The sequence below is a fragment of the Cherax quadricarinatus genome, chromosome 10 (assembly GCF_038502225.1).
Source record: "Cherax quadricarinatus isolate ZL_2023a chromosome 10, ASM3850222v1, whole genome shotgun sequence".
Lineage (NCBI taxonomy): Eukaryota > Metazoa > Arthropoda > Malacostraca > Decapoda > Parastacidae > Cherax > Cherax quadricarinatus.
Genome location: NC_091301.1, coordinates 13,282,837 through 13,351,120, shown reverse-complemented (window position 1 = coordinate 13,351,120; position 68,284 = coordinate 13,282,837). Strand labels below are relative to the sequence as shown.

Here is a 68,284-nt window from a genome sequence, read left to right as displayed (position 1 = left end):
TTCAGGTGCTATTTTTTAGCTTAAGACTATTTACTTTGTTTTATACTTAATTCTAACTATAGATTCACTACAAATCTTATGATTACAAGCATTGATCCTGATACCAACCTCTTATTTAATGACTTAAATGAATCAAACAGTTACTGTAATTACTACACTGCAGAACAATCAAAGGCACTTCTCAGTGCCAACAACAACATAACTATCTTTAACTACAATATCAGATCTTTAAGCAAGCATTACGATGACCTCATAGCATTACTAAATTCCTTACATGCCAATATGTCCATCATTACACTAACTGAAACCTGGCTAAAGCCTGATAGTACAGATGTCTATGCCATTCCTGGTTACACAGCCATACACAACTGTAGGCCAGACCAACAAGGGGGTGGCACAGCCATATACTACTCAGACCAACTAGAATGTATCACTAATACTTGCACAAGGGATGAACATGGGGAATATATAATAGCCAAATTCAAATCCAAATACCTACAAAAACCTCTCACATTGATAAACATTTACAGAGTTCCACAGTCAAACATTAGCCAATTTAGTCAAAACCTAGGAAGTATGATAACTGATGCACGCATGAACAAAGATCACTTACTACTCTCAGGTGACTTCAATATAAATCTCCTGCAAGACCAGGACCCACACGTTACTGAATTCACAAACACAATGAGTAACTGTATGTTGCTACCAACAGTAACAAAACCTACAAGAGTTACAGAGACTAGTGTTTCCCTACTTGACCACATCTGGACCAACACCATATCCCCTTTAAAATCAGGCATAATTACAGATAATACCACAGACCACTACCCTACTTTTCTCATAACAACTCTTGGTAAATTACCCCAAGACACTACTAAAGTCACCTTCAGACTTCACAATGAGGCAGCCATTAATAACTTCACAACAGCAGTAGCAAACATTGACTGGCACACTGAGCTAGAAATCTATACAGATATTGACGAATGTATTAATAATTTTCAAAAAAAGACCCAATACCTCTATAACAAGCACTGCCCTAAAAAAACTAAACAGATGACAGCTAAGAGACTGAACAGTCCCTGGTTAACACCCAGCATTCTCAAATCCATAAATACAAAACACCAATATGAAAAACAGTACAGAATGGGTCACATAACCAGAGACCAAACAAAACGTTACTCGTCAATCCTAACCAGCCTGATAAGAAGGGCAAAAAAATTGTATTATGAGAACAGATTATCCAACTTACGAGGTGATATTAAAAAGACCTGGAAAACCCTATCAGAAATTCTAGGAACAAAGAAGATATCACGAAATAGCGAAATAAAATTAGCAAAATCAGATGAACCCCAACTCCCACCAACAGAAACAGCAAACAGACTCAATGACTTCTCCACTATAGGACAAAACCTTGCCAATAAAATCCCAAGCTCAGATACCCCACCAAATGACTACCTCACTGGCAACTACCCGAACACACTGTTCCTAGCTCCGACTAACCCATACGAAGTCTCCCTTATTATCAACACGCTAAAAAACAAGGCAGGAGATTTAAATACCTTACCACCCTTTATATACAAAAAAGTGTCACAAGTGCTATCACCAATCATTGCAACACTTTTTAACAAATCCATTGAATCCTCCACCTTCCCTACAGTACTCAAAATAGCAAGGGTCACCCCGATCCACAAAGGAGGAGACCAAACAGAGTTGAATAACTATAGGCCAATATCCAACTTACACCCTCTCTCAAAAATCTTCGAAAAATTAATTCATAAACGAATCTACTCCTACCTTATCTCCCAAAACATACTCAACCCCTGCCAATTTGGATTCAGGCCTAATAAAAATACTAATGATGCTATTATACACATGCTAGAACATATATACACTGCAATAGAGAAAAAAGAAGTCCCACTGGGGATCTTCATTGACTTACGTAAAGCTTTTGATACAGTTAACCATGACTTGCTCCACGTAAAATTGTCACACTATGGTATAAGAGGGCACTCCCTCAACTACCTCAAGTCATACCTCAGCAACAGAAGCCAATATGTGTATGCAAATGGGGCAAACTCTTCTGCACAACCAATTACAGTTGGTGTCCCACAGGGAAGTGTCCTTGGCCCTCTTCTCTTTCTCCTATACATAAATGACCTACCAAATGCTTCGCAATTACTCAAACCCACACTATTTGCAGATGACACTACATACGTCTTCTCCCACCCGAGCCCAGTCACGCTAGCCAATACTGTAAATACCGAATTACAGAAAATATCTACCTGGATGAGGACTAACAAACTTACACTAAACATTGACAAAACCTACTTCATTCAGTTTGGTAACAGAGCTACAGATGTCCCTCTTAACATAATGATAAACGGATCACCTATCACAAAGCTAACAGAGGGAAAATTCTTAGGAATCCACCTTGATAATAGACTCAAATTTCATACACATATACAACAAATTTCTAAGAAAATTTCCAAGACTGTAGGCATACTATCGAAGATACGGTACTATGCTCCACAGTCAGCCCTCCTGGCCCTATATCACTCTCTTATTTACCCCTATCTCACCTATGGAATTTGTGCATGGGGCTCAACAACAAGTAACCATCTCAGACCACTAATTACCCAACAAAAGGCTGCAGTTAGAATAACAAATTCTCACTATAGGCAGCACACTCCACCAATATTCAATACACTAAACCTACTCACCATACAAAACATTCATACTTATTACTGCACCTATTACATACATAGAACACTTAACTCTGATATTAACCCTCCCCTCAAACATCTCCTTGCCAACCTCAACAGAACACATGACCATAACACAAGGCACAGATCACTCTTTGATGTTCCTCGTGTCCATCTCACACTATGCAAAAACTCAATGCACATAAAAGGCCCTAAAATCTGGAACTCATTACCTGTAAATATAAAAGAAACACTACCTGTTTATAAATTCAAGTCTCTTCTCAAAGATCACTTACTCACCCAAAACCAAATAAATACTGAATAACTGAACCTTATAAATTGTATATCTTAAATGTTTCTCACAATTATATCACATAAATGTTAAAACTAAAACCCAATCTAACTTTATTATTTTTTAAATACACTACCTAACAGAATACTCCATTCTACTGAATGTACAACAATGCATACAACCATATGACCTGTCTTTGTAATACTCACTTGTGCTTTATAGTAATCTGTTTACATTAAAGTTTTATCACTGATGTCATCATTGCTTAGTTCATCTTAAGTTAATTTTAAGCCAGCCCGTAATGCTATGCATAGTATAAGTGGCTTTGGCATGCTGCTCTTATCTGTATTTTTTGTACCTCTGTATGTATGCTCAAATTTTTTAAATAAATAAATAAATAAATAAATTCTCCGTGAGCTCAGTAAGCACTAAGTCTCTCCATTTTTTCTGGAAACTCCAAAATTTCAAATGTTTTTAAAAGTTATTTCATATTTTATGTATACTCTGATAATTATACTTATGTATACCTGTACCTAAATAAACTTACATACTGTGCTGGCATGCAGGTACACATTAAAATTGGTAAGTGTCTTATGTCTCCAGACGTCATATTAGTAATGATAATAATAATCATCGAGTCATTTAAATGTCGTATATTACGTTAATATACACATTTTCATTAATCCATCTATGATATTTTTTTCAAAATTATATAATAAACATGATGCATAACATATAAATAAGATAAATACACCCCACAGTAGAATAAATAAACATAAATGTGAGATGTGGTAGCAGACGACTTGCACAAGTGACGCCATATTAGAAATGATAATAATAATAATAATACTCACCGAGTCTCATTAAATGTCGAATATTACGTTAATATACACATTTTCATTAATCCATCCATGATATTTTTTTCAAAATTATATAATAAACACGATACATAACATAAAAAGATGATAAATACACCCCACAATAGAATAAATAAACATAAATATAAGATGTGGGAGCCAGATAACTTGTACAAGTGATGCCAAGAATAACATTTTCTCTAATCTAACATAAGAGAAAATGTGTTACTGTGGGTAACTGTAGAAAATTATTCCTTTCGTATGTATGTAAGTTTATTCAGGTATACACAAATACAGTTACATAGATTATCATACATAACAACATATGTGTAGAGAACCTAGGATAACCCAAAAAAGTCAGTGACTTATTTCCATTGCCTTCACTCAGAGCATCATTTCTTCTCAAAATGATGTTACATGAGAAGGGATTGTTCTTCTTTATTTATTCTACCGTATCAATGTAGAGACAACCTTTACACAATGTAACTTGTACACAAACCAGACGTGTACACTTTGTTTACAAAACTTACCTTCGCCTGGTTTGTTTACATAACTCTGCGCCTGTCCTCTCTCATGCACTCATTCTTTCTCTCTCTCATTTATTCGTTTTATCTCATTTACTTACTCCTGACCCTACATTAAGACTACAAATATTTTAAGGTAAGTAATGAGTGAACTGTATATACATTTTATCGCTCTGGGATGCTTAAATGTAATAGAATATTATGTGTAGGTGGGTTGGCCTGGTATGGTAGCCCGGCTGACTACCATACATACTACACTTGATTTTTTACAATAAATACTACTCATCTCACCCTATATTTTAAGGTAAGTAATGAGTGAACTGCATATACATTTTATCGCTCTGGGATGCCTAAATATCATAGAATAGTATGTGTGGGTGGGGTGGCCTGGTATGGTAGCCTGGCTGACTACCATACATACCACACTTGATTTCTTACAATAAATACTACTTGTCTCACCCTAGATTAAGACTATAAATATTTTAAGGTAAGTAATGAGTGCACTATGTGTGTATTGTACTTTTTTATTGTTTTTTGATGCCTGGTTCTATTGCTAACTTAATATATGTTAGTGTAAACTTGTTATCTAGTGTTTGTATGCATTTGTAAGTGGAAAAAAAGGGCGTTTCACTTTATGGCAGTTTCCGCTTTACGGCAGTAGCCTGGAACCTAACCTGCCATATAAGTGGGGCCCTGGTGTGTGTGTGTGTGTGTGTGTGTGTGTGTGTGTGTGTGTGTGTGTGTGTACTCACCTAGTTGTACTCACCTAGTTGAGGTTGCGGGGGTCGAGTCCGAGCTCCTGGCCCCGCCTCTTCACTGATCGCTACTAGGTCACTCTCCCTGAGCCGTGAGCTTTATCGTACCTCTGCTTAAAGCTATGTATGGATCCTGCCTCCACTACATCGCTTCCCAAACTATTCCACTTACTGACTACTCTGTGGCTGAAGAAATACTTCCTAACATCCCTGTGATTCATCTGTGTCTTTAGCTTCCAACTGTGTCCCCTTGTTACTGTGTCCAATCTCTGGAACATCCTGTTTTTGTCCACCTTGTCAATTCCTCTCAGTATTTTGTATGTCGTTATCATGTCCCCCCTATCTCTCCTGTCCTCCAGTGTCGTCAGGTTGATTTCCCTTAACCTCTCCTCGTAGGACATACCTCTTAGCTCTGGGACTAGTCTTGTTGCAAACCTTTGCACTTTCTCTAGTTTCTTTACGTGCTTGGCTAGGTGTGGGTTCCAAACTGGTGCCGCATACTCCAATATGGGCCTAACGTATACGGTGTACAGGGTCCTGAACGATTCCTTATTAAGATGTCGGAATGCTGTTCTGAGGTTTGCTAGGCGCCCATATGCTGCAGCAGTTATTTGGTTGATGTGCGCTTCAGGAGATGTGCCTGGTGTTATACTCACCCCAAGATCTTTTTCCTTGAGTGAGGTTTGTAGTCTCTGACCCCCTAGACTGTACTCCGTCTGCGGCCTTCTTTGCCCTTCCCCAATCTTCATGACTTTGCACTTGGTGGGATTGAACTCCAGGAGCCAATTGCTGGACCAGTTCTGCAGCCTGTCCAGATCCCTTTGTAGTTCTGCCTGGTCTTCGATCGAGTGTATTCTTCTCATCAACTTCACGTCATCTGCAAACAGGGACACCTCAGAGTCTATTCCTTCCGTCATGTCGTTCACAAATACCAGAAACAGCACTGGTCCTAGGACTGACCCCTGCGGGACCCCGCTGGTCACAGGTGCCCACTCTGACACCTCGCCACGTACCATGACTCGCTGCTGTCTTCCTGACAAGTATTCCCTGATCCATTGTAGTGCCTTCCCTGTTATCCCTGCTTGGTCCTCCAGTTTTTGCACCAATCTCTTGTGTGGAACTGTGTCAAACGCCTTCTTGCAGTCCAAGAAAATGCAATCCACCCACCCCTCTCTCTCTTGTCTTACTGCTGTCACCATGTCATAGAACTCCAGTAGGTTTGTGACACAGGATTTCCCGTCCCTGAAACCATGCTGGCTGCTGTTGATGAGATCATTCCTTTCTAGGTGTTCCACCACTCTTCTCCTGATAATCTTCTCCATGATTTTGCATACTATACATGTCAGTGACACTGGTCTGTAGTTTAATGCTTCATGTCTGTCTCCTTTTTTAAAGATTGGGACTACATTTGCTGTCTTCCATGCCTCAGGCAATCTCCCGGTTTCGATAGATGTATTGAATATTGTTGTTAGGGGTACACATAGCGCCTCTGCTCCCTCTCTCAATACCCATGGGGAGATGTTATCTGGCCCCATTGCCTTTGAGGTATCTAGCTCACTCAGAAGCCTCTTCACTTCTTCCTCGGTTGTGTGCACTGTGTCCAGCACTTGGTGGTGTGCCCCACCTCTCCGTCTTTCTGGAGTCCCTTCTGTCTCCTCTGTGAACACTTCTTTGAATCTCTTGTTGAGTTCTTCACATACTTCCCGGTCATTTCCTGTTGTCTCTCCTCCTTCCTTCCTTAGCCTGATTACCTGGTCCTTGACTGTTGTTTTCCTCCTGATGTGGCTGTACAACAGTTTCGGGTCAGATTTGGCTTTCGCTGCTATGTCATTTTCATATTGTCTTTGGGCCTCCCTTCTTATCTGTGCATATTCATTTCTGGCTCTACGACTGTTCTCCTTATTCTCCTGGGTCCTTTGCCTTCTATATTTCTTCCATTCCCTAGCACACTTGGTTTTTGCCTCCCTGCACCTTTGGGTAAACCATGGGCTCATCCTGGCTTTTTCATTACTCCTGTTACCCTTGGGTACAAACCTCTCCTCAGCCTCCTTGCATTTTATTGCTACATATTCCATCATCTCATTAACTGGTTTCCCTGCCAGTTCTCTGTCCCACTGAACCCCGTTCAGGTAGTTCCTCATTCCTGTGTAGTCCCCTTTCTTGTAGTTTGGCTTCATTCGTCCTGGCCTTCCTGCTTCTCCCTCCACTTGTAGCTCTACTGTGTATTCGAAGCTTACAACCACATGGTCACTGGCCCCAAGGGGTCTTTCATATGTGATGTCCTCGATATCTGCACTACTGAAGGTGAATACTAAGTCCAGCCTTGCTGGTTCATCCTCTCCTCTCTCTCTTGTAGTGTCCCTTACGTGTTGGTACATGAAGTTCTCCAGTACCACCTCCATCATCTTAGCCCTCCAAGTATCTTGGCCCCCATGTGGGTCCAAGTTCTCCCAATCTATCTCCTTGTGTGTGTGTGTGTGTGTGTGTGTGTGTGTGTGTGTGTGTGTGTGTGTGTGTGTGTGTGTGTGTGTGTGTGTGTGTGTGTGTGTGTGTGTGTGTGTGTGTGTGTGTGTGTGTGTGTGTGTGTGTGTGTGTGTGTGTGTGTGTGTGTGTGTGTGTGTGTGTGTGTGTGTGTGTGTGTGTGTGTGTGTGTGTGTGTGTGTGAATATATATATATATATATATATATATATATATATATATATATATATATATATCTATATATATATATATATATATATATATAGGTCAGGGGTTTCAAATAGAGTTAGAGCTAAAGAAGGAGTAGCAATAATGTTGAAGGATAAGCTATGGCAGGAAAAGAGGGACTATAATTGTATTAATTCAAGGATTATGTGGAGTAAAATAAAGATTGGATGTGAAAAGTGGGTTATAATAAGCGTGTATGCACCTGGAGAAGAGAGAAGTGTAGAGGAGAGAGAGAGATTTTGGGAAATGTTGAGTGAATGCGTGGGGAGTTTTGAATCAAGTGTGAGAGTAATGGTGGTTGGGGATTTTAATGCTAAAGTGGGTAAAAATGTTATGGAGGGAGTAGTAGGTAAATTTGGGGTGCCAGGGGTAAATGTAAATGGGGAGCCTTTAATTGAGCTATGTGTAGAAAGAAATTTGGTAATAAGTAATACATATTTTATGAAAAAGAGGATAAATAAATATACAAGGTATGATGTAGCACGTAATGAAAGTAGTTTATTAGATTATGTATTGGTGGATAAAAGGTTGATGGGTAGGCTCCAGGATGTACATGTTTATAGAGGGGCAACTGATATATCGGATCATTATTTAGTTGTAGCTACAGTTAGAGTAAGAGGTAGATGGGAAAAGAGGAAGGTGGCAACAACAAGTAAGAGGGAAGTGAAAGTGTATAAACTAAGGGAGGAGGAAGTTCGGGTGAGATATAAGCGACTATTGGCAGAAAGGTGGGCTAGTGCAAAGATGAGTAGTGGGGGGGTTGAAGAGGGTTGGAATAGTTTTAAAAATGCAGTATTAGAATGTGGGGCAGAAGTTTGTGGTTATAGGAGGGTGGGGGCAGGAGGAAAGAGGAGTGATTGGTGGAATGATGAAGTAAAGGGTGTGATAAAAGAGAAAAAGGTAGCTTATGAGAGGTTTTTACAAAGCAGAAGTGTTATAAGAAGAGCAGAGTATATGGAGAGTAAAAGAAAGGTAAAGAGAGTGGTGAGAGAGTGCAAAAGGAGAGCAGATGATAGAGTGGGAGAGGCACTGTCAAGAAATTTTAATGAAAATAAGAAAAAATTTTGGAGTGAGTTAAACAAGTTAAGAAAGCCTAGGGAAAATATGGATTTGTCAGTTAAAAACAGAGTAGGGGAGTTAGTAGATGGGGAGATGGAGGTATTGGGTAGATGGCGAGAATATTTTGAGGAACTTTTAAATGTTAAGGAAGAAACAGAGGCAGTAATTTCATGCACTGGTCAGGGAGGTATACCATCTTTTAGGAGTGAAGAAGAGCAGAATGTAAGTGTGGGGGAGGTACGTGAGGCATTACGTAAAATGAAAGGGGGTAAAGCAGCTGGAACTGATGGGATCATGACAGAAATGTTAAAAGCAGGGGGGGATATAGTGTTGGAGTGGTTGGTACTTTTGTTTAATAAATGTATGAAAGAGGGGAAGGTACCTAGGGATTGGCAGAGAGCATGTATAGTCCCTTTATATAAAGGGAAAGGGGACAAAAGAGACTGTAAAAATTATAGAGGAATAAGCTTACTGAGTATACCAGGAAAAGTGTACGGTAGGGTTATAATTGAAAGAATTAGAGGTAAGACAGAATGTAGGATTGCGGATGAGCAAGGAGGTTTTAGAGTGGGTAGGGGATGTGTAGATCAGGTGTTTACATTGAAGCATATATGTGAACAGTATTTAGATAAAGATAGGGAAGTTTTTATTGCATTTATGGATTTAGAAAAGGCATATGATAGAGTGGATAGAGGAGCAATGTGGCAGATGTTGCAAGTATATGGAATAGGTGGTAAGTTATTAAATGCTGTAAAGAGTTTTTATGAGGATAGTGAGGCTCAGGTTAGGGTGTGTAGAAGAGAGGGAGACTACTTCCCGGTAAAAGTAGGTCTTAGACAGGGATGTGTAATGTCACCATGGTTGTTTAATATATTTATAGATGGGGTTGTAAAGGAAGTAAATGCTAGGGTGTTTGGGAGAGGGGTGGGATTAAATTATGGGGAATCAAATTCAAAATGGGAATTGACACAGTTACTTTTTGCTGATGATACTGTGCTTATGGGAGATTCTAAAGAAAAATTGCAAAGGTTAGTGGATGAGTTTGGGAATGTGTGTAAAGGTAGAAAGTTGAAAGTGAACATAGAAAAGAGTAAGGTGATGAGGGTGTCAAATGATTTAGATAAAGAAAAATTGGATATCAAATTGGGGAGGAGGAGTATGGAAGAAGTGAATGTTTTCAGATACTTGGGAGTTGACGTGTCGGCGGATGGATTTATGAAGGATGAGGTTAATCATAGAATTGATGAGGGAAAAAAGGTGAGTGGTGCGTTGAGGTATATGTGGAGTCAAAAAACGTTATCTATGGAGGCAAAGAAGGGAATGTATGAAAGTATAGTAGTACCAACACTCTTATATGGGTGTGAAGCTTGGGTGGTAAATGCAGCAGCGAGGAGACGGTTGGAGGCAGCGGAGATGTCCTGTTTAAGGGCAATGTGTGGTGTAAATATTATGCAGAAAATTCGGAGTGTGGAAATTAGGAGAAGGTGTGGAGTTAATAAAAGTATTAGTCAGAGGGCAGAAGAGGGGTTGTTGAGGTGGTTTGGTCATTTAGAGAGAATGGATCACAGTAGAATGACATGGAAAGCATATAAATCTATAGGGGAAGGAAGGCGGGGTAGGGGTCGTCCTCGAAAGGGTTGGAGAGAGGGGGTAAAGGAGGTTTTGTGGGTAAGGGGCTTGGACTTCCAGCAAGCGTGCGTGAGCGTGTTAGATAGGAGTGAATGGAGACGAATGGTACTTGGGACCTGACGATCTGTTGGAGTGTGAGCAGGGTAATATTTAGTGAAGGGATTCAGGGAAACCGGTTATTTTCATATAGTCGGACTTGAGTCCTGGAAATGGGAAGTACAATGCCTGCACTTTAAAGGAGGGGTTTGGGATATTGGCAGTTTGGAGGGATATGTTGTGTATCTTTATATGTTTATGCTTCTAGACTGTTGTATTCTGAGCACCTCTGCAAAAACAGTGATAATGTGCGAGTGTGGTGAAAGTGTTGAATGATGATGAAAGTATTTTCTTTTTGGGGATTTTCTTTCTTTTTTGGGTCACCCTGCCTCGGTGGGAGACGGCCGACTTGTTGAAAAAAAAAAAAAAAAAAAAAAAAAATATATATATCTATATATATATCTATATATATATCTATATATATATCTATATATATATCTATATATATATCTATATATATATCTATATATATATCTATATATACATATATATATATATATATATATATATATATATATATATATATATATATATATATATATATATGTCATGCCGGATAGGCAGAACTTGCGATCTTGGCTTAAATAGCAACGCTCATCTTGCCATATAGGACAAGAAAAAATTTGTATATGGAATAATTTCGCCAAAATCATTCTTAACATAACAAAAAAAATATATTTTACTGTGTTCGTTTAGTATTAAATTATTGTAAACAAATCTAAAATATATTTAGTTGGGTTAGGCTAAAATAAATTACTCTTGTTATAATAAGGTTAGGTAAGTTTTCTAAGATTCTTTTAGTGCAAAATTATAAATTTTTACATTAACATTAATGAAAAAAATATATCTTTAAACGTATAAGAGAAAATTTTAGAAAGGATTTAATTTTAAATGAGTTCTTGCTAATTGACCAGTTTTACATATTCGGCACGACTATATAATATATATATATATATATATATATATATATATATATATATATATATATAATTATATATATATATATGTATATAATTATATATAATTATTTTTTTTATTAATTATCACACTGGCCGATTCCCACCAAGGCAGGGTGGCCCGAAAAAGAAAAACTTTCACCATCATTCACTCCATCACTGTCTTGCCAGAAGGGTGCTTTACACTACAGTTTTTAAACTGCAACATTAACACCCCTCCTTCAGAGTGCAAGCACTGTACTTCCCATCTCCAGGACTCAAGTCCGGCCTGCCGGTTTCCCTGAACCCCTTCATAAATGTTACTTTGCTCACACTCCAACAGCACGTCAAGTATTAAAAACCATTTGTCTCCATTCACTCCTATCAAACACGCTCATGCATACCTGCTGGAAGTCCAAGCCCCTCGCACACAAAACCTCCTTTACCCCCTCTCTCCAACCTTTCCTAGGCCGACCCCTACCCCGCCTTCCTTCCACTATAGACTGATACACTCTTGAAGTCATTCTGTTTCGCTCCATTCTCTCTACATGTCCGAACCACCTCAACAACCCTTCCTCAGCCCTCTGGACAACAGTTTTGGTAATCCCGCACCTCCTCCTAACTTCCAAACTACGAATTCTCTGCATTATATTCACACCACACATTGCCCTCAGACATGACATCTCCACTGCCTCCAGCCTTCTCCTCGCTGCAACATTCATCACCCATGCTTCACACCCATATAAGAGCGTTGGTAAAACTATACTCTCATACATTCCCCTCTTTGCCTCCAAGGACAAAGTTCTTTGTCTCCACAGACTCCTAAGTGCACCACTCACTCTTTTTCCCTCATCAATTCTATGATTCACCTCATCTTTCATAGACCCATCTGCTGACACGTCCACTCCCAAATATCTGAATACGTTCACCTCCTCCATACTCTCTCCCTCCAATCTGATATTCAATCTTTCATCACCTAATCTTTTTGTTATCCTCATAACCTTACTCTTTCCTGTATTCACCTTTAATTTTCTTCTTTTGCACACCCTACCAAATTCATCCACCAATCTCTGCAACTTCTCTTCAGAATCTCCCAAGAGCACAGTGTCATCAGCAAAGAGCAGCTGTGACAACTCCCACTTTGTGTGTGATTCTTTATCTTTTAACTCCACGCCTCTTGTCAAGACCCTCGCATTTACTTCTCTTACAACCCCATCTATAAATATATTAAACAACCACGGTGACATCACACATCCTTGTCTAAGGCCTACTTTTACTGGGAAATAATTTCCCTCTTTCCTACATACTCTAACTTGAGCCTCACTATCCTCGTAAAAACTCTTCACTGCTTTCAGTAACCTACCTCCTACACCATACACTTGCAACATCTGCCACATTGCCCCCCTATCCACCCTGTCATACGCCTTTTCCAAATCCATAAATGCCACAAAGACCTCTTTAGCCTTATCTAAATACTGTTCACTTATATGTTTCATATATAAGCGACTATTGGCAGAAAGGTGGGCTAGTGCAAAGATGAGTAGTGGGGGGGTTGAAGAGGGTTGGAATAGTTTTAAAAATGCAGTATTGGAATGTGGGGCAGAAGTTTGTGGTTATAGGAGGGTGGGGGCAGGAGGAAAGAGGAGTGATTGGTGGAATGATGAAGTAAAGGGTGTGATAAAAGAGAAAAAGGTAGCTTACGAGAGGTTTTTACAAAGCAGAAGTGTTATAAGAAGAGCAGAGTATATGGAGAGTAAAAGAAAGGTGAAGAGAGTGGTGAGAGAGTGCAAAAGGAGAGCAGATGAAAGAGTGGGAGAGGCACTGTCAAGAAATTTTAATGAAAATAAGAAAAAATTTGGGAGTGAGTTAAACAAGTTAAGAAAGCCTAGGGAAAGTATGGATTTGTCAGTTAAAAACAAAGTAGGGGAGTTAGTAGATGGGGAGAGGGAGGTATTAGGTAGATGGCGAGAATATTTTGAGGAACTTTTAAATGTTAAGGAAGAAAGGGAGGCGGTAATTTCATGCACTGGCCAGGGAGGTATACCATCTTTTAGGAGTGAAGAAGAGCAGAATGTAAGTGTGGTGGAGGTACGTGAGGCAATACGTAGAATGAAAGGGGGTAAAGCAGCTGGAACTGATGGGATCATGACAGAAATGTTAAAAGCAGGGGGGGATATAGTGTTGGAGTGGTTGGTACTTTTGTTTAATAAATGTATGAAAGAGGGGAAGGTACCTAGGGATTGGCGGAGAGCATGTATAGTCCCTTTATATAAAGGGAAAGGGGACAAAAGAGATTGTAAAAATTATAGAGGAATAAGTTTACTCAGTATACCAGGAAAAGTATACCGTAGGGTTATAATTGAAAGAATTAGAGGTAAGACAGAATGTAGAATTGCGGACGAGCAAGGAGGCTTCAGAGTGGGTAGGGGATGTGTAGATCAAGTGTTTACATTGAAGCATATATGTGACAGTATTTAGATAAAGGTAGGGAAGTTTTTATTGCATTTATGGATTTAGAAAAGGCATATGATAGAGTGGATAGAGGAGCAATGTGGCAGATGTTGCAAGTATATGGAATAGGTGGTAAGTTACTAAATGCTGTAAAGAGCTTTTATGAGGATAGTGAGGCTCAGGTTAGGGTGTGTAGAAGAGAGGGAGAATACTTCCCGGTAAAAGTAGGTCTTAGACAGGGATGTGTAATGTCACCATGGTTGTTTAATATATTTATAGATGGGGTTGTAAAAGAAGTAAATGCTAGGGTGTTCAGGAGAGGGGTGGGATTAAATTATGGGGAATCAAATTCAAAATGGGAATTGACACAGTTACTTTTTGCTGATGATACTGTGCTTATGGGAGATTCTAAAGAAAAATTGCAAAGGTTAGTGGATGAGTTTGAGAATGTGTGTAAAGGTAGAAAGTTGAAAGTGAACATAGAAAAGAGTAAGGTGATGAGGGTATCAAATGATTTAGATAAAGAAAGATTGGATATCAAATTGGGGAGTAGTAGTTTGGAAGAAGTGAATGTTTTCAGATACTTAGGAGTTGACGTGTCGGCGGATGGATTTATGAAGGATGAGGTTAATCATAGAATTGATGAGGGAAAAAAGGTGAGTGGTGCGTTGAGGTATATGTGGAGTCAAAAAACGTTATCTATGGAGGCAAAGAAGGGAATGTATGAAAGTATAGTAGTACCAACACTCTTATATGGATGTGAAGCTTGGGTGGTAAATGCAGCAGCGAGGAGACGGTTGGAGGCAGTGGAGATGTCCTGTCTAAGGGCAATGTGTGGTGTAAATATTATGCAGAAAATTCGGAGTGTGGAAATTAGGAGAAGGTGTCGAGTTAATAAAAGCATTAGTCAGAGGGCAGAAGAGGGGTTGTTGAGGTGGTTTGGTCATTTAGAGAGAATGGATCAAAGTAGAATGACATGGAAAGCATATAAATCTATAGGGGAAGGAAAGAGGGGTAGGGGTCGTCCTCGAAAGGGTTGGAAAGAGGGGGTAAAGGAGGTTTTGTGGGTGAGGGGCTTGGACTTCCAGCAAGCGTGCATGAGCGTGTTAGATAGGAGTGAATGGAGACGAATGATACTTGGGACCTGACGATCTGTTGGAGTGTGAGCAGGGTAATATTTAGTGAAGGGATTCAGGGAAACCGGTTATTTTCATATAGTCGGACTTGAGTCCTGGAAATGGGAAGTACAATGCCTGCACTTTAAAGGAGGGGTTTGGGATATTGGCAGTTTGGAGGGATATGTTGTGTATCTCTATACGTATATGCTTCTAAACTGTTGTATTCTGAGCACCTCTGCAAAAGCAGTGATAATGTGTGAGTGTGGTGAAAGTGTTGAATGATGATGAAAGTATTTTCTTTTTGGGGATTTTCTTTCTTTTTTTTGGGTCACCCTGCCTCGGTGGGAGACGACCGACTTGTTGAAAAAAAAAAAAAAAAATATATATATATATATATATATATATATATCTTCTTTCTTTCAACACACCGGCCGTATCCCACCGAGGAGGGGTGGCACAATAGGAAAAACGAAAGTTTCTCCTTTTACATTTAGTAATATATACAGGAGAAGAGGTTACTAGCCCCTTGCTCCCGGCATTTTAGTCGTCTCTTACAACACGCATGGCTTATGGAGGAAGAATTCATTTCCACTTCCCCATGGAGGTAAGAGGAAATAAACAAGAACAAGAACTAGTAAGAAAAATGGAAGAAAACCCAGAGGGGTGTGTATATATATATATATGTTTGTACAAGTATGTGTAGTGTGACCTAAGTTTAAGTAGAAGTAGCAAGACGTACCTGAAACCTTGCATGTTTATGAGACAGAAAAATGGACACCAGCATCCTTACCATCATGTAAAACAATTACAGGTTTCCGTTTTACACTCACTTGGCAGGACGGTAGTACCTCCCTGGGCGGTTGCTGTCTACCAACCTACTACCTTTCTTTCTTTCAACACACCGGCCGTATCCCACCGAGGTGGGCTGGCCCAAAAGGAAAAACGAAAGTTTCTCCTTTTACATTTAGTAATATATACAGGAGAAGGGGTTACTAGCCCCATGCTCCCGGCATTTCAGTCGCCTCTTACGACACGCATGGCTTACGGAGGAAGAATTCTGTTCCACTTCCCAATGGAGATAAGAGGAAATAAACAAGAACAAGAACTAAAAAGAAAATAGAAGAGAACCCAGAGGGGTGTGTGTATATATATGCTTGTACATGTATGCGTAGTGTGACCTAAGTGTAAGTAGAAGTAGCAAGACATACCTGAAATCTTGCATGTTTATGAGACGGACAAAAGACACCAGCAATCATACCATCATGTAAAACAATTACAGGCTTTCATTTTACACTCACTTGGCAGGACGGTAGTACCTCCCTCAGCGGTTGCTGCCTACCAACCTACTACCTAGGATATATATATATATATATATACACATATATATATATATATATATATATAGTATATACACTGTCTTATGCTTCACAGAATCACAGGTGAAGACTGATATTGTTCGACTGAAATTACTGCTGGAAGACAAACTTTTACATGGACAAACCTGCAGATGTTGATATGCCTGCTCCTGCCATTGTGATAATGTTCTTGCACTGTCCACTCTTAATAAATTTCACGACACCATCGATGTTTACTTCTTCAAGTACCTGAAAAGCATAACACTTTTATAAACTATGAAGGGATATGAAGTAGGGTAATCTGAACTGTAATGCAAGCACACTTTTGGACATCTGTTTAATTGAGATCAAATTAGTGATGCAGTATTAGCTTGTAATTCCAATGAGGAATGGAATACTGTATACAGAGGTACCTCGACTTACAAGTCCCCTAACTTACGAGTTTTCCGAGTTACAAGCCGTCGCTCAGTCGAGTTTTTGCTTTGAGTTGCAAGCCAAAATCCAAGTTACGAGTGAGCTTCAGATACACCGCCACTAGTTGGCACAGCAAACACTACAATATCCACCCGGCATCCTGTGTCTCACTCTGGTTACCTCGCCATGGAAGCACTTCTCATGTTTTGCTTGCATTTTGTGCTTTTTGTGCAGTTATTTTGCCAAATTTCTTTTTTCTAACCATGGGTCCTAAGAAAGTAAGTGCAAAGGACAGTGCTGAGAAGAGGAGGAGGATGATGTCCATTGAAATAAAGCATGAAATCATAGAAAAACACTAGCGAGGTGTGCGTGTAGTAGATTTGGCAAGGCAGTATGAGCGTAGTACTTCTACTATATGTACCATACCAAAGCAAAGGAGTCGATAAAGGTGAAAGTGAAGTGAAAAAAAATAAAAAAAAAATTGTAGCAATTAAGTTCAGTGATAAAGTGTAGCATTAAAAGTGCAGCAAGTAAGTTAAGCGATTAAACAATAGAGTTTGTGACTAACAAAAGTGACCGAAAATGCACGAAACAAAACGAACTCCTCCAGTCTCCTCTGCCTATCTTTTCCACCCTCCACCTCTGCCAGCATCTTCTGTTAGCCCAAGTTGTCTGATCTCCAAGGTAAATACACTAGCTAAAACCAATTAATTTCTTCACATTCTCTTTTATTATGTTTTTTGTACAATATTTCTTATTTATAAATACTTTTTTATTTAAAAACCCATAACAAAAAAATTGGGGTGTTTTTTGGGGGTTGGAATGGATTAATGGCATTTCAATTACAAGTAATTTCAATGAGGAAAATTTATTTAATACACGGCAAACTGAGTTACAAGCTCAGTCACGGAACGAATTAAACTCACAAGTCAAGGTACCACTGTATTAAAATCTTTACTTACCTGCCATAATGCTCAACATACAGTATACCAGAGTCCAGGATTATTTAGGCTGAACTTCTTTTATGTGCAAAATCTCATACATGATATAAAGGAAGACATTTTGTATTGTAAATTTATTAATGATGGAGCTATCTTTATAAAAATTCCTTTTTCTCCTGTGTATCGGATAGGTTATCCTGAGAGATGGCAATTCCAAGTGATGGTAACTAAGTATGTTGAAATGAAATCTCCGAAGCTCCCATAGTTGATGAACCCTTACTGGAATACTTGACAATATCCTCATTGCCCTACTGAGGTCTTTGAGCTCAGGCTGACACTGCTGAAGTCTCCTAGTTCATGTTGACAGACTTCAACACCTTGTATGAACCCCATCTTGCATGATGGAATATGACAGGGTTAACATAGTAAGCTTTTGTTTCAACTGTGTAACTATCATATAGAATAGGTAGCATCATAATGTGGATGTATCCAATTTTGATATAAAAAAAATTACTATAAATGCATTTATCTAGGTAGTAGGTTGGTAGACAGTAACAGCCCAGGGAGGTACAGTGGACCCCCGCATAACGATGGCATCACATAGCGATTATTTCGCATACCGCTTACTTTAATTGCAAAAATTTTGCCTCGCATACCGCTTAAAAACCCGCTTACCGATTTTCGTCCGAGACGCTTCCAATGTGCGGCCTGAGCCACGCTCACATGTTCCGCCGGTGGCATTGTTTACCAGCCAGCCTCCGCAATAACATCCAAGCATACAATCGGAATATTTCGTATTATTACAGTGTTTTCGGTGCTGTTTCTGGAAAATAAGTGACCATGGGCCCCAAGAAAGCTTCTAGTGCCAACCCTGTGGTAAAAAGGGTGAGAATTAGTATGGAAATTAAGAAAGATTTTGAAGGGTTTGGGGCTAACCCTGAGAAGCCTATGCCAGTTGTGGAATCCATTGTGCCTACTTCAAAAATTAAGGAAATGTGTGCACAGTGGGTTGAACTGCAAACCTTTATGGATGAAAATCACCCTGACACAGCTGTTGCAAGCCGTGCTGGTGACTATTTCAATGACAATGTTGTGGCCCATTTTAGACAAATCGTAAAGGAACGGGAGGTACAGAGCTCTATGGACAGATTTGTTGTGCGACAGAGGTCCAGTGACTCTCAAGCTGGTCCTAGTGGCATTAAAAGAAGAAGGGAAGTAACCCCGGAAAAGGACTTGCTACCTCAAGTCCTAATGGAAGGGGATTCCCCTTTTAAACAGTAAGAAGATAATGCTCTCCCCTCCTCCCATCCCATCAATCATCACCAGATCTTCAATAAAAGTAAGTGTCATGTAAGTGTGCATGCCTTTTTCAGTTTGTGTGTATTAAAATTAACATTTCATGTGGTAAAAAAATTTTTTTTTTCATACTTTTGGGTGTCTTGCACGGATTAATTTTATTTCCATTATTTCTTATGGGGAAAATTCATTCACATAACGATTATTTCGCATAACGATTACCCCTCTTGCACGGATTAAAATCGTTAACCGGGGGTCCACTGTACTACCGTCCTGCCAAACGCTTGTAATTGTTTTACATGATGGTAGGATTGCTGGTGTCCTTTTTCTGTCTCATAAACATGCAAGATTTCAGGTATGTCTTGCTACTTCTACTTACGCTTATGTCACACTACACATACATGTACAAGCATATTTATTACCAAGGTTTATACCGCAAGCATATATATACACACCCTTCTGGGTTTTCCTCTAGTTTCTTTCTAGTTCTTGTTTTTGTTTATTTCCTCTTATCTCCATGGGGAAGTGGAACAGAATTCTTCCTCCATAAGCCATGCGTGTTGTAAGAGGCAACTAAAATGCTGGGAGCAAGGGGCTAGTAACTCCTCCTCCTGTATAAATTACTGAATTTAAAAAAGAGACTTTCGTTTTTCTTTTTGGGCCACCCTGCCTCAGTGGGATACGGCCGGTTTGTTGAAAGAAAAGAGAAAAATGCATTTATAGCACAGAGGTTTAAATCCACTATGTTTACTAAAGATTCCAGGATAATTGCCTCCACAGCCTTGTCTCAGACCAGTCATACTAAACAGGAAAAAGGAACACTATAGGAACAAGAGCTATCAGTACTGTAAATGCACATAAAGGTAAGCGTATACTGTACAGAATGTTAGTAGTAGAAGTTGGTAAGATTCAACTGTAATATTCATGTGACTAAAATACAAGAGCAGAAATCAACCCTGCCAGTATGTTTCCATTGTCAATGCGAAATTCCTTTAAAAATATCCTTTTTCCTAAATACTACTGTCTTTAGTTCCAATGTGTAACCAATGGTTAATTATGTGACCTTACCTGAGACACAGCAGTTTGAGGGATACTAACTTCACTCTGGGCCTCTTTGCCTTTTCTTGTTTCCTTTCTTCTGCTCTATTTATTTGGTGTGAGACATGTTTGGGTGGAAATTGGTTAATGTAAATAATGTATGTCTTCTTGTACTGATGAGAAAAACCATATTTATTCTTTACAAATTTATTATTCTTATAAGCTGATTATTTGTGCAGAAATTTTTTCACCTTTTTCAAAATCAATACAGTGGAATCTCGGTTTTCATTTGCCCTGGTTTTTGCCGAATTCGTTTTCAACAACTTTTTCATCAAAATTTTGTCCCAGTTTTCGTTCATCACCTCGGTTTTCGTCGAGTTGACAGTGGTCTGCCGTACTGAACGTGTCTGTCCGCGTCCACACAAAGCCTCCCACGCATTCTGAGTCAGTTTGGCTTTGTTTATCGCCGGTAGAGGGTGGTAGTGATGGTGGTAGAGAGTGGTAGTGGTTGTGATGGTGGTAGAGGATGGTAGTGATGGTGGTAGTGGTTGTGATGATGGTATAGGTGGTAGTGATGGTGGCAGAGAAAACCTCTCCTCCCTCTCCCCTCCTCGCCATCTTCCATACGCCAACAAGTGTCTTCAATAAAGGTAAAAGTGACGTTAAATGTTCATTTATCCATTTTATTAGTCCTTTATATTTATTTCTCTTGTTTTCTGTATGCAAAACTATAGTTATTTTCTATAAAATGTATTTTTTGTTAATACTTTTGGGTGTCTGGAACGGATTATTTGGATTTACATTATTTCTTAAGGGAAATATTGCTTCACTTTTTGTCAAATTCGGTTTTCGTCAGACTTTCTGGAACGAATTAATGACGAAAACCGAGGTTCCACTGTATTACATAGTTCTGAAATATTTATTTACCTTCAATGTTGTTTTCTTAATAGATCTATTGTGCAGCCCATGGTTCTGAGACGTGACTTTTATATGCATCTCGAAGATTATTAATTTATTTAAACAATTTCCATTTAATTACCTTTTTATTCTGCATGATCAATTTTTTTGGGGGCAATAAAAGAAGTTTTGTAGATTCTTTTATTTATAGTTGCTCTTGTGAATTGCAGGTGAAAGAAAAAATGTGAAGGAATTTTGTTCTTACCTCATTTTGCTATGAATGATAGTCATGATATGTATATGAAGATGAGAAAATGTAAACAAACTTCTGTTTTTTTATATCTCTAAGAGATTCCTTTAGTAAGCTTATGTAATCTGACAAGTTAGTTAGCAGTCTTCCATTGACCTTATTTACCTCTAAGTTCTTCATATTACAGTAATGTGCAACCAACGAGTATCACATTATTATTATTAAATACAGTGGTACCCTGAGTTTCATACAGCTCCCAACTCTAACAATTATGTAAGTGCATTTGTAAGTGTATTTTTGGAGGTCTGAAACGGACTAATCAAATTTACGTTATTCTTATGCGAACAAATGGTTTGGTAACAGCACTTAAACAGCCTTCTGGAACGAATTATGGCCAAAACTCAGGGTACCACTGTACATGGAAAATATGGATCATTCAGCACTTCATGACAAGGGTTAGACATGGTAGGAGAAAGCACAGATGTTCTGGGAGGACATCAGCAGAAATGAAGGGAATAACAAAGGATGTAGCAAATCAGTGTCAGTTAAGAAATTAGAATTTGAATTAAGGGTGGGACCATCAAAGGACAGAGAAGGAACTGAAGTTCCTTCAAGACTATGGTGCTCTTCACCAAGTCCAAAGCTGAGGGATTGATTACCTGGTCTTTTGTATACAATTCTTCACATTATGTCATTATATTGTATTGATAAAGCCACTAGTCGGCGAAGTGTCTACAAATAAAGATACCCAGACGTTGCACGTGTCTAAATGTTCATCTTGTCGGTATTGTATACCATTTATGTACAAAATGTGTGAAGTTGAAAATCTTTGAAGTGGACAATTGGTTAAACATGTTGGGCTGTAAGTGTGACCTGACAATTCTCACAGAATGTCAAAAACCTTGTATTGTGATGACCACGCGAGTCTAATGTAACCTAACTGCAGCACGAGAGTATCCTACAACCGGCAGTCATTAAGAGAGAACAGCCAAAAGCCTAATTATAGTTGGATGCAATAAATTTCTCGTTACATAAATGAGCCTTATTCACCGAGGGTTGACCTCTAACCTTGTGGTATAAGACATCCCTGTGCAATATAAAATTTTGCTTGGATTTTTAACCCAGAGGGTTAGCCACCCAGTCACTGAATACTGTCTGCCTTATTTCCATTGGGGTCCTTTTATCAATAAATAGTTTCCCTATTACAAGACACACTGAGGGTAAATTTCTAGGTATTCTCCTTAACTGTAATCTTAAAATTTCATTCCCACACCCAGCATATCTCCAAGAAAATTTCCAAATCAGTAGGCATCCTTTCCAAGATACAATACTATGTACCCCAAATGACACTCCTTACCCTATACCACTCTTTAACCCTTTCAGGGTCAGCAGGCCCTCTCCTAAACTTGTTCTCAGGGTAGGAAAAAAAAAAAATTATTTTTTCTTATGAAATGATAGAGAACCTTTTCCTGATCATAATGACACCAAAATTATGAAATTTGATGGAAAACTTAAGGAATTATGCTCTCGCGAAGTTAGTGGTCTCGACGATGTTTAAGCATCAGCGATTTCACCCACTTTGAGCCCTATTTTCGGCCAATTCCAATGTACCAGTCGACAAAAATCATAACTATTTTGCTAGAACTCCATTTTTTCTATCGAATGAGTACAAGAAACTATCCATTTACTGATTTCAACTATCCAATAAAGTGGTCAGAAATTAGCAATTTTGCCAATTTCACACAAATTTCAAAAGATGCCAATTTCCAAATAGGGTCCAGAATGAACAAGACAGACATTCCCGGCACCAAAATAACACTTTTTCTGTTCCTTAGTCATGTCCCCAGGCCTCTGTTACATTTCTTTTGCTTTCCACTTTGAATTTTTATTCTCACAAAAAAATAGAAGATTTACTGTTATGCAGATTACTACGTTAGTGTAGAAATGGTATAAATAACATCAGTGCACTTGTGAAAGAATATTAGACTCACCAGTTGACGTGTATTGGACGCGTGGCATGATTTGTTTACTTTTGAACTTTGGCAAAAATTTAACATTTCTGCTACTTTGAGCTCAGTTTCAAGGTACTTTTCATTGTGAAATCAATCAAAATCATCTCAATTTCTGTAATATTGTATTCCATTCTATACAATGGAATACAACCATAAATAGCATACGAAAATACATTGCAAATTTGCCGTTTTAAAGCAAAAACACGGTCAGTTTTCTTTTTTTCTCATTATGCACTGTGTGTTGCCGGATTTTTTTTATACTGTGTACACTGACCCCCTAGACCCATTCTTTCATATGTAGGCCTACCAGCTTTCTCTCGCTAGATTTGAAGGCGCTAGAATTTATGCGTACTAGTACAGCACTAAACCTGGCATGCAAGCCCTACTAGTATGGCACCAACCCTGAAAGGGTTAATATATCCCTAACTCACCTATGGTATTTGTGAAGTTGAATTTGTTTCAGACAACAGAACAATGCTCTTCTCCAGACTGAGGGACTGACCACCTCAAAACTTTAAGGGTGATGGACTGATTACATCATCTTCAAGTATCTTCTGCTTCTATCAACTTTTCTGTACTCGACTGAAGAAGCCTACTGTGTAGGCGAAACGTTTCGAAATAAAGATACCTAACTGTTGCATATGTGTCTTACCTAACAATCTGTCGGTATTTTATACCATTTTAATGTTCATTCTGTCAGACACTGCAACACAAGGGTATCTTGGTACAGACCATCATCTTCGACAACCTCTACTAGTGAGAACGGCTGGGTTTGAGAGGGACCTGCCCTCCCAAAGCAACCTACGTCTCACCTCCTGGCACTATGGTATTTGTGCCTGGGGATCAACCACAGCCAACCACCTTAAACCTTTAATAACCCAACAAAAAGCTGCTGTGCAGATGATTACCAGCTCCTGTACTAGACAGCACACCCCACCACTTTTCAGAAGCCTGAACTCACTAAATATACAAGACAAACACTCATTGTGGCTACTCCATATACAAAACCCTCTACTTAAACTTCTTGATAGCTACAACACAACGCACAGTCACAATGCAAGGCATAAGGCACTCTCCGACATCCCTCGTGTCATTCTCAAACTATGTAAAAATGCAATGCACATAATGAGCTCGAAGATCTGGAATTCACTACCTGAACCAGTAAAGGATTCCCTGACTACTTATAAATTTAGTACTTTGCTTAAAAATCATCTCATCTCACAGTACTAACCAAACCAACCAAAACAACTTCTAATCAGTTTGAAGCAACTCTCCCAAATATTATATGACCTCTAGTCTATTAAACATCGGCTAATCCATGAAATATTACTGTCTGAACCATTTTTTGTAATATTGTTTTTATTATGTGCAACTTCAAGACTATTATTATTATTATTATTATTATCACACTGGCCGATTCCCACCAAGGCAGGGTGGCCCGAAAAAGAAAAACTTTCACCATCATTCACTCCATCACTGTCTTGCCAGAAGGGTGCTTTACACTACAGTTTTTAAACTGCAACATTAACACCCCTCCTTCAGAGTGCAGGCACTGTACTTCCCATCTCCAGGACTCAAGTCCGGCCTGCCGGTTTCCCTGAATCCCTTCATAAATGTTACTTTGCTCACACTCCAACAGCACGTCAAGTATTAAAAACCATTTGTCTCCATTCACTCCTATCAAACACGCTCGCGCATGCCTGCTGGAAGTCCAAGCCCCTCGCACACAAAACCTCCTTTACCCCCTCCCTCCAACCTTTCCTAGGCCGACCCCTACCCCGCCTTCCTTCCACTACAGACTGATACACTCTTGAAGTCATTCTGTTTCGCTCCATTCTCTCTACATGTCCGAACCACCTCAACAACCCTTCCTCAGCCCTGTGGACAACAGTTTTGGTAATCCCGCACCTCCTCCTAACTTCCAAACTACGAATTCTCTGCATTATATTCACACCACACATTGCCCTCAGACATGACATCTCCACTGCCTCCAGCCTTCTCCTCGCTGCAACATTCATCACCCATGCTTCACACCCATATAAGAGCGTTGGTAAAACTATACTCTCATACATTCCCCTCTTTGCCTCCAAGGACAAAGTTCTTCGTCTCCACAGACTCCTAAGTGCACCACTCACTCTTTTTCCCTCATCAATTCTATGATTCACCTCATCTTTCATAGACCCATCTGCTGACACGTCCACTCCCAAATATCTGAATACGTTCACCTCCTCCATACTCTCTCCCTCCAATCTGATATTCAATCTTTCATCACCTAATCTTTTTGTTATCCTCATAACCTTACTCTTTCCTGTATTCACCTTTAATTTTCTTCTTTTGCACACCCTACCAAATTCATCCACCAATCTCTGCAACTTCTCTTCAGAATCTCCCAAGAGCACAGTGTCATCAGCAAAGAGCAGCTGTGACAACTCCCACTTTGTGTGTGATTCTTTATCTTTTAACTCCACGCCTCTTGCCAAGACCCTCGCATTTACTTCTCTTACAACCCCATCTATAAATATATTAAATAACCACGGTGACATCACACATCCTTGTCTAAGGCCTACTTTTACTGGGAAAAAGTTTCCCTCTTTCCTACATACTCTAACTTGAGCCTCACTATCCTCGTAAAAACTCTTCACTGCTTTCAGTAACCTACCTCCTACACCATACACTTGCAACATCTGCCACATTGCCCCCCTATCCACCCTGTCATACGCCTTTTCCAAATCCATAAATGCCACAAAGACCTCTTTAGCCTTATCTAAATACTGTTCACTTATATGTTTCACTGTAAACACCTGGTCCACACACCCCCTACCTTTCCTAAAGCCTCCTTGTTCATCTGCTATCCTATTTTCCGTCTTACTCTTAATTCTTTCAATTATAACTCTACCATACACTTTACCAGGTATACTCAACAGACTTATCCCCCTATAATTTTTGCACTCTCTTTTATCCCCTTTGCCTTTATACAAAGGAACTATGCATGCTCTCTGCCAATCCCTAGGTACCTTACCCTCTTCCATACATTTATTAAATAATTGCACCAACCACTCCAAAACTATATCCCCACCTGCTTTTAACATTTCTATCTTTATCCCATCAATCCCAGCTGCCTTACCCCCTTTCATTTTACCTACTGCCTCACGAACTTCCCCCACACTCACAACTGGCTCTTCCTCACTCCTACAAGATGTTATTCCTCCTTGTCCTATACACGAAATCACAGCTTCCCTATCTTCATCAATATTTAACAATTCCTCAAAATATTCCCTCCATCTTCCCAATACCTCTAACTCTCCATTTAATAACTCTCCTCTCCTATTTTTAACTGACAAATCCATTTGTTCTCTAGGCTTTCTTAACTTGTTAATCTCACTCCAAAACTTTTTCTTATTTTCAACAAAATTTTGTTGATAACATCTCACCCACTCTCTCATTTGCTCTTTTTTTACATTGCTTCACCACTCTCTTAACCTCTCTCTTTTTCTCCATATACTCTTCCCTCCTTGCATCACTTCTACTTTGTAAAAACTTCTCATATGCTAACTTTTTCTCCCTTACTACTCTCTTTACATCATCATTCCACCAATCGCTCCTCTTCCCTCCTGCACCCACTTTCCTGTAACCACAAACTTCTGCTGAACACTCTAACACTACATTTTTAAACCTACCCCATACCTCTTCAACCCCATTGCCTATGCTCTCATTAGCCCATCTATCCTCCAATAGCTGTTTATATCTTACCCTAACTGCCTCCTCTTTTAGTTTATAAACCTTCACCTCTCTCTTCCCTGATGCTTCTATTCTCCTTGTATCCCATCTACCTTTTACTCTCAGTGTAGCTACAACTAGAAAGTGATCTGAAATATCTGTGGCCCCTCTATAAACATGTACATCCTGAAGTCTACTCAACAGTCTTTTATCTACCAATACATAATCCAACAAACTACTGTCATTTCGCCCTACATCATATCTTGTATACTTATTTATCCTCTTTTTCTTAAAATATGTATTACCTATAACTAAACCCCTTTCTATACAAAGTTCAATCAAAGGGCTCCCATTATCATTTACACCTGGCACCCCAAACTTACCTACCACACCCTCTCTAAAAGTTTCTCCTACTTTAGCATTCAGGTCCCCTACCACAATTACTCTCTCACTTGGTTCAAAGGCTCCTATACATTCACTTAACATCTCCCAAAATCTCTCTCTCTCCTCTGCATTCCTCTCTTCTCCAGGTGCATACACGCTTATTATGACCCACTTCTTGCATCCAACCTTTACTTTAATCCACATAATTCTTGAATTTACACATTCATATTCTCTTTTCTCCTTCCATAACTGATCATTTAACATTACTGCTACCCCTTCCTTTGCTCTAACTCTCTCAGATACTCCAGATTTAATCCCATTTATTTCCCCCCACTGAAACTCTCCTACCCCCTTCAGCTTTGTTTCGCTTAGGGCCAGGACATCCAACTTCTTTTCATTCATAACATCAGCAATCATCTGTTTCTTGTCATCCGCACTACATCCACGCACATTTAAGCATCCCAGTTTTATAAAGTTTTTCTTCTTCTCTTTTTTAGTAAATGTCTACAGGAGAAGGGGTTACTAGCCCATTGCTCCCGGCATTTTAGTCGCCTCATACGACACGCATGGCTTACGGAGGAAAGATTCTTTTCCACTTCCCCATGGACACTAGAAGAAATAAAGAAGAACAAGAGCTATTTAGAAAAAGGAGAAAAACCTAGATGTATGTATATATATATGCATGTGCGTGTCTGTGAAGTGTGACCAAAGTGTAAGTAGGAGTAGCAAGATATCCCTGTTATCTAGTATGTTTATGAGACAGAAAAAGAAACCAGCAATCCTACCATCATGCAAAACAGTTACAGGTTTTTGTTTCACAGTCATCTGGCAGGATGGTAGTACTTCCCTGGGTGGTTGCTGTCTACCAACCTACTACTACTATTATTCTTATAAACCTCCACATTGACTACCTCGCATTAGTAATAATGTTAAATAAAGATTTTAATAAAAGTTAACCACTCTTAATTAGATTTAAGTAGTTATCATGTACTAGGATCAGTATGCCCAAAATGCCCCAGCATCATAATGGCTTTCTTTGTACTTAGCAAACCCAAATTGTAATTACACATTGTAGCCTTTACAAAAAAATAAATTCACTATTTTTATCTTTTCCCCAGGATGACAACTGCAACAGTCAACTAACACCCAGGTACTTACTTACTATTAGGTGAACCAGGGCAGCAGGTGTAAGGAAACATGACCAAAGTTTCCACCTGTGCCAGGGATCGAACCACTGACCCTCAGTATGCGAGCCGAGTGTGCTAACAACCGAGCCACAGGACACCCACATATTTCCCCTATCTCTTACATAATCTAACCTGAGATTCTCTCTTAACATCTTCCTCTGTAAGACATGTGTGCTGTAAGAGGCGACTAAAATGCCGGGAGCAAGGGGCTAGTAACCCCTTCTCCTGTGCAAGTTACTAAACTTAAAAAGAGAAACTTGTTTTTCTTTTTGGGCCACCCTGCCTCAGTGGGATACGGCTGGTTTGTTGAAATAAAGAAAAGATATTAAATTTTTCTTTTTCAACACACCGGCTGTCTCCCACTGAGGCAAAAACCAGCTACAACGATTCCCTATCCACTTCACTGTATACCTTATCCAAATCTAAAAGTGCAACAAACAGCTTTCTTTCCTTCCTTATCTAGGCATTGCTCCTACTTGTCCACTCAGGCCCTTCCCTCCTAGCAAATACCATTCCTCCCTGCTACTGTAACCACGTCAAACTTACTTCCTGCCTAACTCACTCTAGCTCTACTCCCACAAAATAATCCTATTCTTCCCTGCCCCATGCATGAAATCTAATTCATTATCTCCATGCAATAACTCATCAAAATATTCTACGATATGAGAAACCTCTAATTCCTTTTCCAGCATCCCACATGTCAGCCATTTCCCACTGAGGCACAGTGACCCAAAAAAGAAAGAAACACTTTCACCATCATTCACACATAATCAATGTCTTTGCAGAGGAGCTCAGATATGACAGTTTAGATGTCACTCCAAACAGCTAATATCCCGAACCCCTCCTTTAAAGTGCAGGCATTGTACTTCCCACCTCCAGGACTCAAGTCTGGCTAATCAGTTTCCCTGAATCCCTTCACAAAATAATACCCTGTTCACACTCCAACAGCTTGTTAGGTCCCAAAAGTCATACATCTCCATTCGCCAGATCAGTATATCACTATGACAGATCATCTACCTTTAGCTTTTAAATTACTTAAAAGTAATTATTTAAAAATAATTTAGTTACATGAGATTTTCCCTGCAATTGGAAGGCTTTCAGCTACAGGAATATTTCATTAGGTCCAAATCTAGGCATAAAATGCAGTATATGAAAGCCTTAACAACAACTAAGAATAGTGGACTCGTGAAACTGGTTCCAAAATTGTTTCTGCTTTTAATTTCTGTATAGAACAGACCAGAGTGAAAGTAAAGTACCTGATTTAATAATGTGGGATCAGAATTATTATAATATGGGGGAAGCATTAAACTACCAGTTATTGGGTCAGAAGAGCAATTACCATTACCAACCTGTGGTGTGTCGGCACCTCCACTCAAGTGAAGTTTATTCATTAAGAAATTCTGAAGCATACTCATGAATCCCTCCTTGTCTTCCTCTCCCTCACTCCCATCATAGTCCTCATCCTCATAATCCTCATCACTGTATTCTTCATCACTATCTTCATCATTTAAGTCCTGCCTTGCACTTGGATCTCGCATTCCCCCAATAGCACCCTCACATTCCCCTGATGTTGCTGAAATAGTAATAAAATTTTAGTTCATCAGAAGCTTAATTAGACACTTCTTTTATAGCAATACACTACAGTATACAAATCATTTGTTGCCGAGTCCAATTATTACATTAACTTGTTTCTGTTTTAAGAAAATCCGGTCTTTGGAATTTGGACACTGCTGATAACTGACAGTGCATTCTCAAAGGAAACACTCACACTAATGATTAGTCATCTATACAATCTTTCCGTGTGTCTGGCTGGGCCACAACTTTAATGATTCACAGCTACCAGAACATTAGCAGAAAACATAACAATCAGTAACTCTGACAGTGCAACACCTGCTAGGAGAAAGTTTCACTACAGAAACTTGTGCACAACTGGAAATAATAGACAATTCCTCATTGCAAATTGTACATCTTTTCCACTTGTCAGATTTGAGCTATTTGCCTTCATTCTGCACAAGTATCTCCAAGAATGTTGAGGTCACGGTGGGAAGTACTCTATCTGCTCTTTCTATATTTAGCAATAAAATTTCTTTCCCAGTGAATGAAAACTGCTAACTTTATGGTGGACGCAGCCATCCCCTCTCTGGCCATTTTATCAAAATTTAAAAATATATACCATTAGATTATAAGTACAGTACAGCATAAATATACCATACACATTTATTACATCTAAAATACACTAATCTAATAGTAAAATTTTGTACTAAATCTTTGAAACTCTTAAGAAAAATGTTATTTTAAAGATGTTTTATTCCTACTCTCAATTTTTATAAATTTAACACCCAGAAAGAATGGTTAGGACAAACACCTCTTCACGCATCTTGTTAAACAAACACAGCAAATCCAATATATTCACCTGCACTTCCATCTTTCTTTTCTGCAGAAGCAGAAGTGCTCTCTGCTTGGGCTTCTGGAACCTTGGGGGTTTCCTTATCAGTTGGCTGCTCTGGCATCTTGCTTGTTTCACAGTCAGCCATTGTTACACACCTTCAGAGACGAGTCTTGCTTCCTTGTTGATCTTATGGCAATTGGCAGTGGGTTGGCCCTTCACCAAATGCTGGTAAGAAAAATAAAATAAATTTTGATGTGTGGAAAGTATCATCTTTTGTTGAAACTAGGAGCTAAAATGTATGGAGATCATTCGCAGAGCATACAAGTTGTGGAGATTTTCCTGTCGAACACAGAGACCTTATGTTTGAGGAAAATCCCTAACCCCACAAGGTAGCCTCTCTAAGAAACAAGAAAAACTGTTGCTTATGACAGAGGGTAGACCTTGGACATAAATGTTAAGGAGAACCAAACACCAATAAATTATATTATTTACTGTTGCTTGTAGCTAGTAGGTTGGTAGACAGCAACCCCCCAGGGAGGTACTACCGTCTTGCCAAGTGAGTGTAAAACAAAAGCCTGTAATTGTTTTACATGATGGTAGGATTGCTGGTGTCTTTTGTCTGTCTCATAAATATGCAAGATTTCAGGTACATCTTGCTACTTCTACTTACACTTAGGTCACACTACACATACATGTACAATGCGAAATAATCGTTATGCGAATGAATTTTCCCCATAAGAAATAATGGAAATAAAATTAATCCGTGCAAGACGCCCAAAAGTATGAAAAAATTTTTTTTTTACCACATGAAATGTTAATTTTAATACACACAAACTGAAAAAGGCATGCACAATTAAATGACACTTACTTTTATTGAAGATCTGGTGATGATTGATGGGATGGGAGGAGGGGAAAGCATTATCTTCTTACTGTTTAGAAGGGGAATCCCCTTCCATTAGGACTTGAGGTAGCAAGTCCTTTTCTGGGGTTACTTCCCTTCTTCTTTTAATGCATATATATACATACCCCTCTGGGTTTTCTTTTATTTTCTTTCTAGTTCGTCTTGTTTATTTCCTCTTATCTCCATGGGGAAGTGGAACAGAATTCTTCCTCCGTAAGCCATGCGTGTCGTAAGAGGTGACTAAAATGCCAGGAGCAAGGGGATAGTAACCCCTTCTCCTGTATATATTACTAAATGTAAAAGGAGAAACTTTCGTTTTTCCTTTTGGGCCACCCCGCCTCGGTGGGATACGGCCGGTGTGTTGAAAGAAAGAAAGGTTTACTGTTGCTATTGTACTTATGGGGGATGTCCTTAACCTATATGGACCATACAGTGCCTGGGAAAATGGAAGGTTATCAGGTCCAATTCAAGGAATGGGAGGGCATATTCAATTCATTGGATCAAGAGCCCCTCTTGAGCATCAAGGAAACTCCCTTAAGGGATAGTAAAAAAACATTTCAAGCTAAAAGCAGAAAATTTTATAATTATAGTAGTTATATGATGTAAATTTAAATACGAGAGCAATGGTTAACTTTTGGGGATAAATCGGGGGTCGTATGTATAGTAGGGCCCCGCTTTACGGCGTTTCGCCTTACGATGTTCCACTAATACAGACATTCAAATTATGACCAAAACTCTATATTCCCCCCCCCACCTGACTTCCTAATATGGTCACCCTGGGCCACCCAGTTTGTTTACATTCTCTGTGAGCATGACTCTTCATTATGTCTAATACCGTACCAGAGGGGTTCAAGGAGGCCAGAGTTACTCCTATCCGCAAGAAAAATAGTAGGTCTCATGTAAGCAACTATAGGTCTGTTAGTATACTCAGTATAATATCCAAAATTCTAGAGAGGACGGTGTACTGTCAAGTAGTTAAGTACCTTAATGACAACAACATTCTCCATAGCTATCAATCAGGCTTTAGAAGATCTTACTCAACCGACACCTCCCTAATTAATCTGATGGATTACATGAGAACTGAAATGTCAATGGGGAACCTCATAGGTATAGTAACCTTAGACCTGCAAAAGGCCTTTGATACTGTCAACCACAATATATTATGTAAGAAACTTCAAACTATTGGTATAGGTTCTGTAGACTAGTTTAAGTCCTACCTTAGCAATAGGAGACAAACTGTCAAAATCAACAAAATGGAATCAGAACCCCTGCTAATAGCATGTGGAGTTCCCCAAGGTAGTATTCTGGGTCCCTTATTATTCCTATGCTATGTTAACGACATGCCTATCAGTGTCAAGTGCAAACTCCTACTGTATGCAGATGGCAGTGCTCTGTTAGTGTCAGGTAAAGACCCATAAGATATAGCTAATGTATTAACACTGGAACATTAGTCCTGCAGCAAATGGTTACTAGACAACAAACTATCATTACACCTCGGGAAAATTGAAGTCATACTCTTTGGTACGAAACATAAACTGAGAAGGGTAAATAATTTTAATGTCCAGTGTAATGGAGAACCCATCACTTCAGTTTCCTCAGCAAGATATATGGGAATCCCCTTTGACTCATGCATGTCAGGAGAATTGATAGGGAACAGTGTAGTAAAGAAAGCAAATGCCAGACTGAAATTCCTCTACAGACAAGCACAGTGTCTACCTACTGAGGCTCGCAGGACCCTATGTCTAGCCCTTATACAGTGTCATATGGATTACGTTTGCTCTTCATGGTACTCTGCCTTGAGAAAAAAACTGAAAGATAGACTGCAAATCACCCAGAACAAAATGGTAAGATTCATCCTGGACCTGGGTCCAAGAGAGTATGTAGGCCAGGATGAATTACAGCAGTTTGATATGCTGAATGTTGAAGACAGAGTAAAACAATTGAAGCTAAATCATGTATTTAAAACTACTCACAAACAGTGTCCAGAATATCTTGCTGCCAATTTTGTCAAGGTTGGGAACCAAAGCAATCATAGTACTAGGGGGAGAGAGCACAACTTTGTAGTACCCACAGTCAGTGGCCAGGCTTCAAACACCTTTTATTGTACAGCAATAAAAGAATGGAACACACTGCCTGCACATGTCAAAGCCAGTCATAGCATGAGCCAGTTCAAGAAGAGAGCCAAAAGGTGTCTGATGAATGTAGCTACAGGAAGGGAGGGGAATGATTTTTTATTTTTTTAGCTAACACACATGTAATTTTACCTTATTCCTAGTAATGACTCTCGTATTGTAGATAGTCTTAATGACCCTCATGTAGTAGATAGTCTTAATAGTATGATAATATGTTATCTCCATTAAAGAATAATAAGAAGATATCACCTTTATTTTATAATAATAAGGTAAAAGGACCCTAATGGAAATAAGTCACTTTGACTTTTTGGGTTATCCTACGTACTTTACACATATACTATGTATGATAATCTATATAACTGTATTTGTGTATACCTGAATAAACCGACTTACTTATTCCAAAATTCAAGTGTTTTGAAGTTATTTCATATTTTATATATACTCTGATAATTATATTTATATGTACCTGTACCTAAATAAACTTACTTTCTTTCCAAGGAGTGAAAATCATTAATCTTTTATATTATAAACAAAAACCATGGTATTTATTCCATGGGAAAAACTGTTATGTTAATTCCTTTTCTATTAAGTGGTGTGTGCAATGGAGACAGTCACTTTGACTTTATTTTTGGGTTATCCTGGGTAATTTACACATATGTTACTATGTATGATAACTGTACTTGTGTGAACCTGTACCTAAATAAATTTACTCACTCACTATATTTGTTTTGGAAAAGCAGGAAAAATGCTTTATTATGACCAGTAAATTTAATTTTGTAACCCAATCAAACAAAATCTAGCCTAACCTACTCCAGCCATAAGGTTCTTATTTACATAGGGTAACACTTAAGTTTGGTTATATTAAAAAGTATAAAGATTTCCTATGCATAACACTTAATACAGGAGAATTTACATAATAAAGACACATCCAGGAACAAAATACATATTGACCAAATCAAGATTTCATGCTGCTTAGCTTGCAAGAAACTGTGACCCAATCCCCACACGAGTGTCCAGCGGAACTTTTCTAGGGGCTAAAAAGCAAGGATTTCCTGGGGACAAGGAGAGACAAGGGGAACAAGCACATCATTAATATGGTTGGTTTACCTCTGACATCTTAATGGGGTAACCAAGATCTTGCTTCCCAGCAGACACCAAATGCATCCTGACATTATCTGCTGCAGCCCCTACCCTAGCCTAACCTTACCTCGTAAAATATTTAATTTAGAATCAAAATATTTACTGGGCCTGGCTTAAAGCTGTATATGCCTGATTACTGGGGATTTTTTTTTATCAACACTGGACAACTTTCAATACTTGTACAGTCTCCTCTGTGGAGAAGCATTCTGGCTTAAATCTTCTACATATGAAACAAAATTAATATTTGTTCTCCCAGTACACAGCACTGCCATGAACAATTCTTCACATTCATTTAATATATAATAAGTGTGAACCACTCAGTGAACAACAATCTCTGTCTTTGTTCACACTTTATGATATCAAAACTTCACTATTTTATGAGTAAAATAATACATAAAACTTTTACCAACACGTCCTTAATAGAACAAAACAAAACAAAACTGAGTTGAATGTACTGGTCTCCTGTGAGTATAATTAACGAGATTCAGAAATAAACTTTCACCCACAGGGGGGGGAAACAACAAAAAAAAAGTCTACAATAACCACGTTTCATCACAGTTGTTGTTTTTACACCCTAAACACCACAATACACAAAAGAAAACCTAAAACAAGTCACCTGAAAGAAGACAGGGGATTTTCTCCTCGTGGAGATAGGTGAGACAGCAAGCAGCTTGCTCGGTATCCTTGACAAAGAGGAATTTCCCCCCTGGTACCGCCCAGATTCCGGCACTTCCTTAATTACCTTATTTCGAGGCGGTGCCGCCGTGACAGTCCGTTGAACAGCGCCGTTTAGCGTCTCTAAAGTGGGTAGTTAGGCGTGAACGCTGCCAACTGGTGATTAGACAGAGCAAGAGCAGCAGCCGGTGAGAAGACAAGTGAGATACCAGGAATCACCTGAGGGAGGATCTTGTTATTATTGTTGTTGCCAAACTTGGGCGCTTACACTCACAAGACAATCTTACTATGAAGAAAACCATACCATAATTCACGATGCGCGTCGTCTTCTAAATGTATCTTACAGTATATTTACTATTTAATTCACAATCGCTTGATCAGAGCAACAAACTACAGATTATGAAACCAACTTACAGAATAATGAAATGCCACGTAGTGGGAAGAGAGACCACATCGGCTGGGAAAACTTTACACGGACTGGATAAATATCTTGTGGGAATGGAAAACACATTATAAGCGTGGCTGGGGGACCCGTAGCTCAGTGGTAGCAGCACTCTTCTTATCCCCACACACGTGCCCACAGGGTTCCGGGTTCGGTTCTCTAGTGACATATATATATATATATATATATATATATATATATATATATATATATATGGAAAATATTCCACACACATTTGCTGCCTTTGTTCACCAAGCAAGATGGATCATGGCCATCGAAGTAGCATTTCTGTCTCTCGAGTAGTAGACAAAGGATAGAGCCTCCACCACTCCATGCGTTGATAAAAAAAAAGATCCCACACAGGTTTAGGGCTTACCCATATATATATGTCATGCCGAATAGGTAAAACTGGTCAAATAGCAAGAACTCATTTAAAATTAAGTCCTTTCTAAAATTTTCTCTTATATGTTTAAAGATATATTCGTTGTTTCGTTTATGTTCATGAAAAAATAATAATTTTGTACCAAGAGAACCTTAGAAAACTTACCTAACCTTATTATAACAAGCGCAATTTAATTTAGCCTAATCCAACTAAATATATTTTAGGTAAGTTTACAATAATTTAATAATAAACAAACACAGTAAAATATGTTTTTTTTCGTTAGGTTCAGAATTATTTTTGCGAAATTATGCAATTATGCATACACAAATTTTCGCTTGCCTTACTCGGCAAGAAGAGCGTTGCTATTTAAGGCAAAATCGAAAGTTTTTCCTATCCGCCATGACATACACACACACACACACACACACACACATATATATATATATATATATATATATATATATATATATATATATATATATATATATATATATACAATGCAGAAACAGGTGGGTGTATACAGAGAAATATCAGTCAGCAGGGTTCGAACCCACGTCAGGGGCGTGGCGCCAGTGACGCTCAAGACCACTCGGCCACAGATACCTGGAATATACCTGGAGAGGGTTTTTGGGGGTCAACGCCCTCACGGCTCGGTCTGAGACCAGGCCTCGTGGTGGATCAGGGTCTGATCAACCAGGCTGTTACTGTTGGCCGCACTCACACTGACGTACGAACCACAGCCCGGCTGGTCAGGTACTGACTTTAGGTGCCTATCCAGTGCCTTCTTGAAGACAGCCAGGGATCTATTGGTAATCTCCATTATGTATGCTTGGAGGCAGTTGAACAGTCTTGGGCCCCTGACGCTTATTGTGTTGTCTCTCAGTGTACTCGTGTCGTCCCTGCTTTTCATTGGGGAAATGTTACATCTCCTGCCTAGTCTTTTGCTTTCATAGGGAGTGACTTTCGTGTGCAAGTTTGGTACTAATCCCTTTAGAATTTTCCAAGGGTATATTAACATGTATCTCTCTCGCCTGCATTCCAGGGAATACAAATCAAGGGACTTCAAACGTTCCCAGTAATTTAGGTGCTTTATCATACTTATGTGTGCCATGAAATTTCTTTATACACTCTCCAGGTCAGCAGTTTCTCCAGCCTTGAAGGAGGCAGTTAGTGTACAGAAGTATTCCAGCCTAGAGAGAACAAGCGATTTGAAGAGAATCATCATGGGCTTGGCATCCCCTAGTTTTGAAGGTTCTCATTATCCATCCTATCATTTTTCCTAGCAGATGCGATAAATATATTGCTGTGGTCTTTGAAGGTGAGATCCTCTGACATTATCACTCTCAGGTCTTTCACGTTACTTTTTTGCTCTATTGTATGGTTAGAATTTGTTGTATACCCTGATGCAGTTTTAATTTCCTCACGTTTTCCATATCTTAGTTGAAATTTCTTTTCACTGAACTTCATATGGTTTTGAGTGGCCCATTTAAAGATGTGGTTGATGTCTGCTCGGAGTCTTGCGGCGTCTTCGATGGAGGACACTGTCCCATCTCGCCTAAGAAGGGGCCCAATACTGGATGTTGTTTTTCCCCTAGATTTGGCATATGAGAAAAGTTTTTTTTTTCACTTTCCTTTATGGCCTTTAGTTCTTCCTGCGATTCTTGTCTCCTGTAAGATTCCTTCAGCTTAAGTTTGAAATTTGCTATTTCATTGACCAGTGCCTCCCTTTGTATTTCAGATATATTGGCCCCACTCAGCAGCTCTGTGATTCTTTGCCTTCATCTGTATAGGGAGCATCTCTCTCTTTCTAGTTTACATCTCTTTCTTTTTCTCAATGGAATGTGCCTTGAGCAGCTTTCAAGAACCACAGAGTTAATTTTTTCTAAGCAAAGGTTCATATCCGTGTTGTTTAGGATATCTTCTCAGCTTGTTTCATTTAAGACATGGTTGACTTGTTCCCATTATATGTTTTTGTTACTGAAGTTGAATTTCGTGAAGACACCCTCATGACTGATCACATTTTGCTTGTCAGAAGCCCTGTACATACATGTCTGTACCTCTATTATGTTGTGACTTGAGTGTATTGTTTTTTTATACGGTTATATTACGTTATCAGATCGTCGTTGTTAGTGAAGATGAGGTCCAGTATATTATCTAGTCGTGTAGGCTCTAATATTTGCTGGGTTAAGGTGAATATGGTGCAGAGATTTAATAGTTTGTGTGTGTGTGTGAATTTTCATCTGAGCTGCCTCCTGGGGTGATCTCTGCTAAAATATTATTTGTTACACTCCTCCATTTTAGGAGTCTCAAGTTGAAATCTCCCAGTAGTAACATGTTTGGGGCAGGGGTTGGGAGATTTTCCAAAAGCTGGGCAGCCATGTTCACAAGCCGTGTTTTCTTCCCAGCCTGGGCACACCAGTAGGCCTCAAGCATTGTTTCAAGCTATTTCATTTTCCTTCTGTATGTTCTGACCTTACAAGCGATTTTTATATCAATGCACCATGCAGAAACAGGCGGGTATATACAGAGACAGATCGCAGTCAGCAGGATTCGAACCCACATCAGAGGCGTCTGGCAAGGTTCCCCTAGTGATGCTCTACACCAATCGGCCACAGATACCTCAAAAGTTGGGCAGCCTTGTTTACAAGTCATGTTTCTTTTATCCTGCTGACTGCGATCTTTCTCATTACATATACCCGCCTGCATAGTGCATTGATATAAAAATCGCTTGTGAGGCCAGAACATATAAGAGGAGAATGAAATAGCTTGAAACCGTACTTGAGGCTCACTGGTGTGTCCGGGCTGGGAAGAAACATGGCTGGCAAATCAGGCTGCCCAGCTTTTGAGGCATCTGTAGCCGAGGGGTAGTAGAGAGCAGGGCTACTCAACTTCTATTAGCAAAGGTCCACTTGAATAAGAACCATTGTATGCAAAGGTCCGGATACATTTTTTACATAATGTTTCATTATTAAGAAAAAAAAAAGCGTTTCATATTACTGCTCTTCACTAAGGTAATTGTTTGACTACATACGAGGCAAAACGTCTCAGAACTGCTTGTGGGAAGAATGAAAACATAACTGCTGTATCCATTCTTCCTTGAAGGAACGATTTTCATTATCAAACTTTCTTCTTTTTGAACATGCCATGTCTCCTTTAAAAATATATGACTAGTTTAGTTAAACAAATCATTTGATATAGAAATAAATATCTGAAGCATTAAAAAACTAGAAGTCATATTTACACTGTAGAATAATAACAAAGTTGCATCAGGGTGGCCAGACTTCCCAGCCCATATACGGCCAAACACTTTTTCCAAAATGTCAAAAAAGTCAACTTCATTGTACAAGTGATAATTACCAATATGAATTACCATTGAATGGAAGAAAATATCACTATTTAGCTATGCTAAAATACTGTATTACATTTAAGTCGAGACACATGGGCAAGTCTCCTTACACTCACCTACAGTAAAAGGGTACCTGGGTGTTAGTCGACTGTTGTGGGTCGCATCCTGGGGGATGGTCAGATACCTACTCTGAGGAACTCAAATGTCTCTCAAATGACCTAATGTCTCACCCCGAGGAGATAAAATATGCCACTGAACTCAGTGTATACATTCCATTCAGAGATAATAATGTATTAATCCCGCTCTTGTGTACCACCTGATGCTGAACCTGGTAACACCTGTTATTTAACTAAGCTTCTCCTGAAGCTCGCGGTCCAACTACAACACTGAAGCTCGCGGTCCAACTACAACACTGAAGCTCGCGGTCCAACTACAACACTAAAGCCCGCGGTCCAACTACAACACTGAAGCTCGCGGTCCAACTACAACACTGAAGCCCGCGGTCCAACTACAACACTAAATCCTGCGGTCCAACTACAACACTGAAGCCTGCGGTCCAACTACAACACTGAAGCTCGCGGTCCAACTACAACACTAAAGCCCGCGGTCCAACTACAACACTAAAGCCTGCGGTCCAACTACAACACTGAAGCCTGCGGTCCAACTACAACACTGAAGCTCGCGGTCCAACTACAACACTAAAGCCCGCGGTCCAACTACAACACTGAAGCCCGCGGTCCAACTACAACACTGAAGCCCGCGGTCCAACTACAACACTGAAGCCCCCGGTCCAACTACAACACTGAAGCCCGCGGTCCAACTACAACACTGAAGCCCGCGGTCCAACTACAACACTGAAGCTCGCGATCCAACTACAATACTGAAGCTCGCGGTCCAACTACAACACTGAAGGTCGCGATCCAACTGCAACACTGAAGCTCGCGGTCCAACTACAACACTGAAGCTCGCGGTCCAATTACAACACTGAATCTCGCGGTCCAACTACAACACTGAAGCTCGCGGTCCAACTGCAACACTGAAGCTCGCGGTCCAACTGCAACACTGAAGCTTGCGGTCCAACTGCAACACTCAGAAGGTCTGGATTCGGACCACGAGCCGCCAATTGAGTAGTCCTGGTATCGAGTGTCACTTGAGGAAACCTGCCAGACGCCCCTGATGTGGGTTTGAATCCTGCTGACTATAATAATATGTGCAACAAACTTCATCGGAAGCATTCCAATGTTGGAGGCAAAGTCACCAGCATGATGCGTTGCATCGAATGATGGTCATTATAAAAATAATGGACAGGAAAAACTGAATGGTTAGGAAGACAAATTGCCAGACTTGATCCAAGAAACTGAAGGCACTCTCCTCTTCCTTGAATCAAACCTGGCTTACTTCCATTTTAAGAGCACTGTGACTTGAATTTAGTATTGTGAGTTTAGCACCAGACACCACGTGTGTTGTCAGAGATACATATCACATGATGCATGGATAATATTTATCTCTCAAACCTTTTATTATTTAAGAGAATCAATTGTGGAGCAGGTCCAGGCATTGTAATTCTAATGTCACTGACTGACTGTTATTATTATTTTTATTAATATCAATTTAAGGGCTAAACCTAAATGGGTCATACAGTGCTGCAGGGAAGGATAAGCGAAAGTAGAATAAAAGTTAACTCATAGCTGGCGAAATAGATTAGTTTCAATTAAAAAGGCAAAGAGTGCGCCAGAGGCGAGACTTTCAGCGAGGAGGTCAGTCGTGGCAGTGAGGTAAGGGGGTACAGGTCTGAGCTCCCTGGGCACATCGGTTATATTTGCTAATATTCCACTACTATATCTAGTGTGCGTAGTTGCCAGTTGTAGGTAGTCCTGGCTAGTGCTCATTCTTTCCAGAAGCCCTTTAGGTAAGTACATAAATGTAGCACGACTTTAGCGTTGCACGTAGGATCGTACCTCCACCACTTCTTGCCCTGAATGACCCACACAGGTCTAGTGCTACGCATGAATAACTACATATATAAAATCCTTCGATGCATGAAACCATGTAACCGGGGAGACGGACGTGTTTTAGTTCTCGAAGGTTGTGCAGACAACTAGTGAGAGATATTGGGCAAATATTTTATTGATTATCCTAAAGAATGACTAATCATACTTTTGGTCCCCGAGTTTAGGAGCTGCCAGTCACGCAGCTCAATTGTTGTTAGGTAAGACACATATGCAACAGTTAGGTATCTTTATTTCGAAACTTTTAGCCTACACAGTAGGCTTCTTCAGGTGAGTAGAGAAAAGTTGATAGAAGCAGAAGAGATGTGAGGACGATGTAATCAGTCCATCACCCTTTACGTAGTTTTGAGGTGGTCAGTCCCTCACCCTGGAGTATTTGTTCCATAGTCTGAAACAATGTGAAGTTGAAGTGACAGTATGGAGCCCTATATACTGTCAGGAGGTGAGATGTAGGCCACTAGTAGAAGAAAGAATGTAATCATGGAGAGATCACGTCCCTCTCAGATCCAACTATTCTCACTAGAAGAAGTTGTCCAAGGTGTTTTATGTTCTGTACCAAGATACCATTGTGTTGCAGTGTCTGACAGAGTGAATATTAAAATGGTATAAAATACCGACAGGTTGTTAGGTAAGACATAGTGTCTTACCTAACAACCTGTCGGTAGATTAGACACATGTGCAACTCTTGGGTATCTTTATTGAGGAAACGTTTCGCCACACAGTGGCTTCATCAGTCCATACAAAGGATAAACTTGAAGAACAGGAGAATGAGGTAATCAGTCCCTCAACCTTGAGTCGATGTGGTCAGTCCATCAATCTTGAATAGAATACGGCATATGAGCGGAGAAGCAGCTTATAAACCGTATGACAGGAGAGGTGCAGCAGTGGTAGGTGGTGTCACATTTGTCCAATGTGGAAGTAGGTCGTGCCCAAGGGTTAGGCAAGCGAAGAATTCCCAAGTATTAAGATCCCAAGAAGTTCCAGTGTCTGACAGGATTGTAGATGAATGGTTCAAAGAACCGACACGTTGTTAAATTAGACACATGTACAGCTCTTGGGTATCTTTACTGAGGAAACGTTTCGCCACACAGTGGCTTCATCAGTCCATACAAAGGATAAACTTGAAGAACAGGACTGATGGACTGACCACATCGACTCAAGGTTGAGGGACTGATTACCCCATTCTCCTCCTGTTCTTCAAGTTTATCCTTTGTATGGACTGATGAAGCCACTGTGTGGCGAAACGTTTCCTCAATAAAGATACCCAAGAGCTGCACATGTGTCTAATTTAACAACGTGTCGGTTCTTTGAACCATTCATCTACAAACCTGTCGGTATTTTATACCATTTTAATATTCAGCTTTTGTTGCACAATGAATTTATTTTTAATTTATGCAGAAGTTACTTCTAATTTAATATAAAACGAACTGCATTTACCCTCCTCGTAAATCTTTTTTTAATTGTTGTCATGGTTAATATTTAATGCGTCAAGGGAGAAGTTATTGCATCGTGATGTAGAGGTCCAAGTGTTTGACTAACTCATTCACCGTGTAGAGGATGAAGGTGCAGGATCTGTCCAATCTTGTTACCCTTGATTCTATTTATATCCCTCCACGCCAGGCTAAGCGGAGTGTAGGCGTTAACATCACTGACAAAGGTTTTGCAGTCTGATTAATTAAGCCTCGTCATATACTACCTAGTTGTGACAATACTTACTAAGAGCTATAGTATTTCAGAGACTTAAGATTTTTTCCTCTGTGTGTTATTTTCTGTGTGTTAGGCCTCTTCTCATAGCTTGGGGTGCTGGTCTGGGTGACTGGTCAGATGATTGTACGTTTTTAGAATATTAATAATGAGCTTGTTATTAAAGGTCACAACCGAGAGATAAACATACGAACTGCATCAGTCTTTCTCATTAGCCATAAAGTTCTCGTGCTGGGAGGGGAAGACATGCAACCACTTTGCTTAAATAACCCATGAGAACCCAATACTTCCGATGCTGCTATTAAACTTCTGGTTATTATTAATGTGGAGACCCCTCAAGGGAGGTTCCCTGACGCTGGTGAGGGGCTCTCGATCTAGGGAATTGGATCTGTGCTCCGGTTCCCCGAATTAAACTTGAATACCTTAATCCCCCCCCCCTCATAAGCGCTGTATAATCCTACGGGTTTAGCGCTCCCCAATGATTATAATATAATAATAATTAATGTGGAGAGTACAATCCCTGCCTTCTAAAGGAGGGATGAAGAGGCTTTATCTGGGAGGGCGATGTGAACTGTGTTAACACACAACTGGCAAGACAGCGAGTGAGTGAATGCCTGTGAATGTATTTCCTCTCATTTGTGTGATGGTCTTGTCTGCTGTGGTGGGAGACAGTCGGTGTGTTACTAACATGTGAAGTTGGATTATTTACCACAGGGTTAGGCGTGGAAAATGGTCTAATATATTCGTTACAACAGAAGATAGTTGAAGAAGCACGGATAAGATATATAAAGTTGAAACCAAGAGTGATGAAGTATGACACCACTAACATGGCCAGACTCCTGGTCCCCCCCCCCATAACCTCACAATCTACAAGTCATCATTTTTTTTTTTATCATCAATGTTTAAAAGTGAAAATATTTATTCCTTCATTACAATTAGTAAAATGCGAGCTGTCAGTGTTGTTTTTGCATGGCAGTGTAATCAGCACAACTTTATCACTGCTGGGTTACACAGCATCCTTCAAGGGGAGGGAAGAAGGGTGTACCATGATGCCGGTGCAGAGCCCTTGATCTCAGGAATCAGAGCCACGCTCCCATTTCTCGGATCCAGTCTGATAACTTCCCATACTCTCGCAGTGTGTCCCTTACGGGTTTATCGCTTTCCCACAAATTAATCACTGGGGGGGGACTGCACGGTACTCAGCAGTACTCTTGGTAATCACTAACGTTGGTGCAGTTTATCACGTTACTGCTAATATAGTTTCTGGATTTTCACTTGTATGAGTATCCTTAACTAGGCTAGCTAAGTCCTGGCCGGCTTAAGAGGGGCAGCTAGGCTGGGGCTAGCTTGACCAGGGTCAGCCAGAGCCCTGCCAGCCGACCCTGACAGGTTGGGAGACGAGGCTCGGGAAGGTTCAAGGACAACAGACAGCACAAACATGAGGACCTCTCACTCTACCTATCTTCACTCAGGGAGTTAAGGTGCCGATATAATTCAAGTGTGGCTTGCACTCTCCCAGTGCGCGCGCGCGCTCTCCCCGTGTGCATTCTCCCGGTGTTGCTTGCACTCTCCTAGTGTTGCTTGCACTCCCTAGTGTTGCTTGCACTCTCCTAGTGTTGCTTGCACTCTCACAGTGTTGCATGTACTCTTACAATGTTGCTTTCACTCTCACAATGTTGCTTACACTCTCCCAGTGTTGATTGCACTCTCAGTGTTGCTTTCACTCTCCCAGTGTTGCTTGCACTCTCACAGTGTTGCATGTACTCTCACAATGTTGCTTGCACTCTCCTAGTGTTGAACTCTCACAGTGTTGCTTGCACTCTCCCAGTGTTGCTTGCACTCTCACAGTGTTGCATGTATTCTCAGTGTTGCATGTACTCTCACAGTGTTGCATGTACTCTCACAGTGTTGCTTGCTCTCTCACAGTGTTGCATGTACTCTCAGTGTTGCATGTACTCTCACAATGTTGCTTGCACTCTCACAGTGTTGCATATACTCTCATGATGTTGCAGGTACTCACACAGTGTTGCTTGCACTCTCACAGTGTTGCATGTACTCTCACAGTGTTGCATGTACTCTCACAGTGTTGCATGTACTCTCACAGTGTTGCTTGTACTCTCACAGTGTTGCATATACTCTCATGATGTTGCATGTACTCACACAGTGTTGCTTGCACTCTCACAGTGTTGCATGGACTCTCACAGTGTTGCATGTACTCACAGTATTGTATGTACTCTCAGTGTTGCATGTACTCTCACAGTGTTGCTTGCACTCTCACAGTGTTGCATGTACTCTCAGTGTTGCTTGCACTCTCACAGTGTTGCTTGCACTCTCACAGTGTTACATATACTCTCACAGTGTTGCTTGCACTCTCACAGTGTTGCTTGCACTCTCACAATATTGCCTGCACTCTCACTGTATTGCTTTCACTCTCACAGTGCTGCTTGCCCTTTCCTAGTACTGTTTGCACTCTCACATCAGCAGATTTAAAATTTGAATCCACAGGCAGCCTCATGCTGTAACCTCTCTCAAGGCCATTCATAATAATAATAATAATAATAATAATAATAATAATAATAATAATAATAATAATAATAATAATAATAATAACACGTTATCCGATCGGCTTCAAACCTCCGTCGTTGCTGTAACCTACTTAGGGGGAAGGTCAGGATTTTGCATGACTATGTAGGCGCCAATTTTTCCCCCAATTTCATTGAAGAAATTGTGAAAAATTATGTGATGAATTTCACGCGATTATTTATGAATGTCTAGTCCGATCGGCTTCAAACCTCCAATGCTAATGTATTTTAAAACACTGACTTTCTTGGGTTATCCTGGGTGGATAACCCAAGGAAGTCAGATTAAAAATCTCATTAAAATTCCGAACTAAATCTTGTCTTACCCATCCTTGCTGGCTAATTAGTCAGTGTGGTCAAAGTAAGTAGGTAAGTAAGTTTACTTAGGTACTGGTACACATAGATATAATTACATAAATTATCATACATAATAAGATATGTGTAAATTACCCACTAAGATAACCCCAAAAAAGTCAAAGTAACTTAATTCCACAGGAATCACATAACGCCTGGAGGAACGGGAGGTGATCAGGTTTAACCCGAGGAAGAAGAGAGACAGAGTGATATATCTCAGATTCCTCGAAACTAGAGCTGCTCCTTGCCAGCACGAAGGTGGTCCTCACTTGAAGGCAGGGAATGTGGTCGTAGGAAGAGTTGGGGTAAGCCTGGGGCCCTGGACCAGACCACCTGCACACACACGGCGTGCGACGCTCCTTACGTCACACCTAATACCGCATGCCGGACAAGTGTTCATCATCCAGGGTAATTTGGATCAAGCCTGTGAGTGCCTTTCATTCCTCTACGTGCCTTTTCCCTTGAATATAATGACACTTGATAGAAGGTTTTCGTATCTGTATATCTGTGCTCATTGTGATACAGCTCAACCTCACACTATATACCAGCAAGTAACCTTATACTCACTGTCTGGAACACTACACACCAGCAAGTAACCTTATACTCACTGGAAAACTACATACAAGCAAGCAACCTTATACTCACTGTCTGCAACACTACATACCAGCAAACAACCTTATACTCACTGTCTGGAACACTACATACCAGCAAACAACCTAATACTCACTGTCTGGAACACTACATACCAGCAAGCAACCTTATACTCACTGTCTGGGACACTACATATCAGCAAGCAACCTTATACTCACTGTCTGGAACACTACATACCAACAAGCAACCTCATACTCACTGCCTGGAACAATACATATCAGCAACCAACCTTGTACTCACTGTCTGGAAAACTGTATACCAGAAAACAATCTTATACTCACTGTCTGGAACACTACATACAAGCAAGACACCTAGCACTCACTGTATGGAATACTACATACCAGCAAGCAACTTTATACTCACTGTCTGGAACACTACATACCAGCAAGCAACCTTATACTCACAGTCTGGAGCACTTCATATCAGCAAGCAACCTTATACTCACTGCCTGGAGCACTACATACCAGAAAGCAATCTTATACTCACTGTCTGGAACACTACATGCCAGCAAGCAAACTTATACTCATTGTCTGGAACACTACATACAAGCAAGCAATCTTATACTCACTGTCTGGAACACTACGCTGAAGCAAGTAACCTTATACTCACTGTCTGGAACACCACATACCAGCAAGTAACATTATACTCACTGTCTGAAACACTACATACCAGCAAGCAAACATATACTCACTGTCTGGAATACTACATACCAGCAAGTAACCCTATACTCACTGGCTGGAACACTACATACCAGCAAACACCCTTATACCCACTGTCTGGAACACTACATACCAGCAAGCAACCTTATACTCACTATCAGGAACACTACATACTAGCAAGCAACTTTATACTCACTGTCTGGAACACTACATATCAGCAAGCAACCTTATACTCACTGTCTGGAACACTATATACCAGCAAGCAACCTTATACTCACTGTCTGGAACACTACATATCAGCAAGCAACCTTATACTCACTGTCTGGAACACTACATATCAGCAAGCAACCTTATTCTCACTGTCTGGAACACTACATATCAGCAAACAACCTTATACCCACTGTCTGGAACACTACATACCAGCAAGCAACCTTATACTCACTATCTGGAACACTACATACTAGCAAGCAACTTTATACTGTCTGGAACACTACATATCAGCAAGCAACCTTATACTCACTGATTGGAACACTACATACCAAAAAGCAGCCTTATACTCACTGCCTGGAACACTACATACCAGCAAGCAACATAACACTCACTGTCTGGAACACTACATACCAGCAAGCAACCTTATACTCACTGTCTGGAACACTACATACCAGCAAGCAACCTTATACTCACTGTCTGGAACACTACATACCAGTAAGTAGCCTTATACTCACTGTCTGGAACACTACATACCAGCAGGTAACCTTATACTCACTGTCTGGAACACTACATATCAGCAAGCAACCTTATACTCACTGTATGGAACACTACATACCAGCAAGCAACGTTATACTCACTGTCTGGAGCACTACATATCAACAAGCAACCTTATACTCACTGTTTGGAGCACTACACATCAGCAAGCATACTTATATTCACTGTCTGGAACACTACATACCAGCAAGCAACCTTATACCCACTGCCTGGACCACTACATACCAGCAAGTAACCTTATACTCACTGTCTGGAACACTATATACCAGCAAGCAACCTTATACTCACTCTCTGGAACACTACATATCTACAAGCAACCTTGTACTCACTGTTTGGAGCACTACATACCAGCAAACAACCTTATACTCACTGTTTGGAACACTGCATACCAGAAAAACCTTTTACTCACTGTCTGGAACACTACATACAAGCAAGCAACCTTATACTCACTGTTTGGAACACTACATACCAATAAGCAACCTTATACTCACTATCTAGAAAACTGTATACCAGCAAGCAATCTTATACTCACTGTCTGGAACATTACATACCAGCAAGCAACCTTATACTCACTGTCTGGAACACTGCATACCAGCAAGCAACCTTATACTCACTGTCTGGAACACTGCATACCAGCAAGCAACCTTATACTCACTGTCTGGAACACTGCATACCAGCAAGCATCCTTATACTCACTGTCTGGAACACTACATACCAGTAAGTAGCCATATACTCACTGTCTGGAACACTACATACCAGCAGGTAACCTTATACTCACTGTCTGGAAAACTACATACCAGCAAGCAACCTTATACTCACTGCCTGGAACACTACATACCAGCAAGCAACGTTATACTCACTGTCTGGAACACTACATATCAACAAGCAACCTTATACTCACTGTTTGGAGCACTACATACCAGAATGCAATCTTATACTCACTGTCTGGAACACTACATACCAGCAAGCAATCTTATACTCACTGTCTGGAACACTACATAGAAGCAAGTAACCTTATACTCACTGTCTGGAACACCACATACCAGCAAGTAACATTATACTCACTGTCTGAAACACTACATACCAGCAAGCAACTATATACTCACTGTCTGGAATACTACATACCAGCAAGTAACCCTATGCTCTCTGGCTGGAACACTATATACCAGCAAGCAACCTAATACTCACTGTCTGGAACACTACAAGCCAGCAAGCAATCTTATACTCACTGTCTGGAACACTACATACTAGCAAGCAACCTTATACTCACTGTCTGGAATACTACATATCAACAAGCAACCTTATACTCACTGTCTGGAACACTACATAGCAGCAAGCAACCTTATACTCACTGTCTGGAACACTACATATCAGCAAGCAACCTTATACTCACTGTCTGGAACACTACATACCAACAAGCAACCTCATACTCACTGCCTGGAACAATACATATCAGCAACCAACCTTGTACTCACTGTCTGGAAAACTGCATACCAGAAAACAATCTTGTACTCACTGTCTGGAACACTACATACAAGCAAGACACCTAGCACTCACTGTATGGAATACTACATACCAGCAAGCAACTTTATACTCACTGTCTGGAACACTACATACCAGCAAGCAACCTTATACTCACAGTCTGGAGCACTTCATATCAGCAAACAACCTTATACTCACTGCCTGGAGCACTACATACCAGAAAGCAATCTTATACTCACTGTCTGGAACACTACATGCCAGCAAGCAAACTTATACTCATTGTCTGGAACACTACATACCAGCAAGCAATCTTATACTCACTGTCTGGAACACTACGCTGAAGCAAGTAACCTTATACTCACTGTCTGGAACACCACATACCAGCAAGTAACATTATACTCACTGTCTGAAACACTACATACCAGCAAGCAACCATATACGCACTGTCTGGAATACTACATACCAGCAAGTAACCCTATACTCACTGGCTGGAACACTACATACCAGCAAGCAACCTTATACTCACTGTCTGGAACACTATATACCAGCAAGCAACCTTATACTCACTGTCTGGAAACCTACATACCAGCAAGCAACCTTATTCTCACTGTCTGGAACACTACATATCAGCAAACAACCTTATACTCACTGTCTGGAACACTATATACCAGCAAGCAACCTTATACTCACTGTCTGGAAACCTACATACCAGCAAGCAACCTTATTCTCACTGTCTGGAACACTACATATCAGCAAACAACCTTATACCCACTGTCTGGAACACTACATACCAGCAAGCAACCTTATACTCACTATCTGGAACACTACATACCAGCAAGCAAATTTATACTCACTGTCTGGAACACTACGTATCAGCAAGCAACCTTATACTCACTGTCTGGAACACTACATACCAAAAATCAGCCTTATACTCACTGTCTGGAACACTACATACCAGCAAGCAACCTTATGCTCACTGTCTGGAATACTACATACCAGCAAGCAACCTTATACTCACTGTCTGGAACACTGCATACAAGCAAGCAACCTTATACTCACTGTCTGGAACACTACATACCAGTAAGTAGCCTTATACTCACTGTCTGGAAAACTACATACCAGCAGGTAACCTTATACTCACTGTCTGGAACACTACATACCAGCAAGCAACCTTATACTCACTGTCTGGAACACTACATACCAGCAAGCAACGTTATACTCACTGTCTGGAACACTACATATCAACAAGCAACGTTATACTCACTGTTTGGAGCACTACATACCAGAAAGCAATCTTAAACTCACTGTCTGGAACACTACATGCCAGCAAGCAAACTTATACTCATTGTCTGGAACACTAAATACCAGCAAGCAATCTTATACTCACTGTCTGGAACACCACATACCAGCAAGTAACATACTCACTGTCTGAAACACTACATACCAGCAAGCAACCATATACTCACTGTCTGGAATACTACATACCAGCAAGTAACCCTATACTCACTGGCTGGAACACTACATACCAGCAAACAACCTTATACCCACTGTCTGGAACACTACATACCAGCAAGCAACCTTATACTCACTATCTGGAACACTACATACTAGCAAGCAACTTAATACTCACTGTCTGGAACACTACGTATCAGTAAGCAACCTTATACTCACTGTCTGGAACACTACATATCAGCAAGCAACCTTATACTCACTGTCTGGAACACTACATACCAGCAAGCAACCTTATACTCACTGTCTGGAACACTACATATCAGCAAACAACCGTATACCCACTGTCTGGAACACTACATACCAGCAAGCAACCTTATACTCACTATCTGGAACACTACATACTAGCAAGCAACTTTATACTCACTGTCTGGAACACTACGTATCAGCAAGCAACCTTATACTCACTGTCTGGAACACTACATACCAAAAAGCAGCCTTATACTCACTGCCTGGAACACTACATACCAGCAAGCAACATAACACTTACTGTCTGGAATACTACATACCAGCAAGCAACCTTATACTCACTGTCTGGAACACTACATACCAGCAAGCAACCTTATGCTCACTGTCTGGAACACTGCATACCTGCAAGCAACCTTATACTCACTGTCTGGAACACTACATACCAGTATGTAGCCTTATACTCACTGTCTGGAACTCTACATATTATCAGGTAACCTTATACTCACTGTCTGGAACACTACATACCAGCAAGCAACCTTATACTCACTGTCTGGAACACTACATACCAGCAAGCAACGTTATACTCACTGTCTGGAGCACTACATATCAACAAGCAACCTTATACTCACTGTTTGGAGCACTACATATCAGCAAGCATACTTATATTCACTGTCTGGAACACTACATACCAGCAAGCAACCTTATACCCACTGCCTGGACCACTACATACCAGCAAGCAACCTTATACTCACTGTCTGGAACACTACATACCAGCAAGGAACCTTATACTCACTGTTTGGAACTCTATATACCAGCAAGGAACCTTATACTCACTCTCTGGAACACTACATATCTACAAGCAACCTTGTACTCACTGTTTGGAGCACTACATACCAGCAAGCAACCTTATACTCACTGTTTGGAACACTGCATACCAGAAAAACCATTTACTCACTGTCTGGAACACTACATACGAGCAAGCAACCTTATACTCACTGTCTGGAACACTACATACCAATAAGCAACCTTATACTCACTATCTAGAAGACTGTATACCAGCAAGCAACCTTATACTCACTGTCTGGAACACTACATACCAGCAAGCAACCTTATACTCACTGTCTGGAACACTGCATACCAGCAACCTTATACTCACTGTCTGGAACACTACATACCAGCAAGCAACCTTATACTCACTGCCTTTAACACTACATACCAGCAAGCAACCTTATACTCTCTGTCTGGAACACTGCATACCAGCAAGCAACCTTATACTCACTGTCTGGAACACTACATACCAGTAAGTAACCTTATACTCACTGTCTGGAACACTACATACCAGCAAGCAACCTTATACTCACTGTCTGGAACACTACATACCAGCAAGCAACGTTATACTCACTGTCTGGAGCACTACATATCAACAAGCAACCTTATACTCACTGTTTGGAGCACTACATATCAGCAAGCATGCTTATATTCACTGTCTGGAACACTACATACCAGCAAACAACCTTATACCCACTGCCTGGACCACTACATACCAGCAAGCAACCTTATACTCACTGTCTGGAACACTACATACCAGCAAGCAACCTTATACTCACTGTCTGGAACACTATATACCAGCAAGCAACCTTATACTCACTCTCTGGAACACTACATATCTACAAGCAATCTTGTACTCACTGTTTGGAGCACTACATACCAGCAAGCAACCTTATACTCACTGTTTGGAACACTGCATACCAGAAAAACCTTTTACTCACTCTCTGGAACACTACATACGAGCAAGCAACCTTATACTCACTGTCTGGAACACTACATACCAATAAGCAACCTTATACTCACTATCTAGAAGACTGTATATCAGCAAGCAACCTTATACTCACTGTCTGGAACACTACATACCAGCAAGCAACCTTATACTCACTGTCTGGAACACTGCATACCAGCAACCTTATACTCACTGTCTGGAACACTACATACCAGCAAGCAACCTTATACTCACTGTCTGGAACACTACATACCAGGAAGCAACCTTATACTCACTATCTGGAACACTGCATACAAGCATGCACCCTTATACTTACTGTCTGGAACACTACATACCAGCAGGTAACCTTATACTCACTGTCTGGAACACTACATACCAGCAAGTAACCTTATACTCACTGTCTGGAACACTACATACCAGCAAGCAACGTTATACTCACTGTCTGGAACACTACATATCAACAAGCAACCTTATACTCACTCTCTGGAACACTACATATCTACAAGCAACCTTGTACGCACTGTTTGGAGCACTACATACCAGCAAGCAACCTTATACTCACTGTTTGGAACACTGCATACCAGAAAAACCTTTTACTGACTGTCTGGAACACTACATACGAGCAAGCAACCTTATACTCACTGTCTGGAACACTACATACCAATAAGCAACCTTATACTCACTATCTAGAAGACTGTATACCAGCAAGCAACCTTATACTCACTGTCTGGAACACTACATACCTGAAAGCAATCTTATACTCACTGTCTGGAACACTACATGCCAGCAAGCAAACTTATACTCATTGTCTGGAACACTACATACCAGCAAATAACCTTATACTCACTGTTTGGAGGACTACATACCATCAAGAAACCTTATACTCACTGTTTGGAACACTGCATACCAGAAAAACCTTTTACTCACTGTCTGGAACACTACATACGAGCAAGCAACATTATTGTCACTGTCTGGAACACTACATACCAATAAGCAACCTTATACTCACTGTCTAGAAGACTGTATACCAGCAAGCAACATTATACTCACTGTTTGGAACACTACATACCAGCAAGCAACCTTATACTCACTGTATGGAGCACTATATACCAGCAAGCAACCTTATACTCACTCTCTGTAGCACTACATATCTACAAGCAACCTTATACTCACTGTTTGGAGCACTACATACCATCAAGAAACCTTATACTCACTGTTTGGAACACTGCATACCAGAAAAACCTTTTACTCACTGTCTGGAACACTACATACGAGCAAGCAACATTATTCTCACTGTCTGGAACACTACATACCAATAAGCAACCTTATACTCACTGTCTAGAAGACTCTATACCAGCAAGCAACCTTATACTTACTGTCTGGAACACTACATACCAGCAAGCAACCTTATACTCACTGTCTGGAACACTACATATCAGCAAGCAACTGTATACTCACTGTCTGGAACACTACATACCAGCAACCTTATACTCACTGTCTGGAACACTACATATCAACAAGCAACCTTATGCTCACTGTTTGGAACACTACATGCCAGCAAGCATCCTTATGCTCACTGTTTGGAACACTACATACCAGCAAGCAACCTTATACTCACTGTCTGGAACACTACATACCAATAAGCAACCTTATACTCACTATCTAGAAGACTGTATACCAGCAAGCAGCCTTATACTCACTCTCTGGAACACTACATACCAGCAAGCAACCTTATACTCACTGTCTGTAACACTCCATACCAGCAAGCAACATCATACTCACTGTCTAAAAGACAGTGAGTATAGCAAGCAACCTTTTACTCACTCTCTTGAACACTACATACCAGTAAGGAACATTATACTCCAGGCTATCTCCCCCAACCAGCGAACCAGGTTGCTAAGAGTTGATGATGGGGCCCCGTCGTTCAACTAGTGACCAGGTTCTAGCCAATAAGAAGATGGTTTTGGCAATCGCAGAGGTTATGTGGGTACCACTCTCCTGTCTGCCCTTGTCATTCCCATTCTAGAGCTGGTTGAAGCACGGTCTGCTATCTTGTGGCTTCTATTTCTGCCTTGCTTACCGTGGAGTGCACTATACTTATCACTGTACATAGTGTACATATTGCTGTTCTAAATTGGTGAAGGATAATATAAGTCTAAACTTTTTCTGCTGTGTTTATTTTGCTCCCATTACACCCGGGATAACAGGCCATTTGGAATCCTGGGTTGTAATATGGGTAGCCTGTCCGAGAGCTGGAGCTGGACTTAGAGAAACGGTTGAGCTTAGGGTGAAGCTCGTAGCAGGAACATTGTGCAGCTTGCTGTCTGGCATTGCATTAGCTTTGCCTACGCTTTACAAATTTTGCGTGTCAGTTACTGTTATGGTCAGCCTTGCTATTGTGTGATCGTTCAACAGCTCGCTACTAGCTTGTTCGGTGTGCTCGCTTCGCTACGGTCAATCTTCTAGAACAGTGTAGCTGTCTGGCATTGCTTTACAAATTTTGCGTGTCAGTTGTTACTAGCCTGTTCGGTGTGGAGAATTTTGCAGTCGGCTTTGCTTGTATGCGTATTCTGCAATCGTACTGTGCATAGCTAAGCGTGTCCTGCAAATTAACGTGTTACGTTGGGGTATTCTGCAATCGTACTGTGCATAGCGAATAACTTATGCCACCTAGACGAGTCAGACGTCTGGTGTCGGCATATACTTTGCATAACCTACCTAAATTGTCCCTACAGCGTTGTTGGCAAATTGCTCGTTCCATTGGCATTAAATACAAACGCACTCTCACAGCTGCGCAACTGCGTTCACTGATTGCTGACAAACTTATAGAAGAAGAGATGGCACATCAGACTCCTCCCACTACGGAAGCTAGGGCAAAAACTACTCTGTTCTCGCAGGAGGAAGATGATACACCTACGGAGCAAAATGGTCAGTATAGTGCAGCTGGGTTGTCTCAAGGTGAATCAGCGTCGTTGGCACTTGAGCTGGCAAAAATCAATCTTGAGCAAACTAGGGAACAGAGAGCATTCGCAAGGGAAGAATTTGATAGGGAAAGAGAAAGGAGGCAGTTTTCGCATTCTGTAAATGATTTTAGTTTACAAAAAGCAGTACAGCTTGTTCCCCGCTTCAATGAGGCCGAACCAGAACAATTTTTCGAAAGCTTCGAAAATCAGGCTCGAGCCTTGAGGTGGCCGGAACAGCATTGGGCATCGTTGGTTCATACAGCATTATTGGGTAAGGCACAGGAATTTACGTCAGTATTAAATGACGCTGAATTTTCTGATTATCAAGTAGTGAAGACCACAGTGTTGGGAGCATATACATGTATCCCAGCCAAATATAAAAAAAATTTAAGCTGGGCAGACGACAGCTTGGTCAATCCCTAGTGGACTTTGTGAGACAGCAAACCAAAGCTTTTACCAGCTGGTATAAAGCAAGTGGTGTCTCTACCTTTGAGGAGCTGGTACAGCTTATTCTGATTGATAACCTGCTGGAGTCTGTGGGACCAGAGGTTCGAGTCTTTCTGCAGGATCGTGACTTAACCACTGCATTGGAGGCAGCCAGGTTGGCTGATACCTTCGAAACTAACCGCTCCTTGTCCGAGCGGTCCCGTCTCTCTTTTCAACAGCCTGGCATGAGCAGAGATCGTCAACCTTGGAGAATGAAGTGCCAGCCGGAGGGAGAACGTCTACGTCAGCCAACTAAGTCACCTGGTGAGCCACGCTTCTCAACTTATGGTCTACCTGCTGAGAGACAAACTACTCAACATGGTGCATCTCGACAACAGTATCCAGAGAGACACCAGCCAGAACGACACCATTTGCAACGTCAGCAGGGAGTAAAGGGCAAGCCTGTCGTCTGCTTCCTCTGTAACAAAGTAGGTCATATCCGTCCCAACTGCCCCCACAAACCCCAACCCATTGGGAAAATCTCTAATATCCCTAGTAACATGTCCCCTAGAGAAGTAGAAAAAGGTATGGCCCCTTATTATTGCAAGAGTCTTATTTCCCTTCAGGAAAACTCAGAAACAACTGAAGTAAAGACCTTTAGAGATACTGGAGCATATTGCTCACTTGTAAGAGAAGGAATATTACCCCTTTCAGAGAACACTTCCTTGAATTCCTCTGTTTTATTAGAAGCATTTGGAGGAGCTATATATTCTGTCCCTTTGCATAAAATTTATGTACAGTGCAAATATTACACTGGGTACTTGACTGTAGGTGTCTCAAAAGGATTCCCCATGAAAGATGCCATGTTATTACTGGGTAATAACATTACTACTGTTAGTGCGTGTCCTGAACCTATAATGAGTAATTCTTCTCCGGTGTTGGCCATAACTCGGGCAACATCCCAAGGGTTGTCTGGAGAGAATGTTGACCTATCCTTGGACGACTCCGATCTCGGAATAGCCACGTTGTTTTATGAGGCACACCGGCCGGAGCCTCGTAAATCAAGTGAACAGACCCCGATCAAGCCTTCCTATTCCCAGGTTGCAGGATTGCCAGATGTCTCTGTTTCCATGCCCGAGGGACTGTCCTTCCGGGAGGAACAACGAAAGGACCCTTCTTTAAAATTCGCTTTTCAGGCAGCCATGGGTAAATCCTCTTTGGGTCATCCGGTCAAGTATGAAGTTAAAAACGATTATTTGATCTGCACTGAGACTGGTAAGGAGATAGAGGGCCGGCAATTGTATGACAGGTTAGTGGTTCCAACCAAGTTTAGACCTCAAATATTAAATATAGCTCATAATACTTCATTAGGAGGTCACTTAGGAATTACAAAAACCTTGTATAGAATCACAAAAGAATTTTATTGGCCAAAATTAAAGAAAGATGTGAAGAATCATATTAGGTGTTGCCGAGAATGTCAGCAAGTAGGGAAACCTGGACATTCCATTAAACCTGCACCTCTCCAACCTATACCTGCTGATGGAGAACCTTTTGCAGATTTAATTATAGATTGTGTAGGTCCACTACCTAGGTCAAAGTCTGGAAATCAATATTTATTTACGATTATGGATAAAGTAACCAGATATCCTGAAGCAATTCCCATGCGCAGTATTAATACTAAAGCTATTCTCAAAGCTTTAACCAAATTCATTTCTTGTTTTGGCATTCCTAAAACTATTCAAAGTGATCAAGGTACTAACTTTACTGCCAAAGCATTTAGGGAAGTATTAACTAGGTTAGGGATAATCCACAACTTATCCACTGCCTATCATCCTCAGTCCCAAGGCGCCTTGGAAAGATTCCATCAGACGTTAAAAACTATGATGAGAACTTTTTGCATGCACTTTCCTACAGACTGGGATGAATCACTACCTTTGTTGCTGTTCTCAGTACGAGAGACGGTGCAAGAGTCTACAGGGTATAGTCCGTTTGAGCTGATCTTTGGGCACAATGTACGAGGTCCTCTTCGGGTGCTCAAAGAAGGATGGATGGGAGAAGACGTTAGCTCAACACTCTACAACCCGTCTTCAAGGTTGCAGGTGGCACGTCAGTTAGCCAAGGCTAACCTAAAGACAGCTCAAAGTAAGATGAAACAGAGGTATGACAGAAGTGCAAAATTCCGCTCCTTCCATCCAGGAGACAAGGTGTTGGTGCAGGAACCTATACCTGGCCACACCTTGAAAGCTAGATTTACGGGACCTATGCAGATTGTAAGTAGATTATCTGATGTAAATTATGTGGTAGCTCCCATTGATAAGACCTCAAAAACTAAAATTTACCACATCAATCAATTAAAATCTTTTCATACACCAGATAAAGTCCCAGTAATGACTCTGTCCTCTACCTCTGAGGACGACTCTGATTCTTTGCACTCTATCTCTGAAATTAATATTAAACTTTCAAATTCTGTCCTCCTCAAGGATCCTAGCCCTTTAATGGAGGGACTATCTGAAACGCAAGCAACAAATTTAACTGAGCTTCTACAGTCATATCCTAATATTTTTTCGGATGTGCCGAAAAAATGTACGTTAGGTTATCATGATGTAGATGTGGGAAACTCTAAACCAATTAAACTCTCCCCCTACAGAGCTAATCCTGAAAAGCAAAGGCTACTTCAGCAGGAAGTAGAATTTTTGTTAAAGCATGGTTTAGTGGAGGAGTCATCTAGTCCATGGGCTTCACCGTGCATCCTTGTGAAGAAGGCTGATGGAGGGTTTCGTATGTGTACAGACTACCGTAAGGTGAATGAGGTCACAATTACAGATGCTTACCCTCTTCCTCGTCTGGATGACGTAATTGACTTTGTGGGTAAGGCTACTTTTGTGTCCAAGTTAGATCTCCTTAAAGGTTACTATCAGGTACCTTTAACGGATAAGGCGAAGGAAATCTCTGCCTTCGTAATTCCAGGAGGTCATTATCAATACACAGTTACCCCCTTCGGAATGAAAAATTCCCCCTCTTCATTCCAGAAACTTATCCATCAGGCTATTAAAGGACTTGAAGGCACGGCAGCGTACCTAGATGATATTGTTGTGGTGTCTGATACTTGGGATCAACACCTACTTAGACTTAAGGCTCTTTTTGAGACCTTTAAGAGTTCCCATTTAACAGTTAATTTATCTAAATCTTCCTTTGGCCAGGCCACTGTCACTTTTCTAGGCCATGAAGTAGGTAGTGGTAAAGTTGCACCTAAACTTGCTAAAGTTCTTGCTATTAAAGATTATCCAGTTCCTCATGATAGGAAATCTCTTCAACGTTTCCTAGGCATGATAGGATTTTACAGAAGATTCTGTAAGAATTTCTCAGATATTGTAGCCCCTCTTACCTCTCTTACCAGTCACAAAGTTCCCTTTAATTGGACCTCAGACTGTAACACTGCTTTTAATAAAGCAAAAAGATTATTGTGTACTGCACCCATTCTTTTGTCTCCAGACTTCTCCAAACCTTTTTCATTACAGGTTGATGCTTGTGAGTCTGGGGTTGGGGCAGTACTATTACAAATCGAGAATGAGGAGTTGCAGCCTGTAGCATACTTTTCAGCCAAGTTCCAGCCACATCAGAGGGCTTACTCTACCATTGAAAAAGAAGCCCTCGCGCTGGTACTGGCTTTGGAGCATTTCGATGTTTATGTGGGCCAGACATCGCAGGTGGTCACAGTCTACAGTGATCACAATCCTCTAGTATATCTCCAAGCCATGAAGAACCACAACACAAGGCTCATGCGCTGGACGCTAAGACTGCAACCATACTCACTCAGAATTAAATATATTGCCGGCAAAGAAAATGTGTTGGCGGACTCTTTATCTAGAGTCTAATATTTTTATTTATTTAGGTTAGGATGTTATATTTGTGGTAACCCCTTTTCACGCTCTTTTTTTTTATCCCCTGGTGTGGGTTTTTTTTTTTTAGTGAGGGGATGCGGGCTACCGTCCGCCTGTATCTTGGACCTATGCTAGCCTGACTGACTGCTGTCTCACTTTGAGTTTAGGGTTTGGCTTTTTGTCACGAGAAAAGCTGAGCTCTATCTAAGAGTTGGATGGTGGAGAGGAAAGGCGGTCCCATTATTTTGTGCCATGGCGGCACGGTTACCACTGGGAGGTGGCAGCCTAATCCTGAGCCTTCTCGGGGTGGGGGTGTGGCATGCAAAGAGTACGTAACCTTTATTCGGCGCATGTACACACCCTCATTTACAGGCTATCTCCCCCAACCAGCGAACCAGGTTGCTAAGAGTTGATGATGGGGCCCCGTCGTTCAACTAGTGACCAGGTTCTAGCCAATAAGAAGATGGTTTTGGCAATCGCAGAGGTTATGTGGGTACCACTCTCCTGTCTGCCCTTGTCATTCCCATTCTAGAGCTGGTTGAAGCACGGTCTGCTATCTTGTGGCTTCTATTTCTGCCTTGCTTACCGTGGAGTGCACTATACTTATCACTGTACATAGTGTACATATTGCTGTTCTAAATTGGTGAAGGATAATATAAGTCTAAACTTTTTCTGCTGTGTTTATTTTGCTCCCATTACACCCGGGATAACAGGCCATTTGGAATCCTGGGTTGTAATATATAAACAAATGCTAGAGAGTGAGTCTATTAATACAGGCTAGGCAGTGAGCTTATAAACAAATGCTAGAGATTAAGTCTATTAATACAGGTTACCCAGTGAGCTTATAAATAACTGGTAGAGAGTGAGTCTATTATAGCCAGTAAGCTTATAAACAAATACTAGAGAGTGAGTCTATTGATACAGGCCAGCCAGTGAGCTTATAAATAATTGCAAGAGAGTGAGTATATTAATACAGGCTAGCCAGTGAGCTTATAAACACATGCTAGAGGGTAAATCTATTAATACAGGCTAGCCAGTGAGCTTATAAACACATGCTAGAGGGTAAATCTATTAATACAGGCTAGCCAGTGAGCTTATGAGCAATAGCTAGAGGGTGAGCTTATTGATAGAGGCTTGTGAGTGAACGTTGGTGAAATGTAACTTAATGAATCCTTTGCTAAAGGTGTATTACTAGTTAGTTTAATATGTTTATCATGCACCCCATTACTAAACAACATGTCGGTTCACAGTTATATGCCAAGTACACTAGTTCCTAAAATCAGGGACAATGTAAACTCTCGTTGTATATATATATACTGATATATTCATTACGCGGTATGTATATACCGCTGTTGTCAGTGTATATATCTGGTGTATTTTCATTATTATTGTTGTTCTTATTAATCACTACTATTATTTTATATTGAAGGGGAAACGCTAAACCCATAAGGGTCATACAACGTCTGGTAAGTCAGGTATAAAGTAAGTGGAAAATAAGGAAGACGGCTCCAGTTCCTACGATCAAGAGCAATTCGCCAGCCTCACAGACTTCCCACTCTGATACAGAATTTCAGTTCATCGCCACCATCACCGTCAGTCACACACCAGAGGCCAGGAAAACACCTCGTTATACATGAAATTTATTGACACTGCACCTGCGTAATAATAAATACATCGTCAGTTGTAGGTTGCATATATATATATATATATATATATATATATATATATATATATATATATATATATATATATATATATATATATATATATATATATATATATACACACACACACACACACACACACACACACACACACACACACATATATATATATATATACATATATATATATATATATATATATATATATATATATATATATATATATATATATATATATATATATATATATATATATAAAGCAAGTTTTTATTTTATTTGTGACATGATCGTAACTAAATACTCTGGCAGTTTTGGCCAAGTCAGTCCATTAATGTCAGCAAGATGTATTGACAATTATAATATACTATCACTGTTACCTATTATATGTATATATATATATATATATATATATATATATATATATATATATATATATATATATATATATATATATATATATATATATATACATAGATACATAGATACATACATACATACATACATACATACATACGTATATACACACATATGATTCAAGTGAAAAATTCATACTGTGGTTTTGCAAGTAAATTATTAATTAATGAATTTTTCAATAAGAGAAGAATGAGTTGCAGTATTAAATTCAATAAATATAAGTCATTACTCTGAGTGGAACTCGTAAGAGAGGAAGTAACAGAGAAGAATACCGTGTTACACTGAGTCCCGGACCAAGTGATGACTTGATAATGGTACTGCTACAAATATTCAGTCTACCATAATAAGAACAGCATCAGTGGCACTGCCAGAGACATACAATCTACCATGATACTACCAGCATCAATGGTACTACCAGAGGTATACATTCTACCATGATACTACCAGCATCAATGGTACTACCAGAAGTATACATTCTACCATGATACTACCAGCATCAATGGTACTGCCAGAGACATTCAGTCTACGATGATACTAACAGCGCCAATGGTACTGCCAGAGACATACAATCTACCATGATACTACCAGCATCAATGGTACTACCAGAGGTATACATTCTACCATGATACTACCAGCATCAATGGTACTGTCAGAGACATACAATCTACCATAATATATGCCAGCATCAATGGTACTGCCAGAGACATACAATCTACCATGATACTACCAGCATCAATGGTACTACCAGAGGTATACATTCTACCATGATACTACCAGCATCAATGGTACTGTCAGAGACATACAATCTACCATGATATATGCCAGCATCAATGGTACTGCCAGAGACATTCAGTCTACAATAATACTACCAGCATCAATGGTACTGCCAGAGACATACCGTCTACCATGATACTACCAGCATCAATGGTACTGCCAGAGGTATACATTCTACCATGATACTACCAGCATCAATGGTACCACCAGCATCAGTGATACTACCAGCATCAATGGTACCACCAGCATCAGTGATACTACCAGCATCAATGGTACCACCAGCATCAGTGATACTACCAGCATCAATGGTACCACCAGCATCAGTGATACCACCAGCATCAATGGTACCACCAGCATCAGTGGTACTACCAGCATCAATGGTACCACCAGCATCAGTGATACTACCAGCATCAATGGTACCACCAGCATCAGTGATACTACCAGCATCAATGGTACCACCAGCATCAGTGATACTACCAGCATCAATGGTCCCACCAGCATCAGTGATACTACCAGCATCAATGGTACCACCAGCATCAGTGATACTACCAGCATCAATGGTACCACCAGCATCAGTGATACCACCAGCATCAATGGTACCACCAGCATAAGTGGTACTACCAGCATCAATGGTACCACCAGCATCAGTGATACTACCAGCATCAATGGTACCACCAGCATCAGTGATACTACCAGCATCAATGGTACCACCAGCATCAGTGATACTACCAGCATCAATGGTACCACCAGCATCAATTATACTACCAGCATCAATGGTACCACCAGCATCAATGATACTACCAGCATCAATGGTACCACCAGCATCAGTGACACTACCAGCATCAATGGTACCACCAGCATCAGTGATACTACCAGCATCAATGGTACCACCAGCATCAGTGATACTACCAGCATCAATGGTACCACCAGCATCAGTGGTACTACCAGCATCAATGGTACCACCAGCATCAGTGATAATACCAGCCTCAATGGTACCACCAGCATCAGTGATACTACCAGCATCAATGGTACCACCAGCATCAGTGGTACTACCAGCATCAATAGTACCACCAGCATCAGTGATACTACCAGCATCAATGGTACCACCAGCATCAGTGATACTACCAGCATCAATGGTACCACCAGCATCAGTGATACTACCAGCATCAATGGTACCACCAGCATCAGTGATACTACCAGCATCAATGGTACCACCAGCATCAGTGATACTACCAGCATCAATGGTACCACCAGCATCAATGATACTACCAGCATCAATGGTACCACCAGCATCAGTGATACTACCAGCATCAATGGTACCACCAGCATCAATGATACTACCAGCATCAATGGTACCACCAGCATCAGTGATACTACCAGCATCAATGGTACCACCAGCATCAGTGATACTACCAGCATCAATGGTACCACCAGCATCAGTGGTACTACCAGCATCAATGGTACCACCAGCATCAGTGATACTACCAGCATCAATGGTACCACCAGCATCAGTGATACTACCAGCATCAATGGTACCACCAGCATCAGTGATACTACCAGCATCAATGGTACCACCAGCATCAGTGATACTACCAGCATCAATGGTACCACCAGCATCAGTGATACTACCAACATCAATGGTACCACCAGCATCAGTGATACTACCAGCATCAATGGTACCACCAGCATCAGTGATACTACCAGCATCAATGGTACCACCAGCATCAGTGATACTTCCAGCATAAATGGTACCACCAGCATCAGTGATACTACCAGCATCAATGGTACTACCAGCATCAGTGATACTACCAGCATAAATGGTACCACCAGCATCAGTGATACTACCAGCATCAATGGTACCACCAGCATCAGTGATACTACCAGCATCAATGGTACCACCAGCATCAGTGGTACTACCAGCATCAATGGTACCACCAGCATCAGTGATACTACCAGCATCAATGGTACCACCAGCATCAGTGATACTACCAGCATCAATGGTACCACCAGCATCAGTGGTACTACCAGCATCAATGGTACCACCAGCATCAGTGATACTACCAGCATCAATGGTACCACCAGCATCAGTGGTACTACCAGCATCAATGGTACCACCAGCATCAGTGATACTACCAGCATCAATGGTACCACCAGCATCAGTGATACTACCAGCATCAGTGATACTACCAGCATCAATGGTACCACCAGCATCAGTGATACTACCAGCATCAATGGTACCACCAGCATCAATGATACTACCAGCATCAATGGTACCACCAGCATCAGTGATACTACCAGCATCAATGGTACCACCAGCATCAATGATACTACCAGCATCAATGGTACCACCAGCATCAGTGATACTACCAGCATCAATGGTACCACCAGCATCAGTGATACTACCAGCATCAATGGTACCACCAGCATCAGTGGTACTACCAGCATCAATGGTACCACCAGCATCAGTGATACTACCAGCATCAATGGTACCACCAGCATCAGTGATACTACCAGCATCAATGGTACCACCAGCATCAGTGATACTACCAGCATCAATGGTACCACCAGCATCAGTGATACTACCAGCATCAATGGTACCACCAGCATCAGTGATACTACCAACATCAATGGTACCACCAGCATCAGTGATACTACCAGCATCAATGGTACCACCAGCATCAGTGATACTACCAGCATCAATGGTACCACCAGCATCAGTGATACTTCCAGCATAAATGGTACCACCAGCATCAGTGATACTACCAGCATCAATGGTACTACCAGCATCAGTGATACTACCAGCATAAATGGTACCACCAGCATCAGTGATACTACCAGCATCAATGGTACCACCAGCATCAGTGGTACTACCAGCATCAATGGTACCACCAGCATCAGTGATACTACCAGCATCAATGGTACCACCAGCATCAGTGGTACTACCAGCATCAATGGTACCACCAGCATCAGTGATACTACCAGCATCAATGGTACCACCAGCATCAGTGATACTACCAGCATCAGTGATACTACCAGCATCAATGGTACCACCAGCATCAATGGTACCACCAGCATCAATGGTACCACCAGCATCAATGGTACCACCAGCATCAATGGTACCACCAGCATCAATGGTACCACCAGCATCAATGGTACCACCAGCATCAATGGTACCACCAGCATCAATGGTACCACCAGCATCAATGGTACCACCAGCATCAATGGTACCACCAGCATCAATGGTACCACCAGCATCAATGGTACCACCAGTCAATGGTACCACCAGCATCAATGGTACACCAGCATCAATGGTACCACCAGCATCAATGGTACCACCAGCATCAATGGTACCACCAGCATCAATGGTACCACCAGCATCAATGGTACCACCAGCATCAATGGTACCACCAGCATCAATGGTACCACCAGCATCAATGGTACCACCAGCATCAATGGTACCACCAGCATCAATGGTACCACCAGCATCAATGGTACCACCAGCATCAATGGTACCACCAGCATCAATGGTACCACCAGCATCATGGTACCACCAGCATGGTACCACCAGCATCAATGGTACCCACATCAATGGTACATCAATGGTACCACCAGCATCAATGGTACCACCAGCATCAATGGTACCACCAGCATCAATGGTACCACCAGCATCAATGGTACCACCAGCATCAAAGGTCCCACCAGCATCAATGGTACCACATCAGGTACCACCAGCATCAGGTACCACCAGCATCAATGGTACTACCAGCATCAATGGTACCACCAGCATCAATGGTACCACCAGCATCAGTGGTACCACCAGCATCAATGGTACTACCAGCATCAATGGTACCACCAGCATCAATGGTACCACCAGCATCAATGGCACCACCAGCATCACCACCAGCATCAATGGTACCACCAGCATCAATGGTACCACCAGCATCAATGGTACCACCAGCATCAATGGTACCACCAGCATCAATGGTACCACCAGCATCAATGGTACCACCAGCATCAATGGTACCACCAGCATCAATGGTACTACCAGCATCAATGGTACCACCAGCATCAATGGTACCACCAGCATCAATGGTACCACCAGCATCAATGGTACTACCAGCATCAATGGTACCACCAGCATCAATGGTACCACCAGCATCAGTGGTACCACCAGCATCAATGGTACTACCAGCATCAATGGTACCACCAGCATCAATGGTACCACCAGCATCAATGGTACCACCAGCATCAGTGGTACCACCAGCATCAATGGTACCACCAGCATCAATGGTACCACCAGCATCAATGGTACCACCAGCATCAATGGTACCACCAGCATCAATGGTACTACCAGCATCAATGGTACCACCAGCATCAATGGTACCACCAGCATCAATGGTACCACCAGCATCAATGGTACCACCAGCATCAATGGTACTGCCAGACATTATATTACCAT

The 68,284-nt window shown here is 40.7% G+C and overlaps 1 protein-coding gene across 2 annotated transcripts; it reads right to left on the bottom strand.

The window, feature by feature from the left end:
- Window positions 1-16,598: 16,598 nt before the first annotated feature.
- Window positions 16,599-36,111, bottom strand: LOC128687959 (NAD-dependent protein deacetylase sirtuin-2). Of its 2 annotated transcripts, none has more exons than XM_053775601.2 (4): window positions 35,923-36,111; window positions 31,032-31,232; window positions 29,968-30,191; window positions 16,599-16,731 (listed from the first exon to the last, which is right to left on the bottom strand). In XM_053775601.2, exons 2-4 carry the CDS (start codon window positions 31,150-31,152, stop codon window positions 16,615-16,617), a joined length of 462 nt encoding a protein of 153 aa, XP_053631576.2. In that variant the 5' UTR covers window positions 31,153-31,232; window positions 35,923-36,111; the 3' UTR covers window positions 16,599-16,614. The 2 variants fall into 2 exon arrangements, with proteins under 2 accessions (XP_053631576.2, XP_069939735.1); XM_070083634.1 differs by having other exon boundaries at window positions 35,797-35,935.
- Window positions 36,112-68,284: the final 32,173 nt, after the last annotated feature.

What these genes read in the sequence shown, in the direction of transcription:
- LOC128687959 (XM_053775601.2), bottom strand. Translation starts at nt 31,152, where the DNA reads ATGGCTGACTGTGAAACAAGCAAGATGCCAGAGCAGCCAACTGATAAG. An exon ending in AAAGAAAGATGGAAGTGCAG is followed by an intron (nt 30,192 to 31,031) that starts GTGAATATATTG and finishes TTACTATTTCAG; the next exon opens with CAACATCAGGGGAATGTGAG. An exon ending in GAGGTGCCGACACACCACAG is followed by an intron (nt 16,732 to 29,967) that starts GTTGGTAATGGT and finishes TATGCTTTTCAG; the next exon opens with GTACTTGAAGAAGTAAACAT.